Source organism: Saccostrea cucullata, unplaced genomic scaffold (genome assembly GCF_032062105.1).
Source record: "Saccostrea cucullata isolate Sc308-1 unplaced genomic scaffold, CSIRO_AGI_Scuc_v1 ctg8776, whole genome shotgun sequence".
Classification (NCBI taxonomy): Eukaryota; Metazoa; Mollusca; class Bivalvia; order Ostreida; family Ostreidae; genus Saccostrea; species Saccostrea cuccullata.
In genome coordinates, this window is record NW_026938016.1 from 20,001 (window position 1) to 81,872 (window position 61,872).

The 61,872-nt window shown below is 33.7% G+C and overlaps 5 protein-coding genes across 5 annotated transcripts; 3 read left to right on the forward strand and 2 right to left on the reverse strand.

The window, feature by feature from the left end:
* Positions 1 to 663: 663 nt before the first annotated feature.
* LOC134249275 (C-type lectin lectoxin-Phi1-like) lies at positions 664 to 18,075 on the reverse strand (the record flags this gene model as incomplete). The annotated part of the gene is made up of 5 exons (XM_062731644.1): positions 18,015 to 18,075; positions 7,432 to 7,523; positions 6,648 to 6,744; positions 3,046 to 3,253; positions 664 to 874 (listed from the first exon to the last, which is right to left on the reverse strand). Coding segments are annotated over exons 1-5 (657 nt in total), but the record flags the coding sequence as incomplete, so codon positions are not given.
* A 1,197-nt stretch (positions 18,076 to 19,272) lies between these two features.
* Positions 19,273 to 26,705, forward strand: LOC134249277 (perlucin-like). The gene is made up of 5 exons (XM_062731646.1): positions 19,273 to 19,365; positions 19,534 to 19,637; positions 25,273 to 25,369; positions 26,196 to 26,421; positions 26,645 to 26,705. Exons 1-5 carry the CDS (start codon positions 19,317 to 19,319, stop codon positions 26,673 to 26,675), a joined length of 507 nt encoding a protein of 168 aa, XP_062587630.1. The 5' UTR covers positions 19,273 to 19,316; the 3' UTR covers positions 26,676 to 26,705.
* A 7,264-nt stretch (positions 26,706 to 33,969) lies between these two features.
* LOC134249278 (perlucin-like protein) lies at positions 33,970 to 38,417 on the reverse strand. The gene is made up of 5 exons (XM_062731647.1): positions 38,321 to 38,417; positions 38,123 to 38,214; positions 37,201 to 37,297; positions 36,821 to 37,028; positions 33,970 to 34,054 (listed from the first exon to the last, which is right to left on the reverse strand). Exons 1-5 carry the CDS (start codon positions 38,373 to 38,375, stop codon positions 34,030 to 34,032), a joined length of 477 nt encoding a protein of 158 aa, XP_062587631.1. The 5' UTR covers positions 38,376 to 38,417; the 3' UTR covers positions 33,970 to 34,029.
* Positions 38,418 to 44,690: 6,273 nt separating this feature from the next.
* LOC134249276 (macrophage mannose receptor 1-like) lies at positions 44,691 to 49,331 on the forward strand. The gene is made up of 8 exons (XM_062731645.1): positions 44,691 to 44,799; positions 45,238 to 45,341; positions 45,738 to 45,837; positions 46,283 to 46,505; positions 47,606 to 47,867; positions 48,656 to 48,752; positions 48,842 to 49,052; positions 49,184 to 49,331. Exons 1-8 carry the CDS (start codon positions 44,751 to 44,753, stop codon positions 49,215 to 49,217), a joined length of 1,080 nt encoding a protein of 359 aa, XP_062587629.1. The 5' UTR covers positions 44,691 to 44,750; the 3' UTR covers positions 49,218 to 49,331.
* A 2,591-nt stretch (positions 49,332 to 51,922) lies between these two features.
* On the forward strand, positions 51,923 to 54,464 carry LOC134249274 (uncharacterized; the record flags this gene model as incomplete). Its single annotated transcript, XM_062731643.1, has 3 exons — positions 51,923 to 52,077; positions 53,336 to 53,469; positions 54,376 to 54,464. Coding segments are annotated over exons 1-3 (366 nt in total), but the record flags the coding sequence as incomplete, so codon positions are not given.
* Between the last annotated feature and the right edge of the window lie 7,408 nt (positions 54,465 to 61,872).

Below are 61,872 nucleotides of genomic sequence, written 5' to 3' on the forward strand. Positions count from 1 at the left end.
GTTATGAGAGACGTAATTTACGTTTGCTTTCATGCGCCGATGTACACACACATGCTCTCCTTATTGTTCTTATTTAATGTGGTTTTGTCATGAAACTTGTAAAACACATTATCATAAAATGTTACTATTTGCTATGACAAGAAAAGAAATTTGATTTAGCAAAAAGAAATAAACTATGTTCTCTGTCTACGACTTTTTGGGACAACCCTCGTACAAGGTAACACCATACTTATAATCAATGATGGTTTTTAGCATTTAACTATATCAATATGAATGTCTTGAACATTTTTCTGGCTCAATGTAAGCATTATCAAATCTGCAGAGAAAAATCAGTTTAAAAAAGGTTTTATAGAAAATCCTTAACGAGAATAGTATTTTTTTTCATTTTCAAGTTCTTCCACACCAGCTACGGTTCTCTAGAACCGTTTAAGGTCAATGTCCCATTAAAAAAGGAATTGCAATTAAAAAAAGTAATCTATGAACTGTATCACCACGGTTAAAATATCGTATTAAACTAAATACTATTTCAGCTTAGGCTGCAAAGATTAATTTATAAACAACTGTTTACATGAAATAGCATGCATTGTAAGAATTAGAATAACATTTAAAAAATAACGATGTATACATGTGCAGAGAGTTTTGTTGGTTTCGTGGGAGTGTTACAAATTGTAGTCGCTTTGTGGTAGGTGGAGCTATGGTGTTTGTGGTAGTTGGTGGTGTGGTAGACGAAATGACCGTTGTGATTGCTAGTGTTGAATTGATAGGTGGTACATAAGGAGGCTTAGTGGTAGAAGTTTGCAAAGTGAGCCAGTTTTTTGTTGTGGTCGGTACATGTGGTATGTTAGGCTTGTTAATATTAATATGCGAAGCATCTCTGAAATAAAGATTTATCAAAATAATATCAACCATCTTTCAATTTTTATTTGATCTTCTTACGAACCATGTCCATCTCATTAATTTTATCAACAAACATTGTGAATGGGAGAATTAAGGGGTGCGACTGTGGTTTCAATTGCGCAACATTTCGCGCATTATAAAAACAAATGAAGCGTTTATGCTGTTTTAAAACAATTTTTTTTCGATCTACTATTAAAATAAAACAAAATAAGATATTACATGTATGAAAATGTAATAACAATACAATTTTAAATAACAAATTTTTTTTTACCGATGTTGCAATTGATAGGTAGGTCGACGCACATTACAGTATGTTTTTTTTACGTTATTATAAACTGAAGCTCTTTAAGAAAAGGGTAATAAAATGTTAATAAAGAAAAAGTAATTAAAGTACGTTCTCTCTTGAAAATAAAACATAGAAATTTGAGAATTATATTTATCTCCATTACTTTTATTATGTTTTCATATTAATCCTTTGTGCCCGTCAAATTTTGTAGTACTCTATAAAAACAGGAAAATTTGTTAATTTTTTGTATTTTGAGATGCCCCCCTCTCGTAACAAGATGGTAGAATTCACTGCTCATCAAATATCATAGTTTGAACAAAAATTCTAGATAGTAGTATTTGTATAATTTGCTTTAAAGGGTCAAAAATTGACATTTCCTATATTGTCCTATAGTAAATGTACCTGTTATTTTGAGTTGGTCCATTAAAAAATACCTGGACGGTAGATTGACCTCCAAACTTGACATGTACACTTGAGTAGCTGTATATTATGTATGGTAAAACAAATGAAGAGCTTCGCTTTTGTAGTTTTCACACAATAAAAACACACTCGGCACCCTTAAATATGAATCTGACTGATAAGACACATCCAATGTGAACTGGTTTTTTTTTTTTTTTTTCATAAAAACACAGTATCTTAAAAACAAATTCCCTTTAAAATTTTATTAAATACTATCTAGTGCAATTATTCCATATTTCGTAGAAAGTAACAAAGTTATTCCATAAATTATAGAAAATTAAGATTTTTGACATTAGTTTCCAGGTTAACATAACAAGAGGCCCAGGGGCCACAGCGCTCACTTGAGCACATCGGCTAGGAAAAAGCACATATAAGATCAGAGCTGAAAATTTACGGGGGGGGGGCTTTAATTTTAACCCCCAGGGGTTCATGATTTGAACAAACTAGAATCTACACTACTTGAGGATGATTCCATATAAATATCACTAATCATGGCTTTGAAGTACTTGAAAAGAAGATTTTAAAAGGTTTCCCATTATATCCCTATGTAAAACTTTTGGCCTCACCCTAGCCCCGGGGGTCATGATTTGAACAAATTTGAGTCTACACTACCTGAGGATGATTCCACATGAGTTTCATCTTTCCTGGCCCAGTGGTTCTTGAGAAGAAGATTTTAAAGATTTTTCCTATACCTTCCTATGTAAAACTTTGATCGGCCATTTTGGCCCAATATTTCGGCCTGATTCATAATCACATCCCCTTTAAAAACGACGTGGTCCTTCATTTGAACAGACTTGAATCCCTTTACCCAAAGATACTTTGTAGCAAGTTTGGTTAAAATTGGTCCAGTGGTTATAGAGAAGAAGTTGAAAATGTGAAAAGATAAGGACAACAACGACGACAACGACAGCGACGACGACAGACAACGGACACATTTTTATCGGAAAAGCTCACTTGAGTCTTCGGCTTAGGTGAGCTAAGAATAAATGAGAATCTGATTGAAAAGACTATGTGAAATCTTTTTTATAAGTTATTTCAAAATTCGGGATGTTCAGTTGATTGATTAATGGATTGCTGTTCTTCGTATTTCGCCTAAAGAGACGCCAACATTTAAAGGTGAACAGCTTCAAATTTATAGTTTATAATATATCCCAGCAAAATAGCTTCTATTGAGGAGGAATCGCTGTGTACAACTTTGACACAAGGCTGCAAGGCCTTAGAATTTTATATGTCATTGAGACTTGTGACTGTCTCTTTCAGTGTCGGGTAATTGGCGAGGGAAAAATCACTACCAACGTTTATACCTCTAAGGTTTGACGCAACGCCAAGATAGACAGCTGAATCCTTTATATTCCGATCCAGAGGCGGCCGCTCAAAAGGATCAATCAAAAGGTAACACTTACGGTTGCTCACAGATGAAATAGTTATTTTCAGTGCATCTTTCATCATTCCATTGATAGTGTTTCATATGATTTAGCTCAATACAGCTTTCGTCGTGAAGTTTGTTATTCGGCTCCCCTACACTCCAGCCAGTATAGTGACTTATAGATGTTTGTAATGACGCCCATATCCAAGTATTCATTGACTTTATACCTCCGATCCAGTAATCTCCTGTAAGGACAATATTTAAAGAGACACACACTGTATTTAATCTTTTTAGAACAGCTAGTGATTTTTATATATTATTGTTCCAAGAAAGGATAAGTTTTTTTAAAAAAAGAAACAATCCTGTTTATTTGAAATCAGCCAAACAACATATTTAGGAAAAATATTTTATATCGGTTACTCTGTGAGAAGTCATTGGTTCAAAAAATGATGAAATTGATGAACCTGTATTTTTTTCGTTAGTAAATAATAAGCAACTTTATATTTCAATATGGAAAACATATACGTATATTTTTTTACAGATTCACTTTATGGAAGAAAATATATTATGTATCTGGAAATTCATTAAGGGAAAGAGCATTATGATTAACAATCTTTTTAATGTTTAGAAAACCAAAAATTCTGAATAACTTCTCCCACCTCAATCCCCATATACCAACACTTAAAGCAATATTAGAGATTGTTCTATCTGACGTATCCGTATCCGTATACGTATCCGTATCCGTATCGAGATATGAAAGGCATCTCGATCCCGATGTCTAAACCATTTAATGCAATTCCATCTCTGAATAAGCCACAGTCTTGCATTGAAAAATAGCAAATGGTAATTTTTTTCTATAAAAATACTAAACTGCTGTAAAACTCTATCATTTTGGAGAAAAAATATTGATTAAAAAAAGAAAAGAAAATGAAACCAAATTTAAAATTAATTTCATTTTGTTTCCAAATGTTTGTTGAAAAATCCCCTTTCTCCTTTTCCTCTCTTATAATATCAGGATATTTTATTGATTCATTTTGTATTTTTCATTATGCCATTACGCGTAACTGATAACATAATAGATACCCCCCCCCCTCCCCACACACACTGAAATACAAAATACTTTATCATCAACGCGATCAATAAAACTCTTTAGCCGTTTTAGCGAGAGTTTCAAATTGATTTCTTAATTCGCTTCAATATCGTTACAAGTTCTGAGTATATGCTTTGAATAGCCAGTTCAACTCCCTCCTTTTCACCTCCCCTCACATTGGCGTCGGAAGGAAATTGAAAGTAGGGAGTGGGGCTAATTGAAAGAGAAAAAATTCAGCTCTGAAAAAGCAGAAAAAAGGAAAAATATTTGTTCATTGTCCAAAATCCTTAAATACTATTGTGTGTGAGTGTGTGTGTGGGGGGTCGAACTTTTTTCATTACAATTTTCTTTTCAAACACTCCCACTTACCCTACTTTAACCATTGGCGTCGGCAGCAAAATGTAATTGGGAGGGGGGCTATTTAAGGAGGCTGGCGGGTCAACAAATTAATCACAAATTAACCACCAGATTTAACTAATTTTTTTAGATGTGATATCTTAAGCTGTCAACTATCATTTGGCAAATAAATATTTAAAAAAAATATTTTTAAAATTTGATCATTTTCAATATCTGTATATGGAGCTCTTCTTTTAAAGGAGATAGAAATAGTCTGAAAATGGCTGCCACCCCCGAGCCTCGTTAAGAAATATTTTTGTTATTCCTTACAAAAAAGCTGGCAGGCAAAAAAAAAAGAAATGTCCGTCTAAACACGAAAATCCTATTTCGGTGAGGGGGGGGGGGGGGGGGGTGGGGTGTTAGTTTCACTAGCAAATTTTTTCCAAACAACACCACTTCCCACATTTATTTAACCTAAACTAAAACATGTTTGTGGAAAGTGGGGGGGGGGGAGGGGGCTAAACCTACGCCACGATGTTCAATGTCTATATTAAGTCTATCTTTGGATAAAAAAGTGGGAGGGGGCAGGCAGCTACGCCCCCTAGCCCCCCTGTTCCGACGCCTAAGTTAACTGCAATACAACATGCCTGTTGAGAATGGGGAAGGGGCTTATCCTACACCTCAATACATAATATGTCCATCTTTGCAAATAAAGTGGGAGTTTTTCAGAGCTTGCTTTGTTTACTAAAAACTCCATCATGCAACTTTTATGAAAAGAAGTTAATATGGAAAAAGAATAGTTTAAGAGAGGAAGATACATCATAACCTAACATTTATTTTCCTCCCCCTTTATCGACAAGTGTTTAATCAATCAAGTCTAAAATATACAGCGTTTAAACGCAACACTTTCAGATCTTGTACATAGTCATTTCTCAAGCTCCTTGAAACCCTAAATACGCATAGGCGTCGGAACCGGGAGGGGGGGGGGGGGTAGGGGCGGCTTAGCCTTCCCCCTCTTTCTTGCAAAGATAGACATTACATATAGGCAATTAAAATTGGGGTTTATCTTTTTTTTGTTGGTTTAGCATCCCCTTTCAACTAGCTCCCCTTTCTATTTCCTTCCGACGCCCATGATACGGTTATCGACCTACGATTTAGGGAGTGTATTCAAACTGCCCCCGAATTGCCAGATATCCAAAATTTTCCTGTAGAACTATGATCATTACGTGATAATGAATGGCATAGAAGATGATAAAAAAGGAAATGAGGATGGACATTTTCAGTGAATCCCCAATATACATTTGTTTTGTACTTTGATTTAATCTTTCCCAGTTAATGTACAACTACATGTATTTACAATTTACAAGTTTGAGATAAAAAGGTTTAACTGCATATATAATTATATATTATTGGGGATATGTCGTGTTCTTGTAAATGTTATTTCAAGAATGAAGAATGAATACCCTAAAATTGAGAGAGAGAGAGAGAGAGAGAGAGAGAGAGAGAGAGAGAGAGAGAGAGAGAGAGAGGTCGATCTAGAAATATTTTCTACACATTTAAATTCAAAAAAATCATACCTGATTTCTAATTTTATTTTTAAACTTTTATACCCCCTCCACCCAATAAGACGTGTACAGCAACTTATATTATTTTATTTAAAAAATCACACTACAGATTATTTCTTAGTGAATAAGGTTAAAAACCAAACTTGAAACGATGGAAATGTAACCAGATGGTTTAGACATCGGGATCGAGATTCCTCTCATACCTCGATACGGATACGGATACGTATACGGATACGGATACGTCAGATAGAACAATCTCTATTAGCTGCAACTTTGATGTCGGAATTTTTTGTTGCAATATTGTAAATAACTATTTCAATAACTGAAAAAATACCATTATTAAAGTTTTTTGTTCATATTTGCAACGGAAGAACTATTTATAAGCTTGATTGAATCAAAATTACATTATTGTCGTCCTGTACAATACTGATTTCTGATGTAACACTGTATTTTGGATTGTATATAAAAGTCTTCCTTCTACTTTATTTTAGTCCAGTTGATCATAAAGGTATAAGTTACATACAAATTTATCATAATAACACATTTTAACACCAAAATAAAAATTTAAAAAATGCAGGTCATATTGCTTTAAGCTTATATGTATAGAGCAGCCCCGTCCTCCGGGCTGCAATGAATCCTGTATCTTACCATTGTGGATATTGAGGCGTATGAATTGAGTTAAAAAGTGATTCTCTGCAACGTCTTCAATCTCTGTTATTGTGGAATTCTTAGAGAAGCAGTATTGCTACAAAAAATTAAAGTTATTATTTTTTAATCCACATTTTTTTGGAGTTTTACGTCGCGGGTTCACTGCGGGACGTGGAGACCAGTTCTTCGGATTAGACATCCTGCTAGTATTAACCGAGGACCCGTGTCGCAGTGTTGGTGCTGGTACAAAAAGATCCATCTGTACATTTTTTTTTCCTAACTTGCTTAATTTCTTTTATAGGATTTGTTTTGTTAATACTTTCATAAAATGAATGTTTTTCTTATGAATTGTTTGGTTTAATGTGTCATCTTTCATATACTGCAGAGACAACACTTCAAAGAATCCAGAAGTAAAGAACACGTACCATGAAGATCCTAGCCTATACTTTTTGATACGTTCCACGTATGTACAATATCATTTTCGTATATTTTTATGTGTACTTCAAGAGTATCATTATACTACAGTTATATACTACCCAGAATATACTAGCTATTCAAAAATTTGCACTTCAAAATATCCCATCCTACCGTAACACCTATGATGGAATTTTCAGCTTTCGTGCTTTTTAGTGAGGTGTTCATAACAATGTCCTTGAATAAAAATCCACACAAAAATCCATGTATAATTACCAAATTATGTCAGATTGTAAGTCTCTGAGGTCTTAGTTGATCATTTACAGACTATAAATATTTCAATAATCACTAATAATTACTAACTGCTTACTAATGCACCGTTCCAGTTGGACTTCGTATTTGAAACAAATAGATAACATCTGGAATTGTAGCTCACCCATCCTCTCTGACAAGTAAACACACCTAACAAATGGAAAATACAATTGTTAAGTATATTCCTGGTTACACTAACGAAAGGAGGACACAATACTTCGAATTAAAAAAAAAACATTGCTGTTTTTTTCTGTTTGAGGAAAATAAAAATAGAAAATTAGCAGAAAAATCGAAATTCAACTATATATATACTGGACAAAAAAAGTTAAGGATCATCAAATTAAATAATTTTTATAAATATTGTATCATAGAAAACAGAATGCAGTTTTAATTTTAGTATCATATTTTAAATTTAAAAAGTGAAAATTAAACATTAAATGTGATTAATTTGTTTGATTACGAATACGAATTGTTCATTACGGTCACTTTAGAATTCGGCATGTTGGGGGTAGACTTGAAAATGAGATTTTTTCCAGAAGAGTCAAATAACGTCACTAAAATGATTGCCAGTATTTTGTTTGAGCTCCCCGCGAGGACCTGCAGCGCAGACCAATTCTGCTCATCAGCCGTCCAAGGCTAGCCCGAGGGATTTGTTGCCATTCCTCCTGCAATCCTGTATGAAGCTCCCGTTGATTTTGGGGTAGTGTAAGACGAACTGAAATGCGTTGCTAAAGAATGTTCCAGGTATGATCAATTAACTTCCGGTCTAGAAAACGACTTGGCGGGTCCATACGCTAATTTGTTTCACTGTCCATGTATTCGTTTACGATTCGGACTCTATGAGGTCTAGCATTATCGTCCATTATGTTGAAATCCTCCCCCAGAGTACATGCAATACGTCTAACAATAGGATGAAGAATATCATTTCGGTATTTTAAACCTGTCAGGTTGCCTTCAATAATGTGCAGATCAGTTTTGCAGTCAATACTTATGCCTGCCCAAATCATCATCAAATCTCCATTTACTCTGTATTGCTCAGAAATGACAGAATCAGCATATCTGTCCCCATTTTCAATCCAAACAAGTCTTCTGTCATCATGGAAGTCAAAACAAAATAGCGACTCGTTTGAGAAGAGAACAGGACACCAATGACGTTATTGCCAAATTTTTGTGTTCTGTTGCCTATTGTAGTCGATTTCTGCGACACTCTAATTTTAATACAGGACGTACGGTTGGTCGGCAAGCCTTGAGATTTGCTTCCTGAAGTCTGTTTCAAACTGTTTGAGTAGAAATCCGTCTGTCCATTGCTCTCCGAAGCCCAGTATTAAGCTTAAAAGCACGTTGGAAGTGGTGCGTCTCATCAAAGTTGGCCAAATAACGATCCTAACGGACTGCCATACACCTTGGACACGTTTTTAAAACTACTTAAGCCTTGTTGTCACATAAAGAGGTAGGGGCTCCATGTGCGAAAATCGGCCCCAAATTTTTCGAATTTTCAAAGCTAGTTAATAAAATCGACTTTACTTATATTTCACAGTTTACCATCATTGCATTCCACAAATAGCAAAAGTTCGGGAGATTGACTACTTATGACGTCATATTTGTGACGTAAACCTGACGTAATTTGGCAAAAATCATCAAAATCTCATAATTTTTGCCATAAATTGATTAAAAAAAATACCTCCGCACACACCCACCAAAACAAAATTTCTTGTAAATGTTCATTATTAACAAATCTATCAACAATTGAAGTATCGTATTGGTGGAGGCCTGCGGAGCATGAAAAATCGATCGATGAACGAAAAGCTTTCCTGTCATTCCAAGTAATCAATTATCATAATTTACATCAATATGATTTCCAATAGATATGATATTGTGTTTTTATATCACCGTACATATTTTAAAAACATGTTTTAATATATCTACTAATAAATGTAAGAAATTGTTATCAATTTAGGACATGGTAGTTGAAATATGCTGTGATTTTGGGTATAATAATTCCAAATCAGTCCGAATTTTGCTACACTCACGCAGTCATTTACCTTATATACCGCTGTACCTCGCATTACACATGCACACCTGTGTCAATCCAACCTTTATTTTTAAACAGAATGGATTGTGAATATTACATGCAACAATAAAAAGGCATAATGTATTAATTAAGAGCAATTCTCTGTAATGACTTGAACTTTTATATAGGAGCTGTGGCACGCATAGTCTCAGAATTTTTCCAAACTCTCGATGATAAAAGGCATTCATACCCTGAACTGAAATCAGGCAAAAATTGGTTGCTATGTTTTTAGTTACCATGGCAACGTGTCTTAAAGTTCGAAAAATGGCATTTTTTAACATGTTTAGAGCCCCATAGATAACATTTGCGGCAAAGCAAACAATTGTTAATGACTGTTTCCAAAAGTTGAAGGTAAGATGTCTCAAATGCATGATAAACATGTTTGGTAAAGCAACTATTACATACGTTACTATGGTAACAAAGTATTCAAAAGTGAAAAAAATATTCATTGATTTTATGAAGTCATTCTTGTAAAAATGAAAAGCAATTATAGGATGAAATGTTACCAAATAATAGAAAAAAGAGCCTTGAAACACATACCAAGAAAAAAAATATGATATTACATTTTGGTTGGCAATGGTTGCCAAGGTTTTTATGCCCCAGAGAGCCTTCAAAGTAACACTATGTATGATTAAATATGATCCTATCTTTTAAAAAAACACATTTCCTCATAACTAATGATCAATTTTATAAGATGTTGGTGTGCTCCAAATTTTCCCATTTCAAAATATTTAGATTAGATTCTTTAAGTAAAGCGTTGCTATGGAAATAAACAGAAAATATATGCTTAAAAACCTGAAAAATATTTTGTTTCCTTGGATACGTACCCTTAAATGTAGATTCCCAAAACTTTTATGATTGATATTTATTAACAGCTAACTTGACTTTTAATTTTGACTATCATCCAATCTCTAAGTGGATGCAAGAAATTGGCACACAGGATTTAATAATGATATAAAGTTCAAAAAAACGAACATTTTCCCTTCTTGGTAACCATAGCAACAGTGTTGTTCTATTCATCAAATTTTATCAATATATGATATTTAACTTCAGTTCTAACAGATAGACTATTCCAGTTGAGCTCTTTAATTTGTTTCTTGATTAAATGGCAATTTAATTTTTAATGCAGCAGGAAAAAATTCACTTTTAAGCACTGGTACTTTGTTTCCATGGTTACACTACAAAGCAGCAATTATACCCAGTTTTTCTTATGGTTTTGGTGTTGCAAGGTCCTTAGGATGCATGTTTGCCAGTCTTGAATTTTCATGTATTTTTTCAAGACAGTAGCATTAACCCGATCTTAGTTACTGGTTTTGCATGGTTACACTGTGTTACCATGGCAACCATAAAAGTTATTTATAGAATAATATTGCTTATACTTTTATACTTAAGGTCAAACATTTTCATTGTTTTTCTTAAGTCAATGATTAAGTTTTAGCATGTTACACCTACCATTAGTGAATATGGAGTGTTTTTCAGCATATTTCAGCATTTTAAATGTATTGCAAATGTACCCTTGGTTACCACTTACTTAGAGATATATTCTTAACAGTTTTTTCACAGTATAAGTGACATCAAGGTGTCATGTTTTTGTTAGAATGGTTTGTTTGCTTTTTCTTGTTTTTATTAAGCCACAGTCAGGGTTTAAATTGGCTGAAAATCTCGATTTTTCAAACTTTTCCGGCTGTTGCCATAGCAACCGATACACTTAGCAACGAAATTTTGTTTGATATTTTTTTCTGGTGTCAAGTACTAAGCATGGGTGAAGTTTCATCAAAATCGGTGACCATGCGTGGCAACGAAGTTTAAGTGGTTACAGAGAATGGCTATTAAACTCTAGCTTCAACAATATCATTCATAATTTGCTACCCTTTTCGAAAATCAACTCGTATGAAAACGATGCATTGGACTTCCCATCGAAGTCGTGACGTTTTTGCCTAATCAGTTGTGAATTGTTGATGGATAAAACATAATGAATTAGGTTACGATAGAATGAACTTCCAAGAACATTACATGTATCTGTTTGATAACACCTAAAATATACAAAGTTATGACTGCTATTGTACCCCACTCCCTACAGTTTGGTATTATCTATTTTCGAATCACGTGTACAAGACTGCAGCTGAATTAATTGCTCATTCTGCACACACAATTTATTTATATACAATGTTCTATACGTGTAATAAATTAATATTGGTTTCTTTAAATGCAACTTAAAGGGTATGTAAGTAACATTTTTATAAAACAAAGCGAAAACTATTCCAAAGTCAAAACCGGGTTAATATCGGTCAGCGTCAGTCATGTAAATACCACCCCCCACCCCCCCCCCCTCTTCTTTCTAATGCGCCGATTTGTCGAAGATATCTTGTTCTATTATATGAATATGATTTTTTTGTCAACTGGGACAACTGGCTTTCATATATTAAATATACTGAATTCTGCATCTTAATAAGTATTATATAACGTTCACAGTTAAAATAAAAAAGATGATTCGAAATAAAATGAATGTACCTGTAAATATTTGATCCACACACCACATTACAATTCTGCGTGTAGTTAGTCTTTCATAAAAAAACTTAAGTAAACAGCGCAACAATTGATCACAATTAAAACAAAATGACAGTAAATCAGCATGTGCTTTTCTGTTTATAAAAAAGAAATTAAAAAAGTAATTTGAGCGGAAATAAATTGGATGCCGTGGAACCCTCCTGGAAAACAGATAAACCTCTATGTGAAATGACTATGAAAAGTCAATCATTGAATGTGGTATAAGTGATTGTTGATTGAATGTTGTTTACATTAACCATTTGGAAATATTAAAATAAAAGATAACAGTGAAATTTCAACTCACTTGTACATTACATGATATGAATAAATGGAATGTTGTATTTAAAAAAAATCAGAGACATTCTTTTCCAAGGATGAAAAATTTTATGTAAATCAGATAGCTATTAATTTCATATGCTGAAGCTAAGTTGTTTCAACTCGTAAGGGGGGATTAATTGTTGTTTATTGACCCCCTCGAGAATCCTTCACTCATGGAAACACAGCTTGCTCATTTGCAGATCTAAAAGGGATAGGGGTAGTTTGGACCGCCCCCCCCCCCGGAATTTGCAGAGTTAGCAAATTCATATACTAAACCAAATAAAAGAGGCTTTGAACAGTGAGGGATCTTTTTCGTGAAAAAACATCAGGGGACACCGATTTACATGATCTCATCCGAACAGTCTCAACGTCCCGCAGTTAATTTAATCCCACGACGTATCTAATGATAAGGTCTGAATAGGAAGGGGTTTGTCTTGATCACATGAAAAAATGTTATAGTTAAATGTTTACTCAAAAAATAATGAAAAAAAAATCACTATATATTAAAAGCAATTTGATTTCGAGGGGTCCATTTTATAGCATTATTTTCGGCTGCAGGAGCGGCCGATCTATTTGTGGTTGTATTAGAGACGTTATTTTTTTAGTAGTTCAGTAAAATATTTTTTAAATGATAACATGTATAAAATCAGAAATAAAATATTTTAAAAACATCACCTATTCCCAGTCTTACGTGCTTGATTTTAATATATATTTTTTTCGGATTATCAAAATGAAAAAGATTTAGTAATGTCCACACAACAATACGTGTATTATGTAAATCAAAAGAATAACAGGGACGATAGAATTAAGGCTGAGCATCCCCTTGCAATTATATTGATCAAGCTTAAGGCAGCATTGGACATCGATCCCGATGCAAATTACGTCACCTCCGTTTTGCACAGAATTAACACAGAATTAGTCCTTAAATACAAACACACACAATTGCCTTCCAATATCCCCTAAAACTCTATTGTAAAGAAGTAATTAGACCTGTGCATCTTTTAATATCCATATTAAGATATTAACAAGACTAGTACTTAAAAATCCTAAATGACGTTCAAAAGTCATATTTCATGGACGATATTGGGTGCAAAACACAGTTTTATGTATGACGTTATCAGGACGTTACTTGGTGAGGGACAAGCAAAACTGGCCCCTGTAAAGAAATAAAATGGAGGCTTGTTACATATACTTCTGCATATCAATGGAAAGATAAAATTGTGAATTTAATAAATATCCAACTATAATACATTCATCAATTACTACTAGGGAGTACATGTATTTGACACCTGAAATATGGGGGATATTGGGTTGTTTATGTATCCATTTTCAGCATTTTTAACCCCCCCCCCCCCCCCCCCCGCTCAACAAAAACAGAAAAAATCTGACAAAATAAGTTATGTGCATTTCACAGAACAAGTCCTAAGGTTTTTTTTAGTGTGCTTTTAGGGTACATTTTCCACCTCTTGAAAGAGCTACATTACCTGTTAATTGACTCATGCAATTATGCACATGTGAAAACAAGATGTTTGGGGAGTTATCTCCCCCTATTAAAAAGTCTCACAATTTTTTTTTTCTAAAAATGAATGCACATTTTTTTCTTTAAATATTAAGAGAAGACTCTACTTTATGCGAATAAAAACAAAAAAGATGCAGTTTTCATCTAGACTCCTATAAATAGCAGGAAAATCCCTACCCAGCATTCTTCTCTTTGGGACCCCCCCCCCCTGGATTTTATACTAAACTGCGTTTAGCTACCATTAGAAATAAAGTGCCACGCCACAGCATGATACGCCCGTCAAAAAATTACACAATTATCTTTAACAGTTTAGAGTGCAAGAAAATCATGTCAACCTTGATTCTAAGATTTCCATGATTTTTCCATTTTTAAAAAAAAATATTTCTTTATCCATCCCCTGTGCTGTAGGCATAATTATAACAAATATTACATAACTGATAAATTTCTATACTGTTTGTGTTAGACTTTGATAAATGCCGGCCATCATAAAAAACAATATCAAATTAGTCTTAACCACTTAATCTATGCCAAATTAATTTTGAAAATAAAGGCTGGCCATCAAATGACAAATGCTATAAACTGACCAGCAGTTCTTCTGTCTAATCCCCAAAGGATACAGATAAGGCAGCACTTGATCAGATAGCCTTCCTACATTGAACTCATTAATTAATCTTTGACTGGATGCTTGTCTACTCATTACTCCCTAAATATTAATGGATCTACACTTTTTATCCTAAAACAGTTTTAAAACATATAAAATTCTCCATGATTTCTTTTTAGATTTAATGCCAGACAGGTTTTATATTTAATTCATTTGGACAGGTAGGCATGCTGATTCAAACCCACCCCATAAAGTTAGTTTTTAATATTATATAATATCAGATTATTAGTTTATTATGCAATATTAAATAAGTTTTAATTACTTTTCATCAAATTCATTTTAAAACTTAGGCTAGCCAACAAGAGCTACTTTTAATCTAACAGCTAGGCTGGCTGTCCATTTGCCCAATACCCAAGGGATATAGATAAAACCAACTAGTTACCTCCTCACACTAAACTCATTAATTTCTCTCTAATTTGACATGCAACTTTCTGCTATCAAAATTCTTCGTGACCAGTGCTTGATAATTATGCCCATGGGACAAACTGAATTCCTCTCATTAACATTGAAATTTGTTTAAGATTGCTGTAAAGTATATGATGAAAAAAATAAGTTTTTACTTGATTTAATACTTTTTAATAAGGATACAACTCTATTTTTTACATTTTTAGGATTATGAAAATTAAAATTTAAAAACTTAGTTTTTTAAAAAATTTCACTAAAATTAAAGGTCACAGTGACCTTGAAATAGGTCGCGACACACCTTCTACCTAAGATGTATACTTTTGCCAAGTTTGATAGCTCTAGCTCTAATAGTTTTCTAGTTATGAGCCGGACAGGATTTTTCCATATTTGGCCATAGCATCTTTATTACAGGTCAGAGTGACCTACATTTTATGCGCGACACACCGTCTACCCAAGATGTATCAGTTGACAAAGTTTGATAATCCTAGGCCTAATAGTATTGAAGTTATGAACCGGACACGAATGGACAGCTAGACAGACGGACGGACGGACATGAAGCCTATAACATAATACGTCCCGTCTTAAGACGGGCGTATAAAAATTGTTTTATTAAGAGGAATTATATACTGAACAGAAGTCTTCATATCAATTTACTGATGACCTCTATATTGCAACAAATTGAAAACATATCAACGTTTTGAAAGTGACCAAAATTGTCAAGTTTTTGAGATATTTCCTTTCTGTTATTAATGTAGTCAGAGACATATTTATGAAGAAAGTTGGTTGCTATGACATCCATCAGATTATCATCATCATACCCTGACAAAAGAAATTTAGCGGTTGTAACCTATCAAAAAAGTTTTGTTGTTCTTATCAATATTTGTGAGTATGGTTAACTCAGTGTTCTCTGAGGAGGGTACCGAGTAACTGTGTGTGTATAATGTAATGACGCTACTTTTTAACGTTAACGTTAACTATTAACGGCGGTCAATCAATGCCTTAATTTTCTCCTTGAATTAAGTTTTTCGGACAAATTGGTGTTATTTTTAAAAAATAGACATCCACAACATATAATCAAAAAAATAAAATTTATTTTTGAGCTGGGGCCGATTTTCGCCAATGGAGCCCCTACCTCTTCATTGGTATGAAAATATTATTCTTGTGTAAAAATATGATCCCTAACTTATTTTGCCCAGTATATAAATATGGCTGCAATTAATGTGCAGAACTGGTAAAGGCTTTGCTTTACTTGTTATTTGTTATAATTTAGGATGCTATTTAGAAACCAGAACAAAACGTTTGTTTTATTACGTTGGTTACATATCTTTAAGTTATAATAGAGCATAAACGTAAATAAAAATATTTTAACATCAATATGATTTACAGAATTGTTTTGTATTTGACTTCTTTTATTGATTCACGCGATGCAACAGATATAAAAATCTGTTGTTATGAAATATGAATATCATGAACGGAAGTAAAGCTGAAAAAAATCTAGTTAACTAAAACAAAGAGCAATGGCCACTTCTGGCCATTTTAGCCCTTAGAATTTCTTAAAAATTAAAACTGCTGAGTTATGGTTGAAGATGCAGTCTTTATCACTTGGACTGTTGGTAACCATGGACAATGTTGTAATTTCCGTCTGATCAATCCATAATGACGTCATAAATTGCATCATTTTCCCAATACTCTTTAAATTCTTTTGAAAAGGGCCTCAATATGAAGTATTTTATTTCACTATTTAACAATATCATATAGAGCACAAAATGAAAGATCTGTTTCGAAAGATGAAAAAGAAACATGTGTAAATTTTTGGATCGTGGGCTGTGCTCTTGTTTTAATTTTTTGCTGAAGAGAGTCAAATTTTAAGAACATTACATATTCTCAAAGCCTGATTTATATTATATAGCTTCTCAAAAAATGTATCTTACAAAATGTAAGTACAAAGTTTCTACTTCTTTATTTTGATATATAAATGGAAGAAGTATGACACTTTAATTATTGTAAGGAGAGGGCCACTTTATGCATAAAGTGCATCAAGCTCTTAGGATCAGAACATGCACGGGGGTCTTAAACTTTTGATGCTATATGGGATCATGGAAGTGTTATTATCCCGTAATGACGTGCCACACCTGCCGTGTTCTGCTAGTACAAATCAAGCAAACAGAAAAATCCATAAAAAATCAGTATGAATAAATATTGTTTATTGATTTGTATGAAAATGTCAATCGACAATCGATTAAACGACAGATTGTGTATCCTGAAAAAGTTCTGGTAACCATTAAAGTTGCTAAGTGTTGACTTTGAAACCAGATTATTGATATCCTTCAAACTTCATGTTTTAAAGATAATCATGCCTAGCGCATGTTCAACTCACCTAAGAAGAGAACCACAACGAGCTAGTTATATTGACCACACAAAAGAAATATTGGAAAACGAAACATTGAAGACATCACGTACAGCATAAAATTACCATCAACGTAATTTATTATTTTCCCCCCAACAAATATCCAAATATGAAACAGACCTGTCCGACTCTTGTTTTTCATTTCGAGTTCAAAGAGACCATGTCAAATCAACGTAGGGATGGTAACAAAGTAATATTTTGTAAAAATGGCGTTGTCATATCTAAAAGTCGAATTAAAGGCAAGAGCAAAGATGTTATTTGACATGAAAGTTTCTGTAAAAAAAATTCCTTCTATTTTGTGAAAAAAAATAGGTTTGTGAATAAGGGGAGCAGGAAGTATCAATGGATATAAATTAGCTATTATTAAGACACTTGATCTTATAAATCAACTTCGGTACTATCAAACACTTAAACATTGGTTTAAAATCAGCGTCGAATTACCTCCTTGTACTTATACAATAAAATGTTTTTTTTAAATTGATTATTGATAATGTGATTCTGTAAATAACCAATAACAAGGTGCATCTACGAGTTAAAATTTTCAAAATTAAATAAACATAATAGTCGTATAACATAATATTCACTTTTTCAGAAATCAATTATCTATTTACACAGAACTTGTATTGTACAGCAAGTCAAAGAAAAAAAAAACAACTAAGTACTGCTATTAAAAATAAAAAATGATACAGAATGTTATATGCCCCTTTACTTACCCTGTATACCAGCAATAAACAGTAAGAGGGAATGAATGTAAAATGACATTGTACTCACAAAGGTCGTCTGTTTAAGGATTGAAGTACTTTAGGTCAAATTATCACATGTTTGATAGAATATTTATCTCTGCGTTAGACTAAGTAACTAATTGAGATAAGAACACTCTTCAAACTTCAATCTTATTTATTAAGGTTATCATGAGGTTTTGTTTCCATACTAAACTATCCCAACTACCGTTATGTAATATCCAATTTAATGTGTTATCACAGGATGCTGTCTTAAAGAGATTTTTTTTATTCCTTAATCTCAAAATATTTCTTAAACGTTTGTGATTGATTTACTACACAATATTATTTGAAATTCCAAAATGAATTTACTTTTTACCAAATTTGCAGTTATACACGTTTTTATATTAAAATATATATATATATATATATATATAATTATTAATAACAATGATTAGATAAAATGATGAATTTTGAATGAATGGTTGAGATTGCAGTATTTACAATAGATGTTTTTATTAAAGCTACTACGAGGGTTGTACGAAAAGTTCGTGGACATCTCTTATATATTTTTTATTTGACGTCATATGTTATCTAAATTTGATAAAATTATTTTTACAATAAATTCAAATTATTGGAGTGATTCTTTTTAAATATCACAATTTATTTAAAACTTATCTGGATTTTAATAAATGCACAAATCTGGTCGTGGAGCAGGTCAGATTTAGTAAGTTACAAACAAATACACTAAATATTGTATATGTAGTTATTCTCTCTGTCAAATGAAAAACAAAAAAGAAAAACAGCCTAGAGTAATTCAGAATCGTCTGAAGCGGAATCAGAAGCCAAATTATGACTTGATATTTTGCTTGGTTGAAGAAGAAATCAACTTGAGAAGATAGGCAGTCCGTATTGAAAAAAGACAAAAAATAATGATGTTTTAGAACCTAACGGAGCAGCAGAAATGAAGTTAATTGATGTTTCCTATATCGAATGGAATTCATGGAATGACACTTTACACATTCAACTTTACAAATATTTTACATATTATATTGTGCTTATTTTAAATTTCTATTGAGTAATATAACGAAGATTGAGACCTCCACCAACTTTCGAACAACTCTCGAAGTAGTCCCCAATTTAAGATTTGGTGTTTGAAAATAAACACTTATCTTTTAAGGGCATTAATGTCATATATAATTTTACCTTTGACATCATGAACCTGACCTCTGCTCATATCTGCTCATATCTTTAAAGGGCACCTAGTGTATATACTAAAGAAAAAAAGGAATACGAATGATTTTCCGAATATCAATCATATCTCTGGCTCTAGCTACATATTTAGGTAAATGTGCAATGGAATCATAAAACCATTCTTTATTTCAGAGTTATATGCTGGGTAGTGTACAGTAATATCTGGATGAATTACTTTCAGTTCCAGAAATTCTTGAATTTAAATTTTCTTTTCAGATAAAACTTAAATCGTGTCTTAATACTTGAAGTTCATTTTAAGATATAAGATATGCTGAGGCCTACTGTCCGGACAACTGGAGAGAATTTTCCGGGGATTGTTATCTTTTCCTCACCCACCTTCCAATGAACTGGCAAAGTGCTTGGGTAAGTTTACCTCTCTCCTTTGATCCATAACTTGTCTTTTTAAATATTTAAATCCTTAAAAAGAAATAAAATGTATTTGCTGACAATTGCAGAAAGTCGTCCATACAGCATTTAATTACTTTTTTGTCAGTAGCTTGTCCCCTTTCTTTAATTGTTCAGACGTGGCGTACATGTATATCCTTGCGTATCGAATTAACTGGAAGACATATACAAGATATTGATAAGTTGCTACATAATGCATGTATGTCATAAAGTTTTGTTTCCATTGACGCCTTTTAGTAAAATACTTAACATGAAAATGATGTGTCAGACGCTGTGATATATTTTATATTGATTTTAAACGGATATATAGAATTAAAGTAGAAATTAATATGTATACATACATGTATTGTTAAAAGATACGAAGTCAAAAACTATATTCAAATGAATAATTGAAAACCTTAGCACAAAACTATGTGTTTATGTGGATAATTTCAATGAATATGGTCTCAGATGAATAGAAAAAATAAGTGCTTAAACTGTGTATCCATGGAAGTTTCTTCCGGTTGTTGGAAAACTTTATCGCAAAAAAAGTACTCGCCGGTAAAGCATAAACTTAAGATTTTTATTAATATTAAGTGATCATTAAAAATACCCTAGTTTTATTGTATTGCCTTTTTGTTTGATGAATTTTCCTTAAAGAACACACCTTTCTATGTTTGATTTAAAGTGCATTTACAGAGCAATACATGTTATTTCCAATTCATTAAGGGTCCTCCACATCATGTGACTTGTGACGTATATAGAGAAAAAATACTTTTACTTCCGGTTCGATCGAGTTTCTACCTAACACCGTTTGTAAACAATGAACATATGGCATGATCACGGAATGACCGATGGAAAAGGTTGTGCGGTTTTTTGTAAAATAAAAGAACAACAGACGTCTTGGATTATGTTACATAATAATTCGTAAACAACAGGTACCGGTGGATATGACGAGAAACGTTTAGATTATTTATCCTTTCAGGCTAATCAACCGAGACTGTTTTGATAGTTGAAATTTCGGCACACTAATTTGTGCGTTTCAATAATAATTATCTCATTGTTGTTTATAAATATTGATAAAATAGTGTGTGTTTCTAGTTTTCTTCTGTTATATTTGTCCAGTTCAGTGGCCAGTAATTACTATATATTATAAAGTTTTTGAGTCCCGGGCAACAGGAAAGATAACTCCAAAAAGGAACTTTGATACCAAAGATTCGGAAAATGGTTTTTCTACATCAGTGCATTTAATTTTAATTCAATTTTTTGATGAAATCTAATTCATTAATGTTTCTTCTCCACAACAGGAGTCCTGTTGATTTTTCTCGAAATGTACTTCAGAGAAAATGAGTTTTATGTACTTTTTATAAATAAAATAAATTTCTGTAAAAAATATGTTGATCGATAAAATTAAGTTTTTAGCTCACCTGAGCCGAAGGCTCAAGTGAGCTTTTCTGATCACATTTTGTCCGTCGTCCGTCCGTCCATCTGTCTGTCTGTCCGTCTGTATACTTTTCACATTTTTGACTTCTTCTCAAGAACCACTGGGTCAAATTTGACCAAACTTGGTACAAAGCATCCTTGGGTAAAAGGAAATTTAAATTGTTAAAATGAAGGGCTAAGTCTCCTCACAAGGGGAGATAATCAAGAAAAGACAAAAAAAGGGTGGGGTCATTAAATCTTCTTCTCAAGAACCACTGGGCCAGAAAAGCTGAAACTGATGTGGAAGCACCCTGGGGTAGTGTAGATACTAAATTGTTCAAATCATGACCCCCGGGGATAGGGCGGGGCCTCAATGGGGCATCAAAGTTTTACATAGATATATATAGGAAAAATCTTTGAAAATCTTCTTTTCAAGAACCACTGGGCCAGAAAAGCTGAAACTGATGTGGAAGCACCCTGGGGTAGTGTAGATTCTAAATTGTTCAAATCATGACCCCCGGGGGTTGGGCGGGGCCACAATGGGGCATCAATGTTTTACATACAAATATATAGGAAAAATCTTTGAAAATCTTCTTCTCAAGAACCACTGGGCCAGAAAAGCTGAAACTGATGTGGAAGCACCCTGGGGTAGTGTAGATTCTAAATTGTTCAACTCATGACTCCCGGGGGTAGGGCGGGGCCACAATGGGGCATCAATGTTTTACATAGAAATATATAGGAAAAATCTTTGAAAATCTTCTTCTCAAGAACAACTGGGCCAGAAAAGCTGAAACTAATGTGGAAGCACCCTGGGGTAGTGAAGATTCTAAATTGTTCAAATCATGACCCCAGGGGGTAGGGCAGGGCCACAATATGTATTACAAGGGGGAAATCTGGTAAAGAACAATATGACAAAAGATTTTCAGGTGAGCGATGTGGCCCATGGGCCTTTTGTTTTTTACATCTAGAAGGAAAGAATATCTATATAAATCCCCAAAACAATCATGTTTTGATTTTTTAAGTCTATAAAAATCTTTTAAGGCTGTTATTGGTTGATGTGAAATATATTCTGTTACTATCATATGAAATGCTATACTTTCACATCCTTTATAAAATGTTATTCTTTGTAGCGATGTCTGTGTTCAGTCTATTGTTTTCTGTTATGTTCAAAACCCTGTAAAACTGTATGAGTATTTCATGTGTATGGGAAAGATTTTAATATTTGAGGAAAAAATATATATTTCTGAAGCATTTGTTAAATGTTGAATACCTCCTCAGGTAGAATAAGCCCTGTAGATTCATCTTAATACAACTGCTTGATTTGTTTGTATGCAATGGTTTGAGAATTGTGATATCCTATAGCTGCTAATCATTGACTGTGATATTTTATATATACCATCATTTACTGTCATAATAATAATATTCAGTTAAGACTTTGTCATTTTGAGTACAACACAAAGAAATATGTTAATTTATGTGTCAACTGCTTTTGTGAATAGTCATTTTAAATAAAAATTTGAATGATTGAAAGTTTTTTGTCTTTTACCAGAATAGTTGAAACAATGAAGGAGTTTCTTCATTGTGCTGTTTAAGGCTACCAGACATACACAAAAGTGAAATGGACATTCAAAAGTGAATGAAATACAGTATAACCTATTAGTTCAAACCCTCAGTGTTACTATTGTTAAAATTAACAAAACTCAAAGTCGTTAATGTTGTATTAGACATCGATTAATTTTTGAAATTTCTTATTGCACTGTTAAAGTTTCCATGTAAAGGAGGATTTTTTTAAATCACTTTACAGCTTTCAGTTCTTTGAATATTCCATTAAAAGAAATCGAATCTGATTTACCGCAGCTGCACTACCTTCAAAACTTTTAAAAACAAACCCCTTAAATCAAAGGTACCAGTACATTACAGGATCCAGTAAATGTGCGACTAAGCCTCCATATCTTAATCCCTCACAAAACATTAACTGCTGTGGAGAACTACAGAATAATCGAAAAGTGTTTTTTATCTCACCTGAGCCAAGCCTCAAGTGAGCTTTCCTTATCACAATTTGTCCGTTGTCTGTCGTCGTCGTTGTCGTTGTCGGCGTTGTCGTCGTTGTCGTCGTCGTTGTTGTCGTTGTTGTAAACTTTTCACATTTTCATCTTCTTCTCAAGAACCGCTGGGCCAATTTCAACCAAATTTGCCACAAAGTATCCTTGGGTGAAGGGGATTCAGGTTTGTTCAAATGAAGGGCCTCGTCCTCATTCAAGGGGAGATAATTGGGAATTAATGAAAATTTGGTGGTATGTTTTAAAAATTTTCTTCTCAGGAACCACTGTGCCGGGAAAGTTGAAACTTATAGGGAAACATCCTAAGGTAGTGTAGATTCAAGTTTGTTCAAATCATGACCTCCAGAGATAAGGTGGGGCCAAAATGGCCGACGAAAGTTTAACATAGAAATATGTAGGAAAATTCTTTAAAAATCTTCTTCTCAAGAACCACTGTGCCAAGAAAGTTGAAACTTATCAGGAAACATCCTCAGGTAGTGTAGATTCAAGTTTGTTCAAATCATGACCCCCGGGGGTAGGGCGGGGCCACAATGGCCGACCAAATTTTTACATAGAAATATATAGGAAAATTATTTAAAAATCTTCTTCTCAAGAATAACAAAGCCATAATTGATCATATTTATATGGAAGCATCTTTAGGTAGTGTAGATTCAAGTTTGTTCAAATCATGACCCCCGAGGTTAGGGCGGGACCACAATGGCCGACCAAAGTTTTACATAGAAATGTATAGGAAAATTCTTTAAAAATCTTCTTCTCAAGAATAACAAAGCCATTATTGATCATATTTATATGGAAGCATCTTTAAGTAGTGTAGATTCAAATTTGTTCAAATCATGGCCCTCGGGGGTAGGGCGGGGCCACAATGGCCGACCAAAGTTTTACATAGAAATATATAGGAAAATTCTTTAAAAATCTTCTTCTCAAGAATAACAAAACCATGATTGGTCATATTTATATGGAAGCATCCCCAGGTAGTGTAGATTCAAGTTTCTTCAAATCATGACCCCCGGGGGTAGGGCGGGACCACAATGGCCGACCAAAGTTTAACATAGAAATATATAGGAAAATTCTTTAAAAATCTTGTTCTCAAGAATAACAAAGCCATTATTGATCATATTTATATGGAAGCATCTTTAAGTAGTGTAGATTCAAATTTGTTCAAATCATGGCCCTCGGGGGTAGGGCGGGGCCACAATGGCCGACCAAAGTTTTACATAGAAATATGTAGGAAAATTCTTAAAAACTCTTCTTCTCAAGAACCAATGTGCCAGGAAAGATGAAACTTATGGGGAAACATCCTCAGGTAGTGTAGATTCAAGTTTGTCCAAATCATGACCCCCGGGGGTAGGGCAGGACCACAATGGCCGACCAAAGTTTTACATAGAAATGTATAGGAAAATTCTTTAAAAATCTTCTCCTCAAGAATAACAAAGCCATTATTGATCATATTTATATGGAAGCATCTTTAAGTAGTGTAGATTCAAATTTGTTCAAATCATGGCCCTCGGGGGTAGGGCGGGGCCACAATGGCCGACCAAAGTTTTACATAGAAATATACAGGAAAATTCTTTAAAACTCTTCTTCTCAAGAATAACAAAGCCATAATTGATCATATTTATATGGAAGCATCTTTCGGTAGTGTAGATTCAAGTTTCTTCAAATCATGACCCCCGGGGTAGGGCGGGGCTACAATGGCCAATCAAAATTTTATTTAGGCATATATAGGAAAATTCTTTAAAAAAAAAACATCTTACGAAGAATAGCAAAACCATAATTGGTCATTGGACTACTTTCGGATTTAAAGCATTTAATTATAAACCAATTTCTACTTTTTCTTAGCCACAGTGCTCAGGTGAGCGATGTGGCCAATGGGCCTCTTGTTATGGTTATTATGTGAGCTTAAAAATATACGAAAGGGTAAGACAAATTTTTTTGTGCTAGGTATGAAAACGCCTTGGGAAAAATTTCTTATAACTTGTGAAATAATTATTTCAAAAAATCAGTATAAATTACATTTTATTCCCTGGACAGTTTTTAAAGGTTGATATGCTTGTTAAAAGTAATGCTCAATAATATGAGAGCATAACCTGTGGGTGTGTGGAGGACCCTTAATATGTCTTTGTTTTACACAGGATTACTGTGCACACCGAGGTGCAAAGTTAGTAGAAATAGAAGATGTTTCTGAGGACAACTTTATCATACAAAACGCAAAAGATTTTCATATTGGTGGTAAGTTAATTAAAGTTAATCAAATTCAAAAGTCATCACTGTAACAAAGTTTTCAAAGTTATAAAATATTACGCCAAAGTAATCACTATAATTATGATCGTGTCAACGACATCATTATAGTAAATCGTCGTTTCCAAATCGGTTGTTATCACTAGAGTAAATGAAAGAGCCAAACTAAATCATTCTGTCTGAATTATCACAGTTGCAAATCAAATACTAGTAATCAAGTAATTATGAAAGTGTATTTTATTTTTTTTTTGCAACTGAAAAAAAAAACAGGGAAAAAACAGGGAACATGAATTATCTTTTTAAAGATCAGTTCATATTCTTATGGTCGTCCCCGAGCCTCGGTCGTAAGAGAGTTTGTTCTCGGATTGAAGAGGTTCGACTCTGACGTTGCGGGTTAAAGTTCGTCAACAAATTGAGATTCCGTGTCGCAGTAGATGCTGGCACAAAACAAGATTCCTTTTTATATGTATACATACTTCAAGGACCTACATGTAAATGTCAAGTACATGTCTAACTTCGCAGCCCTTCAACGGCATGTGGTAGAATCTCGATATGAATGAACTATTCTTGAATGGGTGTTAAGCAGACCCATAAACAAGCAAACAAATGCATTTCTAAAAATTGTAATATGCATGTACCCTTTAGAAATATGTGTAGGGTTCTGTTTGGTTATTATACAAAATGTATAATATATGCGTTATTTCCATGACTTGTAAATTCTTAAATACTTTAAATAAGAATTTTCAAGGAATATATTTAAGCCTAAAACAATTAAAATGAATGATTTTAACGAGGTATCCTCTTTATGTTTTAATAGACTGTTTTTGGTTGGGTGGATCTGATGCAGAGCTCCCAGGAGTATGGATGTGGTCAACTTCACGTACAATGTTGATGTACACCAACTGGGCGCCAGGCGAGCCTAATCATCATCAGTCCGATAACGAGCACTGTCTGGATCTCCTTTACTATGCCGGATATAATGACGCATACTTCTGGAATGATGAATATTGCACACGACTTTGTCATCCTATTTGTGAACAACCGTATAAAAAGAATAATTTCTACTTTTCCTATGTTTAATACAAATTATATATGTATCATTTTTGTAATAATTTTGCTAAGCACAATTTTTAATAGATGATATGCAGATTGCTTTATTTTGGAAAAGATCAGTTTAAATTTTAGGATATTATTTTGAAAATTGATTTATTTCCATAAGAAATACTTTACTCTTGAAAATATTTTGTTTCACCTTCCTTTCTGTAGGAGTGTCCCCGAAGGTTCAATAATTGGATGAAGATACTGGATGCGTATAATACCTTGCCAAAAGTTATTAAATCAATAAGTTTTGGTAGATTAAATCATTTAATTCAAACATTTACTCTTATCTGTCCAAACGGTACAATGTAATAACCGATGATCTAAAAAGCTCAGTTCATTTCTCTGCCTATGTAGGGTTTATTTTCCAATGTATTTTACATTTCTAAGTAAATGTAACAAAAGTCAAAAAATTGGTTGCAATTAAGGTAGTCCGCTTCTTTGGATTATAAAAGTAGCAGTTTAGTTATCAAAAATACTCATAAAAGTAACTCTGAATCCACAAAGTTATGTAAATTTATCCACAGTATTTCTTTAAAGTTGAAGATTAAAGTTAATCATGTTAAATAGGGAAAATTGTCAAATCTCCAATATTTTTGCAGAAAAAGGCGAATTGGAATATCAGCAAATATATTTTAGTTTAAAAAACAATAGGTATCCAGGTATTCAGAGAAATTTTCATGTTTTTGATACTTATTTGGTATATTTTTCGTCTTTTATTTCCGTCATGTATTCTAAAATACATATATAGTGTAAAAGGCATTTGCTATCATTGCAAGACATCACAAATAATTTCTTATTTCATATCATATGCTAATAAGCTTTGGTATCTAAGGCTGAATTCAAGAAAATCTTATTTCTCAAAAACTGCATTTCTTTTAACCTTTTATAGGGTACACATGCCAGCATTAAAAAGACCTTTTCGAAGACTTCCAAAACCCTTGAATCTTATAAAGATGAATAAAATGAAAATTGTTGCATTAACAAAATCAAAATTCAAGCTTCATTTTGATGCACTTCAAATTAAATATTAATTTTTTGGAGTTATCCTTCCTGGTTGAGGATCGGATATCCTTAAAAAAAACTTCAAAAGTTTACAGTTATTGTTAAACTTTTTTGTTGACAAAAAGAACTTTATGTTCCGGAATTTCCGGACAAAAAAGAATACCATAAAAGCATTTATATGAATTTTAGTTTCGTTGTTAAAAACAAAGATGCAGAAGTTGAACATTACACCAAATGCTTTAAGGCATAATTTTTGTCCATACAGAAAATTCGCTCTTTACATTATTTGAAAAAATCAAAAAAAAATATATAGAAAATTTTCGAGAGTACATACAAAAATATTAAAGTGTAAAAATAAAAAGAAACGTTTAATGATTACGTAAGTTATTATGTTTTATACTTAAATTACCACTGGCCTGACTGGGAGACATTAACCTACAATACATGTAAAGCATATACTTAAAGAAGTCAGTTTTCCCCTGTTATCTAAAAGTAATAGTGCTTTTAGAAGCTAGATTTTGCTAAAAGTTAAAAATTCTATTTTCTGGGCTAGATTGGTTGTTTAACTCAAATGGGAAGAAGAAATCCTGACGTATAATAAAGACGCGGCGTGCGTAATGAAACATAGATATTTATTATAAAGTTGAATTCCAGTTTCGCAGCCAGGTTAAGGGCATCTATAGGTAATATCCTCCAGTATTAAAAAATTCCGTCACCATAAGCGGAAAACACCCCGCGTTTCTCTTCAAATTATTCTTTGATTTGCTTCTTGTTTGCTTCACGTAGTAATAAACTTTCACCGTGTTTTAGTGTTTAACAAAACAAACTTGTACAATATGTCAAGGTATGAAAGTAAAATTTTTCCCTGTTAAACTTTTCTTTAATCTTTATACCTAAAAATATTTTTAAGATTTCAGATGGTATTGAACTTTTTTTTTAGAAAGGCATAAGCAATACATACAAATAACGTTAATATAACGCAGTTCATACATAAAATGTCTTGCTTATGTTACATCAAATAGTGTAGTTCATTCAGGCAATTGTATACAAAATATATAATATATTTTACATGTGTAAGTCGTATTCAAAATGATATGCCATGCCAATTTTTTGTAATAGACCTTTATAAATATAACTGACAGGTAAAGATGAGTATATTGAAGCACCTGTAGAAGAAATCGATGAATAGCGGATAAGGGAAAAGGTGTTTACTGATTTAAAGGGTCGTGGCCATTTTCAGACTAATTTGACCTCCTTTAGAGGAAGAGTTCCATATAAAGAGATCAAAATTGATCAAAATTTAAACCTCTAATGTATGAATTTTTTCTATGACAAATGATAGTTGACAGCTTAAGATATCATAGCTAAAAATTAAGTTAAATCCTGTTGGTTAATTTGTTGACCTCCAGGCTCCTTAGCATAAAATTTGATACCTGAAATAAAATAAGTTTAAATTTTATTTCTTCTGACACATTGTTGAACCTAAATATCATAGTAACTTGGAATTTGATCGTCGATGTTCAGCTTGCTAAAATGACGTCACAATCGCATGCGTTTACAATCAGCGCAGAGTTTCCAGAAAGTGAATGAGTAATGTTAATAGAAGTAACGGAGTTAAGGGGTTTGGCGGTAATCTATGAACTGGATGGCCAAGATTATTTTGCAGATTAAACCAAACCGTAGTATAACAAAAGACAAAAGTCTATAGATTTTGAACAATTTTAATGGGAAAATAACATGCATTTTGAAGTGATCATAACTATAAATACATGTATTATGCAAACAAACAAAACAATTACGCTTTTTGACATTGTTGAGAGATGTGTGGGTATATCCAAGTGTGCACAGACTTACCACCGATCCAATAGTCTCCTGTCGGTAGGTATTTAAACAAAATCAAAACTTTTATTACTTTGGGGTTGCACCTAAAGAATTCGAATTTTCAATAATTAAATTGATTGTTTACATGTAAAACCAAGGATAATTAAGGACGGATGATGCAAACATTTTATTTTTGGAGGAGACTTATTATCATATCACAAGTTTAGAAAAGTTGATAATTTTTAGAATTTTTTCTCCAAAGAACAGGAAAATGGAATTGACTTGGAAAATATAAGAAATAATTCAATTAAATTACAAATATGGACGAAACACATTCAGTAAAGGTTTACAATTGGAAACAAATTTTACAATATGTTACCTTGGTGCTAAATGTGCAATATAAACTCTAAATAAGTATACCAATCCTTATAAAGAATTTACCCAAAAATTATCGAACACAAAAACACACCTGAAAAACACTCAAAAATGACACAAAATAAAGTAATTCAATATTCTATCGACAATAAAAGAACTGGGTTTTTAAACTCTCGCTACCAAAACACTTGACTGCTCACACAGGTAAGTGAAACACGTGAATGTAAACTAAGGTTATATTTAGGTCACTGATTAACAAGAATACTTACAAAATACCCGCTAAGAATAAATTCAAAAATGAAATATACGAGGGTTGTCCCAAAATTTCGTAGACTGAGCTCATATCTTTTAAAGAAATTAATGTATCTTTATAACATTTTCAGGGTGGATAAAGCTAGTTATTGGTAGATAAATTACGAAGTTTTATCATGTTTGCTCGAAAACTTTTCGAGTTATAGGATTTAAAGTGATATCGTTCTCTTACACCCGGAGCAATCTGCAACGTCAAAAAATACAAATGTCAACGGTTCAAATTTTGGAGAAAATATTTCAATTACCAGAATCAAATTCTTAAATAAAACGAAACGGCTATAATTATAAATGTAAAAAATCTTAATTACTATGATATGATATGATAGTAATGTAAACAAAGTATATGCATGTACAGGTATGAAATAATTATTATTTGAAAACGCTATATTTCTACGGGCTTTTCGTCTGTTTTCTCTAATGGAGTTGCACAATGGAACTCTTGTCCATTTCTTAGTCCTGTCTTTTATTTAAGTTACTGTTATTCACATATACATAGAGAAACCGTTTTAGTCATTTTAAATACTAAGGACGAGAAATAGGTTCCTAGTCTACCAAATATTTATGACTGGTACATTTTTGTAAGAGTTAATTTAGGTTCAAAACACATGAACATACTTCAGTGCGCCGCCTGTGCTAATGCTTTTTTTTTCAAAAAGTCGGATTTCAACTTCATGTTTATAAAACGTTATAAAATTCATATTTATCAAGGCACAAACACCAAAATTTGAAGAAATATAGTTAATAAAACAGTACTGACAATTTTCACTTCCATTCAAAAATCACAGGGTAGTAATCACTTTTCCGTACGATTCTAAATATAATATACCAAATTTTAATAGCAACTTTTGGGTATTGCGCCGCCTTCCTACACCAGACAAAGAAATGTGTCTTTTAAATTGGAATAATTTGTGTAGTTACTCCATATTTGTCCATAAATTTATTAGATAGTGTTGGTTTAATCTATATACGAAGTTTCATTAATGTATGACTTAGGGTTCCTACAAAACAACGCTTGTTTATGGCATTTTGGGACAACCCTCGTACATGTACCATGGTCTGCTCTCCAAGCCTTTTGTTAAAACGTAGGTTCTGTACGTTGCATACTGCAAAATATACTGACCCTGCAGCAAACTCGACTGCCCTCTAATGTACGTGTTACTCACACAGCAGCTCATCCGGGAATGTCCCAGTGACAATTCTATCACGTGATTTTTTCAACGACAAAAAACTATGGGGAATTATTGTTACAGTCTACCTGCTACACAAGTGGTTGTCACAAACGGCAGTTGATCTTTAAAACTTCAAAAGAATTTTTCATGCAGAAAATGGGAAATGCAGATTATGATCATTTCTATTTTGATACGCAAACAAAAGTCTGAAAAATTAATGGAGAAAAATGTTTAAGGAAGCTCTAAACACTAACAGAAACTGTTTTTGTCTTTTGGACTCAGAGAAAAATAAATCGTATAAAGATATGCATATTGAGACTTTTTCATTCATTTAGAACATAGGGAACGAGCCTTATTTGCGCAGGAAAAATGTTGAAAGACAATGACTATTTGTTAGCTGTAAACACTGTTGGTAACTTACATTGGGAAAATCAATGAAAATTATTATTTAAATTTCTTTCTCTTGGTCTTATATAATGCTATTAATATTTTAATATATTTTGATTTATTAAAGAACGAGGGCGCATTTGATTGGCATTCGGCAGGAATGTGGGCGTAGTTGAAAAGTGAAAACTTTATCGCATGTCACATGAAATTTTAACTTTTTTTTATTTATCGGGTTCCTGTGCAACAGGAAAGGAAAATATTTCTCCCGAAATTAAGCTTTGATTTGTTGAAAAATAACTTGAAAATTGTCCAGATCAGACATTTGGTACAAAATGGTACATTTTTAAACACGTTATTCTAAAAATTTTCTATCTCTGGGTCTTCTCTCCATGATTTTTAAACGTTATTTGTGTGTATTTTAATTCAAAGAAACAAATACACGTTTTTAAAAAATGGAGAGAAGACCCAGAGACCATGAAAAATGAACTTTTCCCCCCAAAATCCAAATGTGTAAATGTGGTGCTTCTTTGTCCTTTTAAAATCACCTGTATATGTGTAACGGTGATAGCTCAGTAAGTTTGGCTACCTGTTCAGACAGTGCACTAAATCATAATAATTTTTGGTTCGAGCCTTGCATGGGGCGTTAATATTTTTTTTCATGCAAACAACCATTTATTTTGTCAGTTTCGTTTTAATTACTGGTGTATTAAACTTTTGAATTAGATATATTTTGGTTCAGTTTGGTTCTCGAGCGGAATTAATTCCAATCTTCTATTCTATATTTAATGTACATGTACACGTATCATGCATCTATACATTAAATATTTTAGGTGTTAATTTTTTGTGAAACATTAATATGTCATAGTACTCCTAGGAAAACGGACATAAATGTTACAAAGTCTTTCAAACTAAATGAAAAAAGTAAAAAACAAAAAAACAAAAACAAAACCTATGGATGTGTTTGTAAAATCTGACCAGCTATGTTCAGCCAACCAAATCATGGACATTTAAACCATAAATGTTTCGTACAAATGATTACTGCAGATCACACGCCAAATGCGCCCATCTGCTTTATGTAATTAACAGTAAATAACAATTTCTTTTATCTTACATCGAAGGACAGATAACTCTAATTGCATAAACCTAATCGATAAATTAAGCTCCTTACTATGCAGTGTTTAGAGCGTATTCTGAGAGTATTGCATCAGATAACATGTACCCTATCGGGTTCTTCTTTTTCTTTAGGATGTCTTTTTAAAATATGCAAAAGTCATGACAGAGGTAAAACTGCTATATGTTAAAATTTTGAGGTTGTGCATGCCTTTAACCTGAAAAAAAAATAGTCCAGAAAAAGACGAGAATCAATATTATTTTTTCAACATCTTTTTTTTCGCTCCGTATTTACCATTTTGAATTTTGTAATTTAACACAGCACGAACCCGATCTTAAACCATTTTGAAAAATTTAAAATGTCGTAATTCTGTCAAAAAACAATGACGTGAAACGACATTCAAACTTGATCTGAACGTAACTCATCAAGGTACACTCACATACCAAAATGTAGGACAATATCTACAAGCGTTCAAAAAAGTGCGGAAAACCGATTGGGACAGACTGACAGACAGACGGACGGACGGACATACGCAGAGGAAACATATAGTCCTCTCCAGTTTCACCGGTAGGGGACTAATGGGTGCAATATCAGACGTTGAACGTACGTACATGAATAATAATGATTTGAACTGTTGAATAAATTCTGCTTATTTTACCTTAACATTCTATGATTGTTCATTTCTTTTCAACCGTTCACGGTAACATAATGGTAGAGCGTTCGCTTCCTGATCGGGAGGCCCGGTTTCGATTTTCGTTCCCGGCGCCGAGTCAAACCTAAGACGTAAAAATAAGTAGCGACTGTTCCTTCGCCAAGCGCTTGGCATCAGAAGTGAAAGTCACGGATCTTTCGGATGTGACCTTTAAAAAACGTAGATCCCGTGTCACGGTAGGCGCTGGCACGATTAAGAACCCTCACTGCTCAATAGCCCTGAGTACCGAGTATAGGTCTAAATTTGAAGCCCTTCACCGACATACGGTGACGTATCCATATGAGTGAAAAATTCTCGAGAGGAACGTTAAACAATATACAATCAATCATTTTTTAATGTAGTTTACGTTTGTCTTAGACCAACTTTAAGCACTTAAAAAAAAATACTGCGTCAAGATAAATAACATGCGCAATCCTCTTAAGTAGCCCATTCCACCTCCGGAATTTCCAGTTGTTCACGATTTATTTATTCTTACCTTATTTGCATTATTCATAGATTTCTTTCTTAAAAGATCACTATTTTTCATGCTTACTCTTTTCAATATAGAAGTTTTAGAAAAATCCACCAATAAAAGAAATCTATTAAAAGTAATCGTTGAAAGAATCCATTGATTTATTGAGTTGTCAAACCAAAAGAAAACTCTGAGTTGTTCGCGAGAACGCTATCCAATTACCTCCCCTGGAATTCTGAAAAAAAAACAAAAAACTCATCATTTTTAGGATAACTGTATCCTATCCGTAACTCTGAATTAAAGGAGATTATTATCTTTCAAAAACAAAATCAATTATTATTCAAATTCTTATTTCAAGTGTAGGTTCAAATTCTATAAATATATGTCCTTTTTTAACTTGATATGTTATAGTCTTTTAAATATACATGTATTTCCCAAAAATGGTTATCAACCTATAACAAACCTATATAAAAAAAACATGAAAACATGTTTGATGTAAAGAATAAATGTCCCTAAAAGATCTAGAAGTATATTGAATTACCCTCGGATTAATATTTCAAATAACATTTCTATTTTAATTACAAATTACCATTTTTTAAATACAAATTACAAATTTCTTAAAGACTTGGAACGATAAAGTAGGGGATATGAGACAGAGATGGGGTAATCGTAATCAGTAATCGTAATCAGTTGTAATCGATTACAGTTTGCCAAGTAATCATGAGTAATCAGTAATCACCCATTTTTCTGATTACAAGTAATCGTAATTTAATCGATTACTGTGAAAAAAGTCCAGTAATCATGATTACTTTTTGATTACTTTATGATTACAATTTTGAAAACAAACTTCATAAAATCATGATTTTTGATAAGCTATATTTAATTATCTTCCCTAATGTCTCCAGAAATGCTTATAATCAAGTCCATTGTCCTGGCAATGAGTAAATTCTATCAGTTCCTTGCTATATTCGGTATTCATTTCAAAATACATTAGCAGCTTAGCAATTCGCTATTTTTGACAAGATATATGCATATACTGATAGAAAATTACTACAGGATCATTTTAAAGTTTGATTTATTTTGTTTCAAATTTAATGAACATGTGTGTAATGCAACAATTTGTTTTCCCTGTAAATCTTTGAAAAAACTTGTATTTTTTTTAATAGCAAATGTTCTTTTACTGAGACATATTCTAAAATTCACTTTGTTTGATTTACAGTGTACATGAAAAGATAATGTGAATTAATTAGTCATAAGACTCAGATATACTAAAGTTGGGTCAGCTTGGGTAATAGTAATTATTTAACTATCCATGTTTGTCCAGTCAATGTGTTAATTCTTGTAAAAACAGCTAATAATTTGCAGTTTAATTGAAAAGTCTATCACTCGTCGAGAAGGTCAATTACTTGTGTAACAGTTCCCTATCAAATCCCTACCTATAATTATGTCCAGTTTGATTTATAAAAAAAACTATGATAAATTCTTTTTTCTATTTCTCTCAACAGTAACAAGATATTTACTTGTATTAAAGATAGAAACCAGGTGATATAAGATAAATCTCATGTATCTATATAAAGACATATACAACCAATCTTTGTCTGAATTCTACCCTAAAAATATTAATGGAATTTAAAAAAAGATGAATAAAAACATGCCGTTGTCCTTGAATATTAAACCAAAAAAAAAAAAAAACTTAATGTAATCTAAAGTAATCATAAGTAATCATGATTACATGAAGGAAAAGTAATCAGATGTAATTGATTACTTTAAAAAATGTCTGTAATCAGCTTGTAATCGATTACTTTTAAAACCCAAAGTAATTGTAATTTAATCGATTACTTTTGAAAGTAATCGACCCCATCCCTGATATGAGATTTTGAGGGTGGAGATAATGTCTAGACTGTGATATGCGCTGGTTGGACACATTTTTTTCTTCTTAATTTTCTATTTAAATTGAAATAAACGTAAGACATTTCTATCTTCCTGGCATCTAATGACTTCAAAATAGATGTGAAAAGGGGCTTTCATATTTCACTTGTGTAATCATTGTGAAGACTTTGATGGGTATAAAACTTTTAATCTCAGAGTTTGACTTACGCTTCAAAAATTCTAACCATGACCAAGACGTTTGAACAGGTAAGACAAGGGTTTTAATTTTTCACGGGTGTTTTTTTTTTGGCTAATACTTTGATGCCAACATTTTGGAACCTGACCCTGGAGTTTGACCCTCATTCGAAGAATTTAAACTTTAAAAATAAAAAAAATAAATAATATTAATAAATAATAAAAAATTCACATTTAAAATTTTAAACCATAAGTTTTGAACAGTTATTGCTGGGGCTTATATAAATCAGACTTTTAAGACAATGCCTTCCCCTGGGTACCATTAAGTTGGATTCTTGGAGCTTGGAGTAAATTTCTTCTGCCTTAACTTTTGAATAGATGGTGCTTGATGTTTTATGTTTCATGGATATAAAATTCAATAACATTTGTTTTATTGAATCTTTATTTTAACCAGTAATTGAGAAAATTAATCTTAATTGTTTTCCATCAGCTACCATAAGGGGCATCATTGTTTCACAAAACTATCATGTTTATTCTTCAATAAAAATTTGTTTGTATAGGTTTTTTGAAAACACAGTGATATAGCAAAGTATGATACTGAAACTGATGACGTAGTACGCAGAAAAATGACGTTATAATATTCTTGCGCGTTAAAAAGCCTCTCGTTATTATGCTTTGTTTTATGGATAAATATTATTGAATTGATCTCTAAAGTTTTATTTTGCAATAATTAGCTGGTTTTAAGGGGTATATAATAAATTTATCATTATAACAGTAACTTGTAGCTGTATCACGTTTCGTTGACAGGCGCGGATCATCACATCAAACTCGACGCTTCGCGTCTCTTTTGATCTGATGATCCATTCCTGTCAACTCGACGTGATACAACCCTTCGGATAAAGTTACTGTTATAACAATATATATGTATGATACTTACGATTTTTCACAAATGAATGGCTTTGATTCTTCACAATGATCGTCATCCCAGTGATAGTGAAATTCATGACATAGTTGCATACAGTCCTGATTATAGTCATCATTAGGTTGTCCTGGATACCAGTCATCGTACCCTATAGGATCAAAACCGGGCATCCATCTCCATCCTCCTTCAACCATAGCGTCAGTCGCTCCCACCCAAAAATCAGCTAAAGCATTATTTTAATTACAATTATTTCCTATGTCATATTTGAGATTTTATTTTGTATATTAGATTTATGAGTTTCATTTCATCAAAAATGTCAACAACTCTTTTTCGTGTTCTTATTTTTTATTAGCTAATAATATTGATATTTCACATAAAATATATTAAATCAATACCTCCATTTCCATACAAATTGACGTGTGTTCGAAGAAACTGGTTTTCAAAGTAATCGCCAATATTTGTTAGATAGGCATGAAAGTTTCTACAATAGTCCTGAAAATAATACAAATAATAAAAGTACAAGTTAGACCTTTCAATATCTTCCTATCCTGTCATTATAATGCTCTTCATAAAGATTTTAAAGATCTTTATTCACCTGCAATTAAGTCGCAGCATTTTTTATTATTTCTTTGGAGAAATAAAAAGGGTGAAGATTACGAAAAGTGACTGATTCATAAAAAAATAACTAAAAAACAAGCCCCTTAAAATTACAGACATGGGATCTAGAATTCACTAGGTATACAGAATACCTACAGTCAAAGATAAATCGTTTTAAGGCAGATCTACTTCACTGTTTGTTAGTTTAATTTAGCTTTTAAGTTGCAAATTAGGTCAATACATATTTCCTTTTGTAGGTTTTGTAGCCTAACCAGATGTAGCTATCAAAACAAATTCATGGACCACTTGAAGGCCCAGGGTCTGTTTTACAGGAGAACCTAGGAAAAAACCAAAACATCTAGCTGTTTGTAAAATTTCACAAAATAAATGACAAATATTTTCCTATACTGCATTTAAAAATCAAAATTCATTTTTAATATCACGTAAATTAGAAACCTTTTTAGCAGAATTCCCGACACTTGACATTAAAAATCCCCCGTCAAACATGAACACTAGTATTTCCCGATTCTGAACGATAAATAAATGGTTTTTTTGTGTTTCATTCTTTTGAAAATTGAATTCATCTACCAATTCAATAGAAAAGAGTTTTAGTTCATTGTGTTTACACAGTATAAAAAAACAATGTTTATGAATTTTAATATAATCTCGTTTCGTGGATAAAATCAAATGTGAGAGAGGGAGAAAGAGGGATTCATGTACCTCAGCAGCTGTCCAATGCCTGTTTTGGTGAACAAACAAATAACAGCTTGATCCATGTGAAATCCATCCACCTGAACATTCACAATCAACTTCTACAAAGCAAAGGAATAACTTGCACTTTGCACTCTAAATAAATTATACGTCTTTCCATTTACTTTAAAGTTTATGATTGATAATTTACCGACAACTTTTTTTCACCTGTCGAAAGAGATAGCAAAAATTGTACTACGATCAACAGTATTTTAACCTCCATCGAAAAATGACATGCAATGCGTATGCCACGTGACAGTCATAGTAAGATAAATGTACAACAATGCAAGAATTCTGCAATTTGACCCAACAGATAAGACACAATGCCGTTTCGAAAATTATGTGTAGTACATAAATATCTAATTTTTTAAGAACCTTTATATATATATATATATATATACATGTTACACCTAACATAGGGCCAATCTCCAAACGCTTTCAGGAACGCTGGGACGTTATTACAAGGAGATGTTCTAAACAATTGATGTCACTCTGTAGGACCTCTGTAGGAACCCCCATTGGCTGCATACAGACGCCCAAGGAACCTAAAGGACATGGTAGTAAGAACCAGACTGGACAACCCATTACCTAACGGGGGCTTTAAAACTTGCTCTGACAGAAGATGTCTTCTTTGCAAGCACAGCACTGACACAGACAGTTTTAACAGCCCTGTTACAGGCCGCAGCTACAAAATACTAGGGAATTTGTCCTGTCATACTGACAACTGCATTTATCTCATCAGTTGCAAAGTTTGCTCCAAACAGTATATTGGTGAAACAGGAGATCTCCGCAGGAGAGTCAATAACCACCGTTCGACCATTAGGACCAAAAAACTCAATGAACCCGTTGGAGAACATTTCAACCTTGAGGGTCACAAATGGGAGGACATGACAGTAGTGGTGATTGACCATAACCCAAGATGGACAGATGCTCAGAGAAAAAGCAAAGAAAAGTTCTGGATGCACAGATTGAAGTCATTCCGCCCTAATGGTATTAACAAACTGAATGACTTCACCAGAATGAACGTAAACTAGACCCAATTCCTGATGATACTAAACAAGATTATTCTCTCAATTTAGTGTAAATTCTACAGTTAATTTGCGTCACCAACTCTCGAACAACTCTCATAACTATGTATTGCTTACACCTTTGTTAATTATTTTTTCCCGGTAATAAGTCCCTAAATATTTCAAAATTTATAATTGATCATAATTCATATGTTTAAATATCCCTGCTACATTATTTTTCTTCGATTATTCTTTATTAAGTAAAGTTACGCCATTTTGAGAGAATGAAACAATGTACGATTTACTGATTGTCGTAATTAATTAGCATAATTAATTCGTTCAATTATGTAAATCGCACTTCGCCCGAGTATACCCGATAGACCGGACGCATTTCATAGCGGTCCGGATTTCTTTCTTTATTAGTGTTTTTAAAAATTCCAATTCATCATGTAATTAAGTATGTAAATATCTAGTGTTTAGTAGTTTAGTAGTAGTGCTAGTTGTTCTTGTTTCTCTTTTTCCTTTGTTCTTATGACTTTCTAACTTTTTTCTTTGTCCTGAGGAAGGGACAGGGCGTCCCGAAAATTTGACAATTTTTATTGTTCGTGTCGTTGGTCATTTTTAGTGCTTTATATAAATTTCCATCCGTGACCTTGTATCTACTTGGTAGATCCGACATTTAGGATATACAGTGTTGTTGGTTTTTTAGTGCTTTTTATATCCTTTTTCGCCAACTGTATCTTCACAGATCCACCCGTATATCCATCATTTCTTTATCTATATTTTCTGTTCTTATCATTTATTTTTGGTTATGTCTTTCATTATTTGACATTTTTTACTATTTAGTTTGTTTCCAACCTTTGCAAATAAGTTCTTTCCACTTTTCCCTTTCGATTTTACTCACGTACCGTTTGTTTTGAATATTTTTGAATTCGTGCACGAGTTATCTACAAAATCCTTCAGAATACAGAACAATCGTTCGTTGAATCTTTCGACTTCATACGACTAAAAACTTAAAAGTAGTCTTATCATTTTGGCAATTGTAATTTCCTTTCAAATATGGCTATTAAAGATAACCCAACATTTAAACTTCTAAAGAAAGAACACCAAAAATCGATAAAAACTGAACACCGGGTCTCCAATTTACAGACCTACTTAGAGTGTAACATTATACCGAAAGGCTTTCAGATAAATGTTACACCTAACATAGGGCCAATCTCCAAACGCTTTCAGGAACGCTGGGACGTTATTACAAGGAGATGTTCTAAACAATTGATGTCACTCTGTCTTTCTTGGGATATCCACAAGTTAGGACAATTGAAGAGTGAGATCAAGTCCTTAGAATCATCCCTCAACGACATCATGTCCCAGGCCGATCTTGATGAAGCCCATAATATTATAGACACCTATAATATGGCCCTAACAAATAAAGTCAACAAGACTCAAAAAAAGAAATTTCTCCGCGACAGTGTTCCACAGTCTAGGAACAACTGGTCAGAGGTCAGAGTTAACAAAACACGCAAACCCCGCTCGAGACGCTTCAAACGCATTAAGACAATCGCGAGGAACGGACCCATACAAACTCCTGACGTCTGCCCAGTGCTCAATACATCTAGTGCTCCTCTCTCCGAATCGGAGACCTCACTTCTTTCCAAGGGGCTAAATTTCTGCCCCACGCCACATGAGGTCGACGAAAAACAAGTCAGAGAGGACACCCGAGCATTCTTCCGGAGACTTCGTTTGAAGGAGCACTTCTCTAGAAAAGACTCCGTAGTAAATTCATACGACTCTTCCAAGCCAGATTTACAAGATCTAGAGGAACACAAACTCTATAAGCCCAAGAGTGACTGGGAACCTGCACCGGGCAAGTGCGGCGCGCTTGAGTCGTATATTGACGCCGTTGAGTCAGACATAGAGAAGCTCCTTTCAATGCCAGACAAGACTCCCGACAATTTGAGTAAGGAAGAGAGATCTGCCTTACAATCATTAAAAAATCGGGATGACATTGTAATCAAGAAAGCAGACAAAGGTTCTACAGTTGTAGTAATGGATAAAGAGACTTACATGGCGGAGGCCCAAAGACAACTCTCAGACGAACGTTTCTATAAGAAACTGGACTCTGACCCTACTAAAGAATTCTCCACCGCCATTACCAAAACTCTTGACGATATGTTTGAGAAAAATGAGATTGGTATCAACGTCTATGATACCTTAAATCCTATTGACTGTAGACCAGGACAATTTTATCTGCTTCCTAAAATACACAAAGAAGGCATGCCAGGTCGCCCCATAGTCAGCGCAATTGGACACCCCACGGAGAAAATTTCTGAATTCATTGATTTACATCTCCGTCCACACGTAGAGAATTTGCCATCCTATCTCAAGGACACCACGGACTACATTAACAAGACGCCCTCTACTGGCCTCCCAAATCATACTATGGACGTCACATCTTTGTACACCAATATTCCACACGATGAGGGTATCGAAGCCTGTAGAGAAGTCTGGGATAGTAGGTCCATACAAATTCCTTCTACAGAGTCCCTTGCTAAGCTCCTTGAACATGTTCTCAAGTTCAACAACTTCATGTTTAATGGAGAACATTACCTGCAGGTTAATGGCACTGCTATGGGTACGAAAATGGCACCGTCTTATGCCAATGTCTTCATGGGCAGACTGGAACGCAACTTGTTACTTCAAGCACCATTTAGGCCCCATAGCTGGTTGCGTTTCATAGACGATATAGAGATGAAGTGGGTGGAATGTCGCGAGAGCCTCGAGGCATTCATTACGTTTGCCAACACCTTTCATCAATCGATCAAATTTACAGTAGACGTATCTAATTCGAAAAACGTATTCCTAGATACTACATCTACCCTGATTGATGGTGAAATCGAATTCAGTCTCCACACCAAACCCACAGACTCCCACCTATATCTTATGCCCTCTAGCTGTCATCCCCCACACACTTTTAAGGGAGTGCCTAAGGGTCTAGCCACCAGAATTCGACGCATCTGTTCGTCCCCTGCCTTATATCAGGAGCAAAGTGGTCTTCTTAAGTCCCACTTATGCAAAAGAGGCTACAATGCCCGCACCGTACAAACAGCTATTGATGAGATGGCGGGACATGACAGGCAAAACCTATTACGCTACAAGGAGAAAGACAATAGCGACAGGGTCCCTCTGGTAACCACATACCATCCCGTCCTTAAGAACCTTAGCGGTATCCTTCAAAAGAACCTACCAATTCTCCATTCAAACAAACGAATGGCAGAGGTCTTTAAGGAACCCCCATTGGCTGCATACAGACGCCCAAGGAACCTAAAGGACATGGTAGTAAGAACCAGACTGGACAACCCATTACCTAACGGGGGCTTTAAAACTTGCTCTGACAGAAGATGTCTTCTTTGCAAGCACAGCACTGACACAGACAGTTTTAACAGCCCTGTTACAGGCCGCAGCTACAAAATACTAGGGAATTTGTCCTGTCATACTGACAACTGCATTTATCTCATCAGTTGCAAAGTTTGCTCCAAACAGTATATTGGTGAAACAGGAGATCTCCGCAGGAGAGTCAATAACCACCGTTCGACCATTAGGACCAAAAAACTCAATGAACCCGTTGGAGAACATTTCAACCTTGAGGGTCACAAATGGGAGGACATGACAGTAGTGGTGATTGACCATAACCCAAGATGGACAGATGCTCAGAGAAAAAGCAAAGAAAAGTTCTGGATGCACAGATTGAAGTCATTCCGCCCTAATGGTATTAACAAACTGAATGACTTCACCAGAATGAACGTAAACTAGACCCAATTCCTGATGATACTAAACAAGATTATTCTCTCAATTTAGTGTAAATTCTACAGTTAATTTGCGTCACCAACTCTCGAACAACTCTCATAACTATGTATTGCTTACACCTTTGTTAATTATTTTTTCCCGGTAATAAGTCCCTAAATATTTCAAAATTTATAATTGATCATAATTCATATGTTTAAATATCCCTGCTACATTATTTTTCTTCGATTATTCTTTATTAAGTAAAGTTACGCCATTTTGAGAGAATGAAACAATGTACGATTTACTGATTGTCGTAATTAATTAGCATAATTAATTCGTTCAATTATGTAAATCGCACTTCGCCCGAGTATACCCGATAGACCGGACGCATTTCATAGCGGTCCGGATTTCTTTCTTTATTAGTGTTTTTAAAAATTCCAATTCATCATGTAATTAAGTATGTAAATATCTAGTGTTTAGTAGTTTAGTAGTAGTGCTAGTTGTTCTTGTTTCTCTTTTTCCTTTGTTCTTATGACTTTCTAACTTTTTTCTTTGTCCTGAGGAAGGGACAGGGCGTCCCGAAAATTTGACAATTTTTATTGTTCGTGTCGTTGGTCATTTTTAGTGCTTTATATAAATTTCCATCCGTGACCTTGTATCTACTTGGTAGATCCGACATTTAGGATATACAGTGTTGTTGGTTTTTTAGTGCTTTTTTATATATATATATATATATATATATATATATATATATATATATATGACTTTTAGCCTCTTTTTTAAATATCGATATAGAAGACCGTTACTGGTTAACATAGATAATTTTCATTTTTATCTTTTTATTAATTCTCATTAAATGAAAGAATAATTGCAGAAATAGCTAAGCTGAAGAAGCTTTCTCTCTCTCTCTCTCTCTCAAGAATATTTTTAAAGCAATTAGAATATGAACAAGTCACACAACAGTGCTTTGCAATGTGTCTTTGAGGATTGAGCATCCCCTGGTTTAAGGATATCCTATCCTCAGATAGGAAGGATAAATAATTTATTTGATTTTAAAACAATCAAAAATAAAGCTTAAACTTAAAATCCTTTCATCCAACAATGCTTCTCATTGAGATTCAAGTTACGTTGAAATTTTAGAAAAAAGTCTTACAAAAAGTTAGTAGCTATGTTAATTGTATTTTTTTGAAATTCTGAACATTCAATTTTGCAGGTTTAAAGTTAAAACGTTGGTCAACCTCAAAATATAAAAGCAATCCGAATTTCCGCGGGTACCATTTCCGCGGCATTTTACAAAATATAAATGAAATTTATAAAGTGATAATAACTTTTTATTTCAAATTTTTCGGTGCTCCGGGTCACTATCCAAAGTCTAGTAATGAAGTCATAATTGTAATTATATATTTGAAATTTATGGTGATTTTACATTTTATAATTCACATTTAGTAAAGAATTATAAATACATATAAAAAAAAATTAAATATCAATGACAACGTTTTTATTCAAATTATAGCTTGTCCAAGACCTTTTATGGACAACTCTCGTAAATATAGATAATAAGATATATACAAGATCACTACGTACTAAATGACTGGATTTTTTAAATACTTGTGGAATAGGAGGAAGATAAGTCCTACAAGATCTAGTCCAAGTTTATGTTAAAGTCTACAAGGATTGTCTTTTTTAGAACCTGCATTTATTTCTGTACATAGAAACCTTTGACTATATGCACCTGACGTCTAGTTATCTCTGTATAAGGTTGCAATAACAGGACACTTGGTCTCTGAACTAAGGAACAAGCAAAGAAAATGTCATCCCAAATTCTATTCAAATGGCTTGCTATTGCAACATTCACAGGTAACGTAAAATAATAACCATAATTTTTTTATACGTATAGTGAATCCTTTTTCAAGTTCCTTCGAGTTTCATTTTTTTTTCACATTGCATATAAATTTAATTATCAAAGTTCGATCAAAGGCGGTCGCCCACGTGGAGCAGTGGTTGGAGCGTCTGCTCTAGAGTCGCGAAGTAAGGAGTTGATCCTTACGTCGAGGGTTGAAATCCCACTTTTGGACGTGATCTAACCCTTAGGATGAGACTGTATAAACAGAGGCCCCGTGTCGCAGTAGCTGCTGCCACGAAATGACCCCTCCCTGCTCAATGGCCCCAAGTGCCGAGGATAGGACAAAATTTGCAAAATGAGTGAAAAATTAAGGGACGTTAAACAACATACAATCAATCAATCAAGGGTGCACTTGAATATGTGTCAGGTTGTACATGCTTTATTTATTTCAGGGATTATATATGTGGAAGCTGACTGTCCGAACAACTGGAAAAGTTTTGATAGAAATTGTTATCTATTTCTAAACCATCATCCAATGAACTGGCAGAGCTCTCGGGTATGTTTTCATTCTTCTTTTTTTTCTTTTGATAGTCTTGTCCTAAAGTGAAAAGTAACAGGTCAAAAATGAAAAAAAAGAAGTTATTTTTGAATATTTTATTGTTGAGTATGGAATGAAGCTTTTCTCATAAGATAGTTGTTGTATTTTAGTGATTTTTTCACTACCAGTTTCTGAAGTCTTTGTATATTAATTTTGCATTATAAAAGTACATGTATTGGTTGTTGATAGTAATTAGAAATTATTGATGTTTATATGAATAGGTAATTTAAACACACACGAGGGGAATTTTAATAATATTCTGTAAATTTATTTGAAATCTTCTAACAGATCATAATTTTAATTGTATTCTTAATCATGATGAGAATTCAGATATTGTGAATTTATTTGGTACAGGACTACTGCATTCACGCAGGTGCTAAGTTGGTGGAAATTGATTCTTCTGTTGAGGATATTTTCATACTACAAAACGCCAAGGATTTACATCTAAGTGGTCGTAAGTTTTAACTATTACCTATTTCATAATTACCTAATATACCTTCTGATAATACCCAAATGATTTCCATTGCAAGCAAACAATACAAAGGACGGGAATAACAGTTGAATATACCTAATTTTGTACAATAAATTAGAATGTGGTATACACAGTCATCGAAAGCTATCAATTGATCTGATAGTTTTTTTTCCAAGAATTCAAGCATTTGTTAATTTATGTGCGTTTCCTACGATGCTTTTGTAAGTATAAAGTGATATTGTTTAAGTTGTTGTAGCTTATACGTATTAAAAAAATCCCAACGAATTGACCTCAAAACATTACAAATTGATAAAATCGATTTCACAAATTTTTTGAAAAGGGTTTGTAGTTGGGTATTTCAATTAACGAGCCATAAACATTACAAATTATAAGAAATCGAAAGAATTTTCTATCTTCTTTTTCATAGACTGTTTTTGGTTGGGAGGATCTGACGCCGAGCACTCGGGAGTATGGTTGTGGTCAACTTCACGTAAAATGTTTATGTACACAAACTGGGCGCCAGGCGAGCCTAACGACTACCACACACACAAGGAGCACTGCCTTAATCTCCACTACTACACTCACTATAACGCGTACCTCTGGAATGACGAGCGGTGTGCAGAACATTGCTACCCTATCTGTGAACAACCGTACGGGAAAGTTGTAATATATTGACGGTGCGACTGGTAGGCTGAGTGCAGATACTTGCTCAGTTTTTATTATAATCGAGCTCGTCCAACTGCACGATAATATACATAAGACGTTAGAAAATTATACTAAAACATAAAGACAGGTTACACGGCTTTGTATCAATTTTAAATCATTGGATTTAAAATATGGGTACAATTTCCGGTTGTTTGAATAATAATTATACGCACAATTTTTAGCAAGGCGAACGAATTGATGAAACAAAATATTGATCTGCTCGTTGAAATTCATCAAATTAGAGTTTCTATAGCCAAAACAATAAGTAGGTGCCATTATATACATATTGAGTTTTCTACTGATATTTCCGCTTACCCCGATCATAACAAAAAGCATACAGCGAGTGTCAAAGGTAGACAGGAAATATACACACCCCCAGGGCACCTGATTCCACATTGAAGTCTGTGTTTCTTCCGCCCCTGATTTGTAAAATTCAAATGAACTTTTGAGCTTTAATATTGTCCCTTATTACCATATTTCATAATGGAAAATGTTGACTGCGTGGTAAAGACCATTGGTCGATTACTTTGAGAAACTAGAATAGAGATTGTTTTAAAGCTATATGAAGTTTCCATTCAAAAGGAATTGTATGATAAGCTTTTCCCGAAAAAAATACCACGAACGCAAAATGCATTGTAAATGCATTTGGCAATTTCTATAGGCGAGGCAATGACCTTGTCAGCAAATACAATTTCTAATTGAGTCACAACTGACGTTTTACAAGCTTAGAGTTAGTCCATTTTATGTATTTATACACTGAATCGAAGACGAATTACTCCGCTATTTCCCGATCATATTAAGGAGCACACGGCGGGAGTAGCCAGACGGTGGTAAATGCTCACTCCGACATTGCACCTGATCCCACCTCTGATGTTTTGGAGATCCGTGTTTGCTCTGCTCCTATTTTGTATTGTTTTATGGACTTTTGATCTTGAATATTGTTGTATATCTTCATATATATACCGTTGGTAAAATTTTAACTTCTTTAAGTGTTTTAAAATATTTTATGAATTATAGACATTGGTTTATTTTCTATTAAATTCAGAAACCCATGGATACGATTCACCGATAAACCTTATGTTCCTACCGCCACCACCACCACTTCTACCTCCAAGACCACAACCTCAGTCCCTTCCACCACCACAAATACTGCCCTTCCACCGACTACCAAGCACTTACAAATGGTGACACTGCCGCAGCACCCACAAACCTCTCAGCTTACAAACTGTCAAAGCGGATGGATCAGATTTGGTTTCAGTTGTTATCTTTTTGCTACAGACATCTCGTACGACTGGATTGAATCAGGGGTAAAGGATGATTGTATCGCTGTGTATAAATAAACGAATAGTCAATAGAGTTAGCTTTTTTTTAACAGTTACTATTCAAATTGAGATTTAAATACAAATAGTTATGTATACTATGTAATGCATCTCTAACATATCATTGTCGAGGAAAATAATATATTGTCATTTAGGTAAGTTGTAAATGTGGATATTCGTTTTTTACACCTTTCTCTGGTTTATCTTAATTTTCGGTTAAGGTATAAAAAGAATTGAATATTCTAATAAATATTTCATATTTAAGAAATAAGGTATCATTTTTGGAGTTTTATTGGAATGTAAAACGGGTTGGTCACGTGATCAAATCTCAAAAAGCCTGAAGGACTTTATGGAAGATTTGATCATGTGTCAATCCGATTTACATCCCAATAAAATTCAAAAAACGATACCTTATTACTTATACACTGTATTTACATTTGTAACTGATTTATTGCAAATAGTAAGGTACTTAAGTAAAGTTTGAAATTCATAATTTTTTTTTCAAAACTGAACGGTAAAAATTGATTGTGTTGATAACGTCGATCGCTTATGACGTCGCTATCAAATTACGTAGATTGCTGATGAACTAACAATCAATTTATTGTCACATGACGAACGTGTTTTACGAAGATGTAAAAACACCTTGTTCAAATAGTGTTATATGAGGGAAAACATTTGCAAATGTAAATAATCATAGTTAAAGTCGATATAATATTAGATACTTACTATTTTGCGGCATTGAATGTTCTGAACTTTGTATATTTCACAAATTTCAGCACTTCTGCACACTGTTTGGTGCATCTTTAGCATCCATAGAAACTGATATTGAAAATAATTTTATAAGACAGCAGTTGCTTAGCATCGCAAAATCTGGTAAGAGGAAAGGGGTTTAATTGACTAAAACATATCTTTAACCTAGATGAACTTCGTAATTATTATTCTGAATATTATTATATATTTAGCTGACTTTTGGGTTGGTGGAACAGACATTATGTCAGAAGGTGACTGGAAATGGGTGACGTCACAAAAGCCTATAACTTATTCCAGTTGGTATCCTGGAAGGCCTAATGATCTTCATCACACTGTTAACTGTCTGGAACTGTCTCATAATTATCAGTACCACTGGAATGACCAAGACTGTAGTATACAAAACCATTTTATTTGTGAAATGCCGTAAGTTCTATATATTTTACTTTCAGGTTTTTAAAATAGGTTTTGTAATTGGATTCATTCAACTTCAATTTTTTGTGCTTTCAGCCTTATATTCATAATTTTAAGGATCAAGACTTTTCTTTCCTTTTTAGGAATCCTGCTAACTCTCGTCCCATATTTGGATAAAAGGCATAAAATACATCAATCTTTAGAGTTTGTTCATAAAGGAATGAAGTCTGAAATGAATTTTTTGATAAAAGTGTTTTACATATCAAGTTTTTCAAAAATTTGTCCTTATGTATTGTTTCTTTTTAAATCAAGAAAACTTGTGAATTGCATTGTTTGTACTTTGAGTTGTGTATTGATTTTTCCCCAGTTTTCCGATATGTTTTTAATGTTGCTTTTCTTGGCTGCAAACGCCAGTATCAATTTTAAACTATATCTTAAGTGTATTTAGAGTAGATACATAAATATAAGTATGACTTATCGGATTCCTGGCCCCAGGATCAGAAATAAAGTTCGACTTAGGTCAAAATTTCAATTACCTGTAAAATACAAATGTACTTATTAATTGCTTAATTTATTTCAAAGTTTGCAAATATCAACACTTTAATGAATTGATATTGACACACATTTCAATTTTGATTTCTTTGAAGTCAACAACATTTCAAGTAATATTTCGACTTAACCTTAAGATGTTTCATGATCCTGGGACAATGAAATTTTAACCTGCACTTCTTGAAAATGATTCCATTAACATCATTTGTTTTTTGTCATTGAGACAAAGGTTTTCAGAGATTTTCTTGCTGCATACCTATGAAAATTTTAAATCATTTATTTTTGCCCAACTCTATGTAACCTGATCCCACCCCTATTCACCGTGTTTGCTCTGCTCCCGTTTTGTGTTGTTTTATCTCCATATCCTTCATCATAGACTCACGTTTTTAATCACTTACTTTTACTGACGGTTTTTTTTTTTCCATTTCGATATAAATTATCATGACTCTGTCGTTCCTACACATATTTATGCTAAAATTTGATCGCAAATTATGGCTATAAACAAGCCGGGGTCATGTTCTGTAATTATTGATTTTTCATTTATTTTAAAAGTTTTCACAAAAACTTATATTACTTGACCCTTTGTACTTGATAATTGTCTTTTTTCCTTCGCCGATATTAACTGCCTGCTCGGCGTTAAACAATAATAATAATCAATCTTTTTTCCTAGTCCTTTCTTGAAAGGGGGTTTGGTAATTTATTTGGACAAGTCGGAATCCACTTCCTTCAAAGATGCTCTTTTGCAAGTTCAATTGAAATCGCCAGTTTGGTTTTAGAGAAGAAAATTTAAAATTAAAAAAATATATATAAAATGTAGATAGACCAATAAGAAGACGAAGGAAAAAACAAACAACTTAAGATAGTTGAGAAAAGCTCAGGTGAACCTTTAACTGTATAAGCTTTAAGATTAATCACGCCCTGAGCTTTCCACACACGCATCCCCCGAAAAAATATATTGAGTATCACATCTTGGAAACGCTCCAATACTCAAGTCTTTTTTAAGCAATTTTCCACTCTAAATGCATTTTAAACATTTTAGAAAATTTATTAGTCATATCATTGTCATGATTTGACTCTGCATTTTTTCAAACAAAATTATCTTAGACTTGTGTTTTCTCATCTTTTAATTGATTGATTCGAGTCGTTTTACACCAACTAACCTTATAGATCAAACGCAAAATCCTCAGCCAGAGTAACTCACTAGAATCGTTAAAATTAGTGCCTTCAATTACAAAAAAATGTCTACACTATTACTTATATACGAGAGGGTATCAAAAAGTTCGTGGACTGGCGCCATGAAATTAAAACCACTTTAGGTACATTAACAAATTTTAAAATATCTAGTAAGCATCACCTTTACTATCTTCAGAATAAATCACAAATCATAAATTCAATTTTTTAATAAATGAGTGATGTTTTCGTAAGCAACGGTATGTTCAAGCGGCGCAACTAAGAACACGACGTTTTTTTAGACTTAAGTGTAACCGAGAGAAACTCTTCAGATATGAACACTTTATATCCAAAAATTCCGTTCATTTAGGTATGTTTTGGGACACTACGAGGGCTGTCCGTAAAGTTCGTGGACAACATTTATAATTACTGACAAACATTGACAAAATATATAAAACTATTATTTTCATCAAATTCATGTTTCATTTTAAGAATATACAAGTTTTCAATAAAAACAAAGCACATTAACTATAACATTATTAGATACAAAAAAGACACACACTCATATCCGGAGCACAAAAACGAAAATTAATGACGTTACCCGACGTCAAATGCTAAGTTCGAGCACATGTAATTTTTCTCAACATAGTCAGCGTTTAACTCAATAATTACTTATGTCGTTTTGACAAGTCATAAAAATACGCACAAAATGTCCAGGTTTCATTTGTAAAATAATATTTAACAATGATCGTCTCATATATCCAGCAATCATCCAACCACTGTCCGTGTAAAGACGATTATGGTTGGCCGTTCTACTCACAATTATTTATTTTTACTCCACTAAAATTATTTTTACTGCAGTAAAAATAAAACACTGGCCAATGCTACTCACAATTAAATATTTTTACTCCAGTAAAATTATTTTTACTCCAGTAAAAATCATTTAATTTCTTACTGAAGTAAGATTACTTTTTGGCCACATTACTCACATTTAATTAATTTTACTGCAGTAAAAATAAAACACTGGCCATCTAACTCACACATTAATTATTTTTACTGCAGTAGAAATATAACACTGGCCTTCTCTACTCACAATTAAATATTTTTACTTAAGTAAAAATCAACCAATAACCAGGTATGTTACAAATTAGCATTTCTAATAAATATTGGCGGTAATGGCGTATACAAGACATCACCGTGAATTAGAAAACACTAAAGAAGAATTCTTAAGACGAACAAAGCAAACCATCAATGACTGTATACGTTTATCAGCCACAGATAACCTTGAAGCAGAAACCATTGACAGCATTGTTTTAAGGTAGGCATCATAAATTTGCATATTTATCTTGTTTGTTGGCGGATCCAAGATTTTTTTATGTGTTGTGAGAAAAGTTATATTACTCTAGACCTATCGAAAATTTTCATCATGTTCATATTCCAGCTGTTATTATTTTGTACTAAAACTCAGTATCTAATTAAATATATTTTTTGTCAGGTTCTTATATTCGGCAATGGGTATCATGAAAAATTATTTTTATACTCACGGATCAATAGATCGGGGCGCATATTGTTTTTGTCTTGTTTGTTTGTCTCTCGGTTGTCAACAGCCACGTAGCATCGTTTTTGAAGGGGGGGGCAGCCCAGAGAAAAAAATTTTCACTTACCTGAAGAAAGTTGACAAGAAAAAAAAAACAAAAAAAAAGAAAAAAGGAAAATTGTCCAAAGTCGGGTAGTTTGACAACTTTTTTCAGTGTCATCAAGTTCTTTCAGTACCAATTTTTAGCATTCAGTACTACATTTCCCTTATATAAATTTCCTGTAGTGTACAGAGGGGGGGGGGCTACCAACCTTTCAATTAACATTTCCTATAGTAAAAGTCAGGTTGGAAATAAAGTGGGGGGAAGCCCCCCCCCCCCCCCCCCCGTTGCTACGTGCCTGATCATTCACCATACATTTAACTTACAAACCATGAAAGATAGATTCACTCCACTATAATTAAATTCTTTCAAATGACACCAACGTTAATGACCTTGTGACCTTAATTGTAACCTATAAGCTAAAAATATTTTTTTTTAACCTTTACAATGATTTTTGAACCACAAAAATTATCGAGGGACTTCATGTTTGGTATGCATATTCCACTAACTAAGTTCTTTCAAATGACACCAAGGTCAATGAATGGCACAAGTCATACATTGTGGAGTAAACAAATAATATACAGCTTTTCCTATATTAATTAAATGCACCACGTACATGTACATGTATGAAGTTACAAATTTTAGAAATGTCATCTTGCTGTACATATAAAAAAGACCTAAAGTCTTTTTATATACAGCAAAATTATATTGAAAAAATATATATATTTTGAGTTCTTTAAGGAGGAATGCCACATCAACTTTTTATTTTATAGATCTCTGAGTCAACCTTTTTAAACAATGGTTTCAGCATTGAAAGGCCGACATTAACTCTTATTTATTTTATATGATTTTGTTTTGTAAAATACAAAGAAAATTAAAGGTATATTTAAATTTATTTTTCAAGCTTTACATAATTTTCTAATGCAAGCTTTGTTTCAGAATCGAGCGCGTTGAAAGAAATCTTGTCAGAGGCATTGGCGTTGTGTTGTCACAAGAAGAAACTGGGCCAATTTTAGAAGAGACTCGGGAAATGCTGAAAGATTTTGAGCAGCTAAGGGAGGCATCAGGTTTAGGTAAACTAATTAACAATTCAATACAACTGAAAATAAAGTATTAGGAAGCCCTGTACGTTCTGAAAATGATCACTAAATTATGTATGTTATGATAATCAAAGTGATATGTCTTCATAATGTGTTCCATGCAATGTATTGAACTCTTTAGTATGTGATCCAAATTAATATGATCTAATCGATAAATATAACAAGATTTTTGTGAATCACTGCATGATGTCCCTGTATGGCAAAAAGTAGGTAAAACACCAAGTTGAAGGTCAAAGAGTCAAATGAAAGTTGTATGTTTCTAATTTAATGAAATTAAGGTCTTCTCACAAGGATAACATATGAAGTATATGAAAACCCTAGCCCTACCATTTATAAGTTATCGTTGAGGTTACACTTTTTTTAAGTACGTAATTCTCCAAGGTCAAGATCAACTCAAAGTTGATGGTATCCAATGAAGATTGCGATACAAAAATACATATGTGAAGTATGAAAGTCCTAGTATTCACCGTTAAAAAGTTATGGCCAAAGTAAAATTTTTGATTCTTTTTGTATAAGTGTGTCAAAAACCAAGGCCAAGAGGTCAAATTTGTCGGTCACCAAAGAAAGGTCTTGTCACAAAAATATGAAATATGAAAGTTAAAGATCCACTTAGTCAAAAGTTATGGACAACTTGTTAAAGTTTTGCCAACAAATGGACAGAAAGACAGACAGACAAAACAAAACCTATATACCTCTGAATCTTCAATTATGTGGGCATGACAAAAATACCGGTAATACACTTTTTTATATTTATGACTAAGTTACACATCTATATTGATGTAGTCAAATATATTTTCTCTTACCTATTCATTTAATTAATATGTTCGTTCCGTTCAGTGTGTCCAGTAAAACATTTTTTTTTCATATTTTCCTTTATAGGTCATTCTAGCTATAGACCTGGAAAGATCAGACTTGGCAGATGTGGAGCTCCAAGATACGACGTGTCCATGGAACAATTAGAATTCTTGGTTATACCCGCACTTTCTAAAGAAAGTTCGGGTATATTGTTGTTACTCATGTCCGTCCGTCCGTCCGTCCGTCCGTCTGTCCGTCCGTCTGTCACACTTTTCTTCCCTGAACTCCTCCTACATTTTACACAGTAGCTTAATCATCTTTTAAGAGATGGTTGGTGGTGTCATGTAGATGTGCAGTAAGGTTTCGGAATTTTGATTTTGCCCCGGGGGGTCAAATGGGGGTCGAAAAATGACGTTTTTTGTGCAAAAAGTCCCGTCTTCCCTGAACTCCTTCTACATTTAACTCAGCAGCCAAATCACCTTTTGGGGGATGATTGGTGGTGTCATGTAGATGTGCAGTAAGCTTTCGGAATTTTGATTTTGCCCCGGGGGGTCAAATGGGGGTCGAAAAATGACGTTTTTTGTGCAAAAAGTCCCGTCTTCCCTGAACTCCTTCTACATTTTACTCAGCAGCCTAATCACATTTTGGGGGATGATTGGTGGTGTCATGTTGATGTGCAGTAAGGTTTCGGAATTTTGATTTTGCCCCGGGGGGTCAAATGGGGGTCAAAAAATGACGTTTTTTATGCAAAAAGCCCTATCTTCCCTGAACTCCTCTTACATTTTACTTAGCAGCCTAATCATCTTTTGTTGGATGATTAGTGGTGTCATGTAGATGTGCAGTAAGGTTTCAGAATTTTGATTTTGCCCCGGGGGGTCAAATGGGGGTCGAAAAATGACGTTTTTTGTGCAAAAAGTCCCGTCTTCCCTGAACTCCTTCTACAATTTAATCAGCAGCCAAATCACCTTTTGGGGGATGATTGGTGGTGTCATGTAGATGTGCAGTAAGGTTTCGGAATTTTAATTTTGCCCCGGGGGGTCAAATGGGGGTTGAAAAATGACGTTTTTTATGTAAAAAGCCTCATCTACCCTGAACTCCTCTTACATTTTACTTAGCAGCCTAATCATCTTTTGTGGGATGATTAGTGGTGACATGTAGATGTGCAGTAAAGTTTCTGAATTTTGATTTTGCCCCGGGGGGTCAAATGGGGGTCGAAAAATGACTTTTTTTGTGCAAAAATTCTCGTCTTCCCTGAACTCCTTCTACATTTTACTCAGCAGCCAAATCACCTTTTGGGGGATGGTTGGTGGTGTCATGTAGATGTGCAGTAAGGTTTCGGAATTTTAATTTTGCCCCGGGGGGTCAAATGGGGGTAGAAAAATGACGTTTTGTAAAAAGCCCCATATACCCTGAACTCCTCTTACATTTTACTTAGCAGCCTAATCATCTTTTGTGGGATGATTAGTGGTGACATGTAGATGTGCAGTAAGGTTTCGGAATTTTGATTTTGCCCCGGGGGGTCAAATGGGGGTCGAAAAATGACGTTTTTTGTGCAAAAAGTCCCGACTTCCCTGAACTCCTTCTACATTTTACTCAGCAGCCAAATCACCTTTTGGGGGATGGTTGGTGGTGTCATGTAGATGTGCAGTAAGGTTTCGGAATTTTAATTTTGCCCTGGGGGGTCAAATGGGGGTAGAAAAATGACGTTTTTTATGTAAAAAGCCCCATCTACCCTGAACTCCTCTTACATTTTACTTAGCAGCCTAATCATCTTTTGTGGGATGATTAGTGGTGACATGTAGATGTGCAGTAAGGTTTTGGAATTTAGATTTTGCCCCGGGGGGTCAAATGGGGGTCAAAAAATGACGTTTTTTGTGCAAAAAGTCCCGTCTTCCCTGAACTCCTTCTACATTTTACTCAGCAGCTTAATCACCTTTTGGGAGATGGTTGGTGGTGTCATGTACATGTGCAGTAAGGTTTCGGAATTAAGATTTTGCCCCAGGGGATCAAATGGGGGTCGAAAAATAACGTTTTTTCATACAAAGAGCCCTGTTTTCCCTGAACTCCTCTTACATTTTACTCAGCAGCCTAATCATCTTTTGGGAGATGGTTGGTGGGGTCATATAGATGTGCAGTAAGGTTTTGGAATTTAGATTTTGCCCCGGGGGGTCAAATGTGGGTTGAAAAATGACGTTTTTTGTGCAAAAAGCCCTGTCTTCCTTGAAGTCTTCCTTAATGTTACTCAGAAGCCTAATCATCTTTTAGGAGAGTTAAATATTTTGAAAATTATGTAAAACATCAACGTCAAGGGGTAACAAGATGTGTTTGTGAAACACTATGTGCCCGGCGTCAACAAAGTTCGAAAAAGCTATTTTTAGCATATAGTTCACAGTCAAGGTCACAAGGTCATTGACCTTGGTGTTATTTGTAAGAACTTAATTAGTGGGGTATGCATACTAAATATGAAGTCCCTATCTCCTATGGTTCAAAAGTTATGGCAAAAAGTAGAAAAAGCTATTTTTAGTATAAAGGTCACAGTTAACTTCACATGGTCATTGACCTTGGTGTTGTTTGAAAGAACTTTATTAGTGGAGTATGCATACTAAATATGAAGTCCTTATCTCTTATGGTTCAAAAGTTATGGCAAAAAGTGGAAAAAGCTATTTTTAGCATACAGGTCACAGTCAAGGTCACAAGGTCATTGAACTTGGTGTACTTTAAAAGAGATTATTAGTGGAGTATGCATAATAAATATGCAGTCGCTATCTTCTATGGTTCAAAGGTTATAGCAAAAAGTGGAAAAAGCTATTTTAAGTATAAAGGTCACAGTCAAGGTCACATGGTCATTGACCTTGGTGTTGTTTGAAAGAACCTTTTTAGTGGAGTATGCATACCAAATATGAAGTCCCTATCTCCTATGGTTCAAAAGTTATAACAAACAGTTGAAAAAGCTATTTTTAGCATATAGGTCACAGTCAAGGTCACAAGGTCATTGACCCTGTTGTCATTTGAAAGAACTTTATTAGAGGAGTATGCATACTAATTATGAAGTCTCTATTTCTTATGGTTCAAAAGTTATGACAAACAGTTGAAAAACCTATTTTTAGCATATAGGTCACAGTCAACGTCACAAGGTCATTGACCTTGATGTCATTTGAAAGAACTTTATTAGAGGAGTATGCATACCAAATATGAAGTCTCTATCTCTTAAGGTTCAAAAGTTTTGGCCAAGGTTAAAGTTGACAACAGACAAACAGATAAACAGACAAACAGACAAACAGACAGGACAAAAACAATATGCGCCCCGAAAAAATTCGGGCGCATAAAAAAACATCGCATGCTGGGAAACACCTTGAATTCTTATGAGTAATTTATGTACATGTCAAATGTGAGAGTCATATCTCATCTCAATCAAAAGTTATAAGCAAATGCAACATTTTTGAAAAGTAGGTTAGGCTTGATCGCTTCAAGGTCAAGGTCACAGTGTAAAAGTCATGATTTATTTGGAAAGGTCTTATCACAGGTAATAATATACATGCATTATGATATGAATGCCCTAACTTTTCTCTTTCAAAATGATGAATTTATAACAATTTAATTTTTTTGCAAGTTGGTCAAACTTCTAGGTCACATGTAAAAAAAAAAAAACCATGCCATTCTCACAGGTAAATATATATACTAATACATAAGTTTAATATGAATGTCTCTTCTCATTCAGTAGATATAACCGTGATAACCAAGGTTAAATTTATTGAGACAGATGGACTGAGTCTGACATACAAATGTACATATTTCTATATGAATTGGGTAAAATTGGCCCAGTGGTTCTAGAGAAGTTAAAAATGTAAAAAGTTTTCAGACAAACAGATGGACAACACGTTACGACAGACATTATATGCTAAGGAAACCAGAAAAGCTCAAATGAGTGTTTTGAAAGGGTTACGATATGGTTGGAGCTGTTTTTTTTCCTGCAGAGATATGCATGACCAACATATTCATGTTTTATATTTTCTTTAGTGATTTGTTTGTTTGTTGTGAATACATCTTCCCTCATATGGAGACACCGCCAAATAATAATGAAGATAAGATGTGTTTGTGAAACACTGATGTCCCAGTATGGAAGCCTATGGCGAAGGTTAAAGTTTCTCAAATATATGTCAAAATCAAAGGTCAAGGTCAAAGGGTTCAAATTGTTAGTATCAGAAGAAAGTCTTGTCACAAGGAATGCACATGTGAAATAAAGAAATCCCTAGTAATTCCTGTTCAAAAGTTAATTGCCAAGGTTAATTTTTTTGTTTAAGTGGTTCAAACTCTAGGGTCAAGTTCAAACATATTTATACCTGTTGACAGTTCACAATGAATACAATATGTCATGATAAGTAAATTGAAAGCCCTAGCACCTACTGATCAAAATTTAGGCAGAGTTTAAAGTTTGGTATTTTTCTTGTAAAAATGTGTATCCCATGTCAAGCGATCAGAGGTAAAAATTAATGGTACCCAAATAAAAGGTCTTATTAAATTGTCACAAGAAATAAACCTATAAAATGTGGAAGCTATTTGTATAGCCCATCCCACTTAAAACTTATGGGCAAGCTAACTAGGATTTAATTTCTGCAGACTTATAGACAGACATACTAAACACAAGAAACAAAATATGTATAATAATTAGTCAAATGGAAAAAAATATACTATTTAACTGGAATAACAAAATACATTGCTATTTCAGGGACAGGAAGTGGGTAGGAAGATTGGAATCCCCCCCCCCCCATCTGGCATTTGCTTTGTTATTTAAACAAGACTATATACTGTAGCAAGTAAAAAATGACTCTTGACATCCTCTCCCTATAAACTTAGAAAACATTGACCTCACTATCATTGTTTTTTTATTTGTTTATTTGTTTTCATTTTTTTCTCCTGCTTGTCACGAAATTCTGGGCTGGAATTTTTTGACTGAGATGTGAACCCCCCTCCCTACTCCCGAAAAAAATTCTGGATCCGCACCAGTATTGGCAGTAACTGAATGTCACATCGACAACGGGAGATAACTTCACAATATGAAATTCGTCTAGTGTGGCATGCGATGATCTTTCACCCTTTTTAAACTTTAACCTTATAGTTTGGGTGTATTTTACCCCCCACTACACTAAAACTTCTACTTACCGACTCCCTGTGTCTCAACTTCATGAAATATAAATCCAATTATAACTCAAAATGAATTAATCCAATGCACACCAGACTGCAGCCATTTGCCATTTTGGCGAACCTTCGTCGATTCCATCACCTTATCAGATGAAGTGGGAATCGGCCGAGGTGTGCCAAATGGTGTTTAATCTATAAATATGATAATGGGTGACGCAACGTGATGTGATGTAGAAATTTACATGTTCACATGTATAGTACAAGAACAAATTTTAATTTAATTCATAACAAACGGTGTTTTAACAAAACTTTTCCATCTTGCTTTTTCCAAACAAAGTATGTGCTGTGTTATTGTGGTGTCGATGGGGCGGGGGGGGGGGAGTAACTTTAGAAAGGTCCTATTATGAGCAAAACATTTATCAAAGTCTAATTTCAGACGCGGATCCAGAAATTTTTTCCGGGGGGGGGGGGGGGTCCTCCTCAGTCAAAAAAAAAATCCTATCCCAGAAATTGACAATCAAAAAAAAAACCTAAAGTAAATATCACCCAAACGTCAAAAACCTATATCGTGGGGGGGGGTGGGGTGGGAGTAGTGGTGACTTCTATTGCCGCAAATTAAATGTTTAACTTTTCATACTTATTTTACACATATTCGTGTTTACCAGGGGGGGGGGGGGATCTGCATTTTCCAAGGGGGGTCCATTGTAACTTTTTCCTTGTTTTAGTATATACATTTTTTAACCTTGTAAATTCCAGGGGGGGGGGGGGGGGTCCTGACCCCCCCCCCCCCCCCCCCCCGACAGATCCGTGCATGAATTTACATCATTGATAAAATTCAGACTGGTATATAATGAATTAAACATGTATAAAATAAATATAAGAGGTTCTGAGTTATTGGTCACAGGGTCTGAGAATTTCATACTCAATTTGATGAATACATGTAAATTATAGAATTATTTTGACTATTTCTTTGGAAAGCCGCCCAATATGTAGGAGCGTGTATTTAGAGGCAAACACCTTAGTGCGGGTATTACTGTCTCATGACAGCATCTAGTTTCACTTGGATTCACGGTCCCTCAATTATCTAAATGCCTCCACATCTCCAAAAGTACTGTCTGTCGCAGATTGAGGTAAGCTTTAAAATTTCTTTAAAACTAAAAAACCAACTGACATCCATGTCCTTAATTAATAGAATCATACTTTGTATCCCCATAAGTATTCAAGCTGAAGACACTCTAGTTTAAAAGGCAGTAGTTTTTAAAAAAAATCAATAGAATCACTTAATTGCCCATAAAGACAACTTATACACCAAATATTCACATTATTAATAAAGGTGTTCATGGTGTAGAGGGTGTATTTTAACCATAATAAAATCAAGTTAGTCCAATAAAATAAGAGGCCCATGGGCCACAATGCTCACAAATTGTGAGTCTATTTTTCATCTTATGTTCACTCTTGTAACACATGTAGTTGGATTCCATATGTGGCCTTAATCTACCCCTGGGAGTCATGATTTGGACAATTTATAATTAACTTTACACCAGGCCACTTCTACTTAAGTTACAGCTTTACTGGGCCAGTGGTTCTAAAGAAGATATTTGAATATTTTATTCAATATACAAGTACTTTGATTTGCCATTGTTCCCGGCCACTATTCCCGTGGACCATATTATTCAAAAACTTGAAATATACACCTACTCAGGAAGCTTTTAGTATAAGTTTCAGCTTTACTGGTCCAGTTGATAATGGGAAAATTTTGTATGCCTTCACAATATGAAAAGTTTACAAACAACAGACACTGAGGTAATTAGAAAAACTCAAAACTTGAGCTTACAGTGTAGATGAGCTAATTACATGTACACTTTATCCATATTATTCAACATATTAGTGATCATTTGGAGGGTGTACCAAATTTTTATAAGTAAGTGATTTACTTACTTATAAGCTTTGGTACACCCTCCAAAATGATCAATATAATAGTCTACCCTTTTGAAATGTGTGAAGTCTCCACAGTTTTTAGCTCCAGAAGAGCTTACGTGATAGTAAGGTGTCCGTTGTCCGTCCATCCGTCTGTCTGTTAGTTTGTAAGCAATTTTTCAAAATGCTACTCCTCCAACAGCTTAGGTCTGATTTCAATATACATGTAATTTGGCAAACAAGTAGGCTTCACTCAAAGTTTCAATTCCACGTGCTACTTGACCAGTAAAGCTACAGTCTCATCTGAGACTTCTGGTTACTTTAAAGGTTATAGGTTACTTTAAAGGTTATAAGTGATATTAAAGTTTCTAGGATAAATATATCATAAAAGCGGCAGACCAGGAACAATAATTTGATCATAGAAAATGAAAAAAAAAATAAAACTGTTTGAAAAACATTCAACACATGTGTTTTTCATTGGTTTTTAGGGAATATGACATCAGTTTGGCCAGAAAATATACACCA

What these genes read in the sequence shown, in the direction of transcription:
- LOC134249277 (XM_062731646.1), top strand. Translation starts at nt 19,317, where the DNA reads ATGATTTTCCGAATATCAATCATATCTCTGGCTCTAGCTACATATTTA. An exon ending in GGCTCTAGCTACATATTTAG is followed by an intron (nt 19,366 to 19,533) that starts GTAAATGTGCAA and finishes GTTCATTTTAAG; the next exon opens with ATATAAGATATGCTGAGGCC. An exon ending in AAAAGATTTTCATATTGGTG is followed by an intron (nt 25,370 to 26,195) that starts GTAAGTTAATTA and finishes ATGTTTTAATAG; the next exon opens with ACTGTTTTTGGTTGGGTGGA.
- LOC134249278 (XM_062731647.1), bottom strand. Translation starts at nt 38,375, where the DNA reads ATGGAGGTTAAAATACTGTTGATCGTAGTACAATTTTTGCTATCTCTT. An exon ending in GGCATTGGACAGCTGCTGAG is followed by an intron (nt 37,298 to 38,122) that starts GTACATGAATCC and finishes TATTATTTTCAG; the next exon opens with GACTATTGTAGAAACTTTCA. An exon ending in CCATTCATTTGTGAAAAATC is followed by an intron (nt 34,055 to 36,820) that starts GTAAGTATCATA and finishes TTTTTTTTTCAG; the next exon opens with AATTCCAGGGGAGGTAATTG.
- LOC134249276 (XM_062731645.1), top strand. Translation starts at nt 44,751, where the DNA reads ATGTCATCCCAAATTCTATTCAAATGGCTTGCTATTGCAACATTCACA. An exon ending in TGCTATTGCAACATTCACAG is followed by an intron (nt 44,800 to 45,237) that starts GTAACGTAAAAT and finishes TATTTATTTCAG; the next exon opens with GGATTATATATGTGGAAGCT. An exon ending in GCTTAGCATCGCAAAATCTG is followed by an intron (nt 48,753 to 48,841) that starts GTAAGAGGAAAG and finishes TTATATATTTAG; the next exon opens with CTGACTTTTGGGTTGGTGGA.